The sequence below is a fragment of the Xiphophorus couchianus genome, chromosome 1 (genome assembly GCF_001444195.1).
Source record: "Xiphophorus couchianus chromosome 1, X_couchianus-1.0, whole genome shotgun sequence".
Taxonomy (NCBI): Eukaryota; Metazoa; Chordata; class Actinopteri; order Cyprinodontiformes; family Poeciliidae; genus Xiphophorus; species Xiphophorus couchianus.
This window is the reverse complement of record NC_040228.1, coordinates 4,695,344-4,767,432: the sequence shown is the minus strand read 5'-3', so window position 1 is coordinate 4,767,432 and position 72,089 is coordinate 4,695,344. Positions and strand designations below refer to the sequence as shown.

General features: G+C 39.4%; 2 protein-coding genes across 4 annotated transcripts; one reads left to right on the top strand and one right to left on the bottom strand.

Annotated features, from left to right (window-relative positions):
* Positions 1 to 30,208: 30,208 nt before the first annotated feature.
* On the bottom strand, positions 30,209 to 34,657 carry LOC114145889 (zinc-binding protein A33-like). Of its 2 annotated transcripts, XM_028019547.1 has the most exons (4): positions 34,261 to 34,657; positions 34,131 to 34,157; positions 31,000 to 32,393; positions 30,209 to 30,946 (listed from the first exon to the last, which is right to left on the bottom strand). In XM_028019547.1, the coding sequence occupies exons 1-3, from the start codon at positions 34,513 to 34,515 to the stop codon at positions 31,149 to 31,151; spliced, it is 1,527 nt and encodes a 508-aa protein (XP_027875348.1). In that variant the 5' UTR covers positions 34,516 to 34,657; the 3' UTR covers positions 30,209 to 30,946; positions 31,000 to 31,148. The 2 variants fall into 2 exon arrangements, with proteins under 2 accessions (XP_027875348.1, XP_027875358.1); XM_028019557.1 differs by lacking the exon at positions 34,131 to 34,157 and having other exon boundaries at positions 31,000 to 32,417.
* A 3,600-nt stretch (positions 34,658 to 38,257) lies between these two features.
* Positions 38,258 to 68,419, top strand: slco4a1 (solute carrier organic anion transporter family, member 4A1). 2 transcript variants are annotated; one of them, XM_028019528.1, is made up of 13 exons: positions 38,258 to 38,359; positions 39,123 to 39,374; positions 53,428 to 54,586; positions 55,655 to 55,745; positions 56,992 to 57,113; positions 57,262 to 57,373; positions 59,109 to 59,263; positions 60,388 to 60,658; positions 61,950 to 62,112; positions 63,009 to 63,184; positions 63,868 to 63,932; positions 64,033 to 64,181; positions 64,807 to 68,419. In XM_028019528.1, exons 3-13 carry the CDS (start codon positions 53,740 to 53,742, stop codon positions 64,975 to 64,977), a joined length of 2,322 nt encoding a protein of 773 aa, XP_027875329.1. In that variant the 5' UTR covers positions 38,258 to 38,359; positions 39,123 to 39,374; positions 53,428 to 53,739; the 3' UTR covers positions 64,978 to 68,419. The 2 variants fall into 2 exon arrangements, with proteins under 2 accessions (XP_027875329.1, XP_027875337.1); XM_028019536.1 differs by lacking the exons at positions 38,258 to 38,359; positions 39,123 to 39,374 and adding an exon at positions 51,251 to 51,457.
* Positions 68,420 to 72,089: the final 3,670 nt, after the last annotated feature.

Genomic DNA, 72,089 nt, shown 5'->3' with positions numbered 1-72,089 from the left:
GAAAATGGAAAAAGATGGGGGTGGGAAATATATTTTTTGTTTTAACATGGTGTCTATGTAAGGACAAACATGACACAATCATTCTTAACGTTTTCCAATGCTATAAAAATGTGTAGAATAAACATTAGACTCTAAGTTATTCTTTAGTGTTCGTACCATTTCCAGTTCCCCTGTGTTCTCTCACTTGCTCTCTGGTGCCACTTTTCTCTCTCCCTCTCCTCAGTCTGCTTCCTCTCTTTCCACTCACGCCTGCAATAAATTAGCTCATCAGCACAAGCCCTTTGTTAAACTTATAATCTCCCAGTATTTGAGCCTCTCATTCACACTCACCACTCGCTGGATCCTTTCGTCCATCCTACTCCCCTCACTGCCTTGTGCTGCTCTGTGTTTTCCTTGTGTTTCCCTGGCTGGATCTCTTTATGGATTTATTGTAGATTTTTGTTCTCTGACTTTTACTAAAAGACCTTCATTTGGGTCTTTCTACAAACCCAAATGCAGACCATCCATTATGACAATACCCACAAAACAATGAAAGTCTAAGTTAAGAAACCATCCTCCACCGTGACGAGAGAAGCAAAACAATTTCTTAAATATTCCTCTTGCTCTGATTTTAATTGCTCAATATGTGGAAGCGAGGAAATCATGGACTGAACGGCTTCGTTCACTTTCTCCGCTGCCATTGCCAAACTACAACCACAGGCAGACTATAATTCAGGAATAGCGCAGAAAATCAACGTCACCTCCTCCTTCTGTTCGCTGATTGGCCGGGATCAAGTACATCCTGAGGAATCGAGCTCAATGGGAAAATCCCAGATGGAGCACTGAAGGAAGAGGAGCAGGGGGGGGGGGGATCATATAGGTAATGTCCTGGGTTGCATGGTGTGTTCACTGTTCAGAATAAGACAGTATTTTTGAGCTTTATATCGATTCTTGTCACAGTTGATTTCTCAGTGCAATTCTAGTCATTGTCCAATGTTTTTGCCATTTGTTTTAAAACTAATGGAAAACTAGACAACCAAAGATTTGTAGAAAGATTTCTTTGTTGGAATTTTCTCTTTTATGAACTTGTTGTTTTTTTTTCAGGATTTCCTGCCCTGCAGTGCCCTTTGTTTTGCATTATTCATTAGGTTCCAGGTCATCGTGCCAAGAGACCTGGACAGCTTCTCTGAATATTTATGTGAAGATGTACTCAGTCCTCTTTTTAAAATTTTACTTTATGATAACATGACAAAATCTGACTCAGGAATACAAATGGTAAAATGTTAGAAATATATAAATATATAAAGTGTCCAAAAAAGAAGCGATGACACTGGTGCATATGATACTAGCCCATCATGGATTATGATAACAGTGCCCTTTACTGTATTGATTTATTTATGTTTATCATTCTGCTTACAATGAACACCAAGGAGCAAAGTGCCAAGTCCCATAAAACAATGGGAGACATTTTAATATAGAAATTGAAAAGGAGGTGAAGGGGAAGAAGAAAGGTGGAGGTACTTTGATACAAAATGTGCAGCAGCTGTGTGAGTTTGTGGACGTGCAATGCTATGGTGCCAACCATCATCATTCACACTGTATTGATGTTTGACCACATTCATCAGCACTGGCTGACATCATTCCCTGAAGAGGGAGAGAGCTCACTTTTCTTAACTTTTACCCTGATCTGCTCCTTCCTGTTTGCTCACTTCGCCTCATGCTACGTTGAGAATTTTATTTCCGTCTTCATGTTAGTCAGTTTTATTTCTGACATTTACAGAAAATGTGGAGGCAGTTCTGGCATTTCCTCCTTGTGTGATGCATCGTGTTATTTTTTCTGATATGGTAAATGTTTGTTGACTTTGTCCTCGTGTCCGAAACACAACTGGGCCGGTTGGTGAAAGAGATCAATTGGATTTGAGCAAAGTAGCTCAGAAAACGAAGAGCCAGCAATGTCATGAATCACACACCTTCACCGACAACCCCCCACCCTCCCTTTAATTTATTCACTCAGGTTATTTTCTATCAAATATAAAATCTTGTTCTATGATTCGAATCACTTAAATGTGACATAAAAGCAAAAACAGAATGAGGAAAATACTTTAGAACAGTCCTGAGTATCTATAGGCGTCTGGTATTAAGATATACCAGTTTTCAAAGGTCAGTTTAGTATTTTCTGTTGCAGCATATTAATTAGCAGTTCTTCTCTGCAAATTCCCAACTTGAAGGAGCTGGTTGACTTGAAGGAGACCTGGGAGCACTGGGCCGGCTGGAAGCTTGAAAGGAGATTTCACCAGGAGAGGCGTGACCAGAGGCAGACTTGCTAGTTTGGGCTTGGAACCCTTTCATAACTGCCTGCAAATCTATTTCCTTTTAGTTTTTTTTAATCCTTGTAGGGTCTTAAACTGGAGCTTATTGTCTTTTATTCTTCTGCTCCGTAACTTCTGTTGGTAAAAAGCAGTTTAGGTGAAACCAAAACAGTCACAAAACCTACTGCATGGAAAAGGACGGTGGGTAAAAACACCCGTAGATTTTCTGAGTAGAAGTGAAAATCCGCAGGAAACAAGAGCAGCTATCTCACTGGCAGGGTTTTTGCTAGTTAGGAGGATTTTCTTGCAGTGTAAGCCTGATAACTACAGCAATAACCACTGCAGTCAACACCAGTATATTCAGCGTATTCCATAATGGTAAACGTTAGAGAAATGATGACCAGCCTAAGATATCAAGAAAGCAAAAAAGCATTAAATCAACTGATCCGATCCTGCTTCATTCAGACTTTCGTCTTCATCGTGAGTCGTTTTCCTTCTTAGACTGTCCTGCCTCTCTTCCTTCGGCACAAGGCATTTCAGTAAAAATATATTGATTTCCGGCTCTCCCTTATCCTTTCTTGGCCTACTATCCACACCTGCTCACCTCTCTGAGCAGCTCTCCAGCAAAGATGAAAAAGCAAGCAGCAACACTTCATCTGGAGTGTTGTAATGGGCCGCCAGATATTCAATCAGCTGATAAACTGACATCCAGTGGGAGCCAAAGTAAAAGTCAGTGGGAAAGCAGCTGGGAGATGTGATGAGAATGCTACGTACACAGATACACACATGCAAAAGTTGCACATGCATGTCTATGGGAGTAAATATGTTGAGCAGTGAAAGTCCTCTTATTGTCTCCTGACCCTCTTCAGTTGGATCTTCAGAGAGAATCATCAGGACTTGGACTTAAAGGTCAAAAAATGGGGCAGCTACAATCTCTGCAGACCCAACACATCCTGGACACAAACTGTTTAGACTTTTACCTTCACATTAGCACAGAGCGATATTTACAAAAACCAGAGACAGTTTCTTGTCCTCTCCACCTTACAGCACGAATATGCATAAATATGTACATATATGTGGATATGGTGGACATATGTACCCAAATATTTAAATATTGGTGTGCATATTAAAATGCATTTTTAAATCTCAAAACTTTGCATATTTATCTTTGATGTTTGTAAGCTCTAAGCACCTTTAAAAAATATATATTACATGTATTGTTTTCAACTGAAGATGATTCTGGTTTAGTGTGACACTTTAAATAAATGGCTAGTGAAACAAAATCCAAACCAGGATGGAAAAACTGAAAAACGACAGAGTTTTTATTTATTTATTTTTTGTTTTAGTTAAGCTGAACCAAAAGTGTTGCAAATGAAAGAACTTAAAACAAAAGTTCAAAACCACAAAAAGGGGGCTGAACCTCATAATGTGCTGGAGTCGACAAAAAAAGAGCAAATAAAGTAATCAAGAAAAGATAAGCAGAACAATGAGCATAATGGACTTTTGATGTCAAACTGGTCTGAGCAAAGGGTTAGTCCATTAATCTGTTTGTTGGGGAAAAAAAAGAAACTTCCAAAGCTCTTCCTAACATGAAGAAAAAAGATGCAATGTTTCAAAAAGAACCACAACATCTGTCAATAAACCAATTTTAATCTGCTTGTTAAGCAGACATGGGTGGAACAAATCGCTACTGTCTTGATTTTGGTTTCTTTATCAGTCAATTTCATCTGACTGGGTTATTATCTCCTATAGTTCTGTCTTATCTGAATGGAGACATGCTAACCTCCTTTATCTTCCGTTTTCAGTCAGTCACCTGGGACTTGTGTACGTCTGAGCATGTAGGGCAATCTGTGAAAGCAACGCCTGAAAATAAGCTAACAGGATGAGATGATATGAAGGAATCCACTAAACTAGCCTGGGTCTGCTTTGTTTTCTCTCCTCTGGATGCTCGGTTTAGAACTGAAAAAAAATCAACACATTAGGTTGTATTTCCAAATTGGAAAGGTGACCTTGGACCAACCCAGATCTCTATTATTCTAGCTATATCTACAATGTGTATTGACAGTAATACGCCCGTTAAGGTGAACCCCTACCATACTGTCCAACCTGTATAAACGAACACATTGCAACATCTCGTTTTTTTTGCTCACTAACCAGATTTGCTTCCACTTTCTGCCAGGAGCTAAACAAAATAAGCAATAAAATAAAAGCTGCTTCACTTTTATGGTCCGACATAAATCTGGAATCAAGGCTTTTTGGTCTCTGCCAGGGGAGGAGGAAATAAAGTTTGATTAGACGTGTAATTTCCTGTGGTGTCTCCAACGAACTTATTCCAACACCAATGGCACACTTAATTATTCTTGTTAATGTGTTTTTACTTACTATTTCCATTCATTAACCTCAATTAGCCTCCGGAACGTAGAATAGAACCACTGCTGGCACTTCCTTCTTGTGACGCGTTCCCCACGTTGGTGTGTGTGCGCGCGTGTGTGTCAGCGCCTCTAATTGGAATGATAATTTGAGTTGGGAATAATTAATCACTCATTACTGTGTACAATCAGAATAAATGTGTTGTTAACATAGATGTGACACTGGGAATGCCAAAGTACACAAAGACAGCATGCGATTGCTCATACACACATGGCAAAGGAGAGGCTCTGTCAATGTCTCAGGTGGCTGGGAGGAGCATTTAGATTAATCTATGTCTGCATGTTTGTGTGTTTAATTCCCCCTAAAGTCAGTAAAATGAACCACGTTCAATTAATTGTGCATTTAGCAAACAGAGATAATCTTGGTAATCCTGACTGACCTAAAACATTAACATTTTTACATAATCTAATGTCAGGCTGTAAGAAAATAGTTGTTTTCTGTATGCAGTGTATGTAAATATCTGATTTCAGTTGTATTTTGTCCGGGACACTATGAAACGTTTCAAAGCAGCAAAACTCCTGATATGTACCGCGGAGTATTAGAGCCACACTAAGAAAACAATTACGAGAATAAAGACAAAATAATACAAGAATTAAGTTAAAAAATAATATAAAGTTGTAATAACTTCATTCCTGCATTATTTAGACTTTATTCTCACAATTTTAGCTTTTCTTTATTTTCATACTGTTAATACTGTTAAGCCCTGTTGCTCTTCTGTAGACATGAGACGTAATTTAATTTTTTTTCTTCAATTAGGTTCAACAGACACTCTAGAGCAATTCTCCAACAGAAAGAAAACAAAGAGCAGTTCAATAAAATCTGCAAGACATGGTTGTTCAAGATGGTTTGCATTGTTTAGTTATGACTAGTTGGTATCTTGTCACTTGGAGTGATCTTCATTGTGAGAATAATTGAGAATTTCACATGGACTGGTCAAGCAAACATAGCGGGAAACATTCAAGAGTGAATTCTGACCAGAATATTAAAAGCTCAAAACTGTTGCACACTATAGCAACAGGTTATATTTTACTGCTAAATTATTGAATAAGTAGCCATAGGAGCTCAACAACAAACATATTTATTGTTTTTAATCTGTTTTTTGGGCTTTTCAACCATCATATTGGTGCAAAGGGCTGTTGCACCTGTTCAACTTTCAAATGTTTCGAGAACAATTTTTAGAAACGGACCTAGACATTAACTTTGGGGACTAACAGACTGGCTCTTATTGGTGAGCTGAGATGAATTGTTTGTATCCTGGAGCAGAACTTGAAGTCACATCACTAACATAAAGAGATATGTTCTATTATATTCATATCCTGTAAAAATAAATACTAAATTAAGAATAACGAGATAATTAGACTAAAAGATGCTAGTTTATTGGCTGGATACGCAGGAATGATCCGGGTGTGAGGAAAGAAAGCCTCTTTTTATAAATGAAAGCCAGTAATGATAAAGACAGTGTTCTGTTCTGTTGAGGCAAAGTGCATCAAAAACCCATTAGATGTGTGTAAATCCCATTGCCACCTGTCTCAGTGCCTGCTTTCAGTAAAAGGAAAGTATCAGACTGGCTACTAACATAAAGACCTTCCTGAAGCACTACAACAGTACCAGGGACAGTTCATAAACTTCTCTGTTGATGGCGGTTTCTGAAAGAGAACCTCTGCAGCTGCGGGGGAGACGTTATGGATTGGGATGCAAAGTTCAACAAAACCCTAAAATGCCTTTAGTGAGAGTACAGAGCTTTTATATCCTTGATAGTATCACAGTTTAGAAAGCAATATAAGGAAAACTACATCATCTACACTTTAAAGATCACTGATTACGGTTCTTACTCTGGGCTGTAGCTCCAACTGTACTATTCAGGGGTCGGAGTTCAGGTATTATTTGAGCTTTTGAGATGCTAACCAGCTGCTTAGAGCTGCTCTGGTTACGCATTTTAGCAACTGTCCAAAAGCAAAAAACATTAAGAGCAAAGATCCTTTGAAAAGCTCAGCAACTGAAACCAGAAGGAATAATAGTTCAGATTTTTCTGTTTTTTTAGACTTTTATTTGTTTTTTTGGTTGTGGCCTTGCATGTTTGAACTAACACAGCAGAGCAGGCTGCCACCATGAGTTTTCTACACAGCAAGATGTCAAAAAGTGTCAAAAAGTGGTATCATTATGTGCTTAACTAAGCATTCTAATGATGTTTAAATATGTTTGTCAGGCTTTGAAGCACACATTGACTCCCTTTGGGCTGCCACTGGCTGTGTTGAAATTGCGCAAAAGTGAAAGCCACCGGATGAATTTCATGGATCGTAGGACTGAATGCTGAAAGCTTTTGCTTTTTAAAGAGCGTAAGAATACATCCACAAATCTGCAGCCTTTTCTACTGGACACTGAAAGAATTCTCTGTAAAAAAAAAAATGGAAAAAATCATGTGAAGCTCATTTCAGTCTAATGTGAGTCGTGGTTCATTGGGTTTGTTTATGACTCTGACACAGATGTAGAACTAAGATTGTGCTTCTAAATAAGAATAGTGCAATTCTTAGATGAGCCTAAAAGACATCAGAAATGTTTCTAGAGGATGTGCTCTATAGGAGGTCCAATTGCTTTGTGCCATGGAGTTTTTTGGGTCCATAAACCGATGTTGCATAATTTTCCTGAGTTCCATCAAGTGTTGCCACACTACCAGGGGCTTATGGGCTAAATACATAAAACACATTTTTTTTCTCCCTCTTAATTCTCCTCCAGTTTTTCTGTCTCTGTTGTTGCTCCCTCATGACACAACCTCCCCTCCGCTCATGATTTTTCAAAATTCTGCTCGTCTGTTTAATTTCTGTCCACATCATATTTTTCTGCCTGTTTCCTCAGAGGCCAGATTCAGTTTTTTCATTCAGTAAGGTTTTTGTGCAACATGGGCCTGGCCATTCATTTTGAATTTTATTGCACTCAAATTTCAGTTGTCAGCAGGTTTTTTTTAATGGATTTTAATGTTTTGACATAACAGTGCGCTTATCTTGGTAGTGTTTTCATACAGCAAGATGCTTACAGTTACTGACTTATGTGTTCTTGCATCCTTGTAATTAATCTATACAGTCATTCATTTACAAGTAAAAACACAGAGAATGTTAAAGGCGGAAACTATGGAATGCGCTGTAAGTCCAGCAAACACAATCACAGACACTAGCTTATTACTACACAACATACAAAATTGACATATTAAGAAATATATATATATATATTTCTGCCACTATGCGTACATGTACAGTCAAGTCATCATGGTTGCTTTACATTTTTAGCTGCAGCTACATGCTATATGAGAACCAAAGACTTTCACATTGCTTCCAGGTACATCGCATGTGAAAACAAACACTTTCCAGCATAGGCGCCATCCCTTATAAGGGCATACAAGGGCACGCGACTGATATGCAATCTCTGCAGCATAAATGGCTCATTTCAGCAGATGAAGTCGTGTGCAAAAAAAGGACCACATATGGATTTAAATCAAATGTTGTATTTGCATGTTCTGCTGCACATTGCTTTGACAAGCTGGTAGAAAGCTGTACAAGCAAAGGGCTGAAGTCCCAAGTTTTATCAGAACATGACAACCGATTTATGGGTGATTACGCACAATGTTCGTTTGGTTAATTGAGTCAAAAACACTATTTCATTCTGATCTTTCAGTAAAAAAAAAATATGGATCTCAGTATCTGCTGATTAGAAGCTGACATGGGTCTCTACTGTTTCCTGCTCCGTCCCGTTGCCCTGCTGCACGCCTGGAAGAGGTGGAGGCTTGGAGCCACGTGAAGGTCACAGAGGGGATATATGGGTGGATGTCAGGGATGTTGGAGCAGACGGTCAGTGAGTTCAGCCCCGTATGTACGTGAATGTATGTGAGAAACTGAAAGCAAAGTAATACGAGGAAGGGGTAGAGTATCTGTCTATAAAGCAACATTGTGTGATCCTACTTCATAGCCATTTCCTTCTCTCTCTCCTTGGCTTTCTACCCGTTTTTTCTCTTTAGCGCTCGCTCTCCAGGATAGATAGAGGGCATTCATTATCTGCAGGCCCGCTGGGACCTCCCGCCTCTTTAGGATGCATCCAGCAGTTTAAACCAGGCCAATCAGAGCAGTGGGGGAGGATAGGGTTAGAGGAGAGGATTCGTGTGGAGTTTGGTATGTGTGTTTGGTTTGGATTGCCCATTGAGAACATCTACTGTAACTAAAACCGTCTACTGCAAAGATGAGAGATCGGTATACTGCATTCAGGTTTCTCTTTAACATTCATGTGTTGGTAGCTGCATTTCCATTACAAACTTTGTCAATATTCCCATAATGTCAAACCCCTACCCCCACAATTTTGCAATTGCTGTGTTTCCACTAAAATACATGCGGGGCCATGGTCTTTCTATCATTTCCTGTTGTCTTCTTCATCTTTTCTGCCAGTAGTAACATCTAGTTGTTGATTATGTGACTCGTGTGAAGAGAAATGCATTGCAGTTTTGCAAAATACACAAATTTACATACAATGGAAAAAACAACTAATCCTACTGCTGAATGCTAAATACTGAGTATTACCTCAACCACAGGTCCATCTGACTACTACATGTCAAACTATAAAACCTAATATTTGCTCCTACACTCATCGGCCACTTTATTAGGTACACCTGTCCAACTGCTCGTTAACGCAAATGTCAAATCAGCCAATCACATGGCGGCAACTCCATGCATGTAGGCATGTAAACATGGCCGACCTGCTGCAGTTCAAACTGAGAAAAGTGACTTTGAATGTGGCATGTTTGTTGGAGCCAGACGGACTGGTCTGAGGTAACTTCCTTTAGGTTTCCCACAGCAGACACATATCTGGAGGAGCACTCCAACTGGATAGAAGCCCTCTTACCGATCCTGAAAAGATAGTTGCTTTTGATTTTAGTCGACCCTTTTACAGTCACTAACTTTTCCTCTCCTCTCACAGAGTTTCCCATGTTCTCCTGTAGCGGTTTCTTTACTCCCATCAGATTTTCATTTAAAAATACACCTTTTACAATATGTTGTGTCTCTGGCTAAATATTCAATCTTTTGACTAATTCGCTATAAACTATGGCTGAAGTCACATCACATGTAGGCTTGACATGCCCATTGTCAGTTAATGTCAGAGTTGACCAAATCTGCCTCACTTTGCTTGGAAGATGAGTGTATTCAGAGCAGCAGGATTTTGAGTCCTTCCAGTCTTTACAGACATCAAGAACATGCCTTTGTTCTTGGCTTGAAGCGTTTGCTAAATCTGTTGAGTCGTTGAGTTTTGTCCCATCAGTTGCATTTTCACAATTTGAATCAATGTTGTTCAGCACTCAGCTTAAAATACGTAGACAGACACATCTAGTCGTTTTTCTTTAACAAAGTTTGTATCACTGCCATCAAAGTACAGGCGACCCAGAACTTAAAACAGAAACCTGAATGCCTCCATTGCAAAACCCAACCAAAGCCCTGGAGCTGCTGCTGTTCTAGACCTGAACGTTTTCTGTCTCCAGCGTCTGCGTTGCATCGACCTCCCTGCCTGCTCGGCTTATTTGCATACAATCTTTACCGTCTTGCACTGTAACCCTCCTCTACAGAACAAAACGGCGACTTAATGGACAGAACTGCAACAACTGCCAAATTTTCTGCTTTAGACGATCAATCAATGAAAAAGTGGACTATGACAGTAACGCCCTAATATATAATAATGATGAATGAGCTCTTCGAGGAAAAGAGATATAACTGGCTTGTCTATTTGCTCTGCATGGAGGAGCAGGCAGGGTGGGGAGAAAATGCATTGGTGCACGTAAACTTTGCAGACGGACAGGTAATTAGGGAGGGTTGTGTACATAGCCTCGCAAAAGTATTTGCATTCCTTCGAGTGTGTCAGTTTCTTGCACATTATAACCACAAAATTGTACTTTATCAACACTGTATGGTATATCAGAACAAAAATGTGAATGATTGTAAAGTATAATAAACACTATTTACGGTTTTAAACATTTGTGTCAACTATGTAATAAGTGCTCACATGGTACGCTTGACATTTTCAGCTCAGACATCAAATTCTTTCAGTGTTTATTTTTAATGCCTTTCGATTTTTTTGGCTTAAATATTGTCTTTTGTTTACTTTTTTGAGTTCATTCAAGAAAATAAACAGTAGAAGGGTTGTAGCAGTAAGCTCCTCTATTTTTCTCCTTAAGTTCCTCAATATTAATGTTCATATGTTAACAATGTCCCACAGTGTCTTTCACATTGTGTTTTCACCCTAAAACACACTTTCATATTGTCCTCTTTTGCAAGCGACCTATAGCTTGTAAACAAACTGTTTCTGCATTTTGAACGTCAAGAGTAGCTCATTGAATGCAGATTTCACGATGTGATGTTGCTTATTGTGCAACACTTCGGCAAAAGCCTGCTGCGGGGTGTGACGGAGATGATGCACGAGCATTTTCTGACTCCCAACATGTTGCCAGCAGCATCGCTGAGCAGAAAACAGTGGCTCGGGTACAATTTCAGCACAATGAGTACATGCAGGCGCCAGCAGCACTGAAGCGCTCGTTTTCACCATATCAGCATTGGCTTATTTTGCAAATTTGCAATGGAAGCGCTGTTTTCACATCACGCAAGTGACATGATCAACAACCGGATGTCGCCGCTGGCGCAAACCACAAAGAAGACGACAGGAAGTGGTTGGATTATCATAGCGCAGTAAGTTTTCAAATGACGCACAATGAGAGCAAACTTGTTCACTTGTGATTTGGATTGCGCTTTCTATTTAATGGAAACATCTCCGTAGCAAAATTGCATTTCTTTTTGACATTTGCGGAATATTGGCAGCGTTTCGAGCGCATTTGTAATGGAAACACAGCTAGCGTTAGTGTACACTTCTGAATGACAGTGATTGTTCTGGGAAACGGAGGGGTGAGAAGGAGAAGTGAAATTTACCGCTTCATCATGCGGCTCGGTGTACACTTCACATGCAATCACTCAATCACACACTGTGTTCGCGTATAGCTTAGGAGACGCTCTGGCTGGGCTTGACCCTCCTTCACAGTCGAACTGCTCTGTTGTAGACGGAACAACATCCAGCACTCGATCACACACACACACACACACCTACACACACACCTACACACACCCACACACGCACACACACACACACACACACACACACACACACACACACACACAACATCCGCCGTACTGCTTCTTCAAACAAGGAAAAACCTCCGTTCGGATGCGCCTTTTTACACACCGGAGGTTTATCGGAATCTTTGTCCGTCAACAGCTCTGACACCGACAAACACAAAGTCAAGAGCGGAGAGGAGAGATAGCGGGACGGGGAGATTAATAAAGAAGTGATATACTGTATCTGAACACTGAAAAGACAGACTGGAGGGACTGGAACGGATGTGAGGGAAGATAGCGGGAAATAAACGACGACGTGCGGAGAGATGGAAAGTGGGGGAAATAAAGAAGTGGACGACGAAGGAGGAGAGAGAGTGAGAGGAGCTGAAAAAAAAAGCAGCCTGACTGATGTTTGCTGACAAGGGCAAAAGCAAGGCCTCCTCAGAGAGCAGCCTGATGCAGAAACAAATGAGGCGACAGGAGGGAGCCGGCAGCTCTGTCACACACTCTGATGTGTGTGAGCGCGTGATGGTGTGGGTCTTTTCATAAGTGTGAAAACCCCCAGAGTGGTTGTCACAGCATCTGACACGCAAACCAAAGGAAAACAGCAACCCCTTCCCGAGGACGCCACAATAACGTTAATGCTCACAGGTGCATTTAGCAAGGGCACAGAAGAGGATGGAAGGGAAAGAGAGCGCAAAAGAGTACAAGCAGGATTTCTCTGCTGCTGGTGAAGAGGACCTCAGCGAGGCACACATGCCTTTGAGCCAGAGTTGTGATAACCCTCCCTAAACGTAACGCACACGTTTACGCACTCTCTGGGACTGGCAGGGCGGTATAAACTACCAGCGTTGGTCTGCTGCGCGGGGCTCCAGAGGAGGCAGTTAGCAGAGTAATGGGCAAGCGGCCGCTCATGCGGCTTGTTACGAGACAGGTTGAGATACGAGGAGACAACCAAACGAAGACGCCTTCAGAGAGCCAGGGCAAGAGACAGAACTATGTCTTTGTCAAAGATGTGGTCTATGTTGTGTGACCTGAGCTATAAGAATCAATCTTTACTGCAGGCTAATAATGATGCTTCAAATGCCAGTGTAAAAAGTAACACAGGATCTGAAAGGGATTGCTGAGTAAAGGATGTTATGTGTTTCTCAGTGCTGAAACTGAGATACAAAACAAGAACAAATATTAAGCTACTTATACAGTATAGGATTCTCCATGTTTGGGTGATAGTATAAAAACCATCCCATGTTCTTGTTCTTGGCTCTTCTTTCTCTTTTTCCAAGTGTCAGGAGTGAAAGGGAAGTTGGCAGAGGAAAACGAGGTCCACATGTCGTACCACTGAGTTCAGATGGAACGTTGTAACTGCTGGATGTGAAGTCCTTGTGATGTAAACTCTGTCATCTGCACCTCCCCTCAAGAGTTGTCTGATGGGTAGCCTGGCCATTATCTTCCTAACCAATTCAACTTTCATCTTGCTTCCAAATACTGAGCAATTAAAACCACAAGAACTTGGTTTCTACCAGGCTGCTCTAGAGATTAAAAATTGTTATTGTCAAATGTACTGAAGTACACTTTCTATCACGCAGAACGCAATCCATGCACTCTGTTTTTAAAAACATGGAAACATGCTAATATAAGATAAGAGCCATGAAAGCTTTCTCCATCATTTCTCCTAAGTCCACCTTTAGATAAATATAGGAAGTGTTCTATCTCTTTAAGAGTGGGTCCTAAAAGCTGCTCCAACTTACACACTATTCTATAGAAGAAAGAAGACAAAGCACCTTGAAATTAGCAATGGGACAAAGGACTGGAATCAAAGGTACTTAAAGTATATGAGGATACACTTGTGGGCGTGTATGTGTGTGCGTTTAAGCACTTGTGTGTGGTACTATAGAGACCTATAGGCCTGTTATGGGGCTGTTTAGTAGGCAAATATGAATGCTACTCCTGCTGGAGAAGATTAATATTGAAGTCATAAGTGGTAGCTGTCAGCTGCCTTTTTCCTCATTGTCAGCTGCTTCAGCTCTCGGTTCTTCCTTCTCGAGTGATTTCATACCGCCCGACTTGCTCCTCTTCTTGCTCCCTTCCAAGTTCTAGTACATTATTTCTCTACCCCAATAACCTTTTCTTTCTCCACAGTATAGCTAAATTACAATCATCATCTTCCTTTATTTCTGCCCTTCCTCATCGCAATAAACTCCTAATTAGTCTATAAAATCTTATGGATGTATTCTTCCCATTTCTGTTTGTTCGTGTAATTTGCTGCTCTATATGCCTCTATGCAGTCGTGCCACTGTGGTTTCTTGTGCTTCAACCGAGGAAGTCATCCGTCTTCTCTGCTGCATAGCTCCAGTCAGGGCAGCCATCACTGTGACAATTAGGCCGGTAAATAAAGATAATGTGAGCCATGTGGGGTTCCTAACTGCTGCACTGCAATTAACAGAACTGATTGGTGGGCACAGCCTCAACAGGGATGAAGGGAAATTAGTGTCACAAAAGAGAGAGTGCTGGTGTAGTGGAACCACCAACTCCAGCTTTGGAAGTATGGAATCACACGTATCGTTCGAGATCCATCATTTTGTTTGTCGCTCTGATTTTTAGCCAAACTGCATAAACAAGGAGAGGAACTGATTCTTCTGTAGGTTTGAACGATCCCGTTTAAATGCAGGTTCACACACACCAGGCGACTTTCACAGTTTTTGCAAGTTCCTGGAATGACTTGGAGTGGACACCAACAGGTTCAGCAGATTTTTGAATAGACTGGGGGGTGAGATCAGGTCTGTTCACCTCACACACCTGCAGATTTGTGTATTTACAACGCTCATGCTGATATATGTTAGTGCTGAGTAGTCATGCTGACTGACTCCTGCAAATGGGAGAAATACCAGACTGAGGACTGAAGGGACATGAGAATTGAATGGAATTGTATAAGAAGGCAATGGCCACGCTACAGACCACACAATCCAGGAGCCCTATGCATTTCCCTTGCTGCTGATTGACTGTACTCCCAAGAGTGGCTTTAGGAAAGACGTCTGTGGTAGTGCCATGACGGTTCCCACTGTGCACATTAATGCATGCTAAGGTGTATTAGGTGTTTGAACTGTTAACAATTGGCAGTTATAAGCTTACATGTCAGTACTTAACTATGCTTGTTTCCTGGATAAAACCACCTATGGATCTTTTGCTGCCATTGTGTTTGTCTGATATTCACCACAAGAATTCTCCTGGATCTGTTATGTCGTCCTTTTTCTTCTCTCAGGTGCTTGTTGTTTAGAACAGATGATTGCTCATATTAAGCCTGGTTGTGCTGGAGGTTCTTTGTTTAAAAAAAAAAAAGAAAAAAGTATTTCAATCTGCACAGACTTGCATGGGACAAAGAATTGTTGGAAAAAGTAACACCCTGATGCACTTTCCTAGATAGATAACTTATTCCTGCATGACATTACATGATCAGCTTAATGTAATTGTGCTACTATAACTAGGATTAACTTTGGCTGTATGTAATTAGATCTGAATAGAACTTCAATATTCATTATTCCTCCACATCCTTACATTTATATGATAGTAAAATAGAAATGAAATGTTTTGGAACCAGGGTGTGCGTGTGCTGATTGAAAAAGGAGTGTGAAGTATTCCCCCAATTAGCGTAGCAGTACTGTGCAGCTGATGTGCCTTTTGTCAGCTCTTTAAGTATGTCTGGGGTATTATGCTAGTAATTCCCACTGTGGCTACCATTTCCCAACACTTGTCCCACAGCAGCAGCTGGACAATCAGCCTGACATCCCAACACACGGACAGAGAGGACACAGAGTTGACAAACTGTGAAAAACAAACCTTACTTACATTTTTGGTAAGAATAAAGGACACTCTAAATAAAACCGTCACATCCAGATTAATAAACTTAATGAATGACTAATGTTTTTGAAAAACCATGTCAAGGATGTCTGATTGAGTGACTGAGTGTGAGGACAGAACTTGCTGCGTTGTGCAAACTAAAAGACAAATGAACATGTCTAGTAAGTTAACACAGTCCTCTCCAGATCAATGGAAACAACCATTGTGTTTGTTCAACTGCTCTTCCACATATACTATTTTAACGTCCATTGAGGGGGAGACGTCAATTTCTTTATATAACGAACTGTTTGGGCAAACAAGCTATTCTTCAATAATTCTTTAACGAATTCAATGACGTAAAATCCTGAAAAACTGGAGACAAACCGGAGTGGGCAGCATTGATTTGGTCCAGCCTTTTTTCTTCCCTGTTCCAAGTCTCAGCAAAACAAGTAGCAGCAGCACAGACGTCCCCAACGCTAACGTCAGCGCCCACAGTCCACGATTCTAAAGTGTATTTTGAAAGAAGTTACACAAATGATCATTTCAAAGCACTTTGCACCAATCCGATGGTTGAATAGCCTAAATAACAAATCAAAAACAATAAACATCTTCGCTGTTGAACTTATGTGACTATTTATTCAATAATTTAGCAGCAAAAATGGGTTTTAAATTGAAATTTTTTTATATTTTGTCGATGTACGGTTTTGATTAAAATGCGATTAACTTGATTTAAAAAATTTATTGAGTCCTGCCCCTAGTACTGGGAGAACATCTTCAAAGAGAGTGTTCATTCAACCTTTCAAAACAACCAAAAGCCTAATTTCTGCTAATAAATCTGATAATTGCTTAGTTACTAAATCTCTTTGAAGCTCATATCTTGAAATAAATGAAACAAAACCATCTAACATGTCGGGGACAGAGTGTGAGTACCGCAGACAAAGACAAATGTTTGGTGACCATGCAAGATTTTCTAAATCAACCTGAAAACAACCATCCCCACCATAAAACACAGCGGTTGCTGTATTAGTTTATGATGATGCTTTTTTTAAGCTAGGACTGAGAAACTCAGTGTGGCTGAAACAAAAATGGATGGTGCTAAATTCAGTGAAATCCTGGAAGAAAATCTGCAAAAGTCCAGAGATTGTGGGAAAAGTTCACCTTCCAGCAGCTCCATAATCCCAAACATAGAACCAGAGCTTAAAATGGAATGGTTTAAATCAGAGCATATCCATGTGTTAGAACCCCCCAACCCCAACTAAAGATCCAGACCAAAACCCAATTGAAATCCTGGGGCAAAACTTGAAAAATCAATGTTCACATGCACACACTTCATCTAATTTAACTGATCTTAAACTATTTCTCAGAGGGCTTCAGTTCAGCAAGAAATACCCCAAAGATGTGCGGCTGATATTGTTGGAGGATTTATTTACTTTTCTACAAATTTACTGTGGTATAACATCATTCTAAGACAAGCTATAGAGAACAACTGCTGATAATAACTTTACAAAACCTCGCTTTTGAAAAATCCTAACTATTCATCTAGGATTAGGGGCAACCACCAACGGCTTTGGAGTTACAAAAGGAAACGAGATTTGGCCTTAACACTTGTCTTCCCCTTATATCATGGAATCACCTGGGAAAACCGCTAACATTTAGCATCCATATGAGGCTGTGGGATGAAAAGCCGGCTGTGGGAGATCGCGTTTCATCTTCTTAAAGGAAAATGAAGCAAAACATAATTATAAATTTCCTCCTTTCTAAGCACAAAGCACAATATCCCTAAATTCCATTAAAAATGCATTCTCTTGCTGCTACTCATCTTCTTTGTTGTAACATGGCAGGCAGCCAGCAGAAGGTTAAAAGCAGGCACACAGGCTGACACCGACTTTCCGCCTCGTACTCATCCCTTCCTCTCAGAGCTACAGCTGAGAGACACAGTTTCTCTCTGTCTGTCAGGTCTGTTGCAGCAGATGGACCGGGACACCGGCGAAGTGGAGACAAGAGAAATCGATAGAGAGTTAAATTGAAGAATCTGTGCCCATTACTTTCCCGGTTTCCCTGCGTTCTCCCTGCATGTCAGCGACACCGGTGCAGCAGCAGCAGTAACCGCACATACATGCGCAATCCTCAGGCGAGGGAGAACTGCAAACACTTTTTTTTAAATTTATTTTACTTTCCAATCTCTGAGCTCAATCAGTGAAATTCTCAAACATAAAGCTGTATGATCTCTTCTGCAAAAACAACAAGGTCTACTCTTTTTGATTCAACCTTTCTTTGAAGCGTGAAAGGAACAAGAGGCCTGTTCTAACGCTGCAAGGGTCGATTTATTGTGGAAATCCTCCTCGACAATAACTCAATTTACCGCACTGTTATTGCCAAGGTAAAGTACATATTCACTGCAGCATTGTCTCTCCACTATGGCTCCTTGGCTTCATTACTCTGGCCTGTCCGTCGAGGCTGCTCCACCCCCAGTATGCGGGCTCATTATTCATTTCACACCAAGCAACAGAGCAGAACAATTCAGGATCTATTTCAATCTGAAATAATCACCATTGTGAAACCTAATAAATTACGCAGCTCTCAGTAGCTCAGCACCTACCTAATGATGACTGCACATTATGGTAAAGTCATTGCAGAACAGGTATACGCACGTCCTGTTCAAAGATGCTTGAAAAGGCACATACGTCAGGTGGATTTACAGGCGGAGGCGAGGCGCAGCACAATGTCTTTTATCCCCACCAGCCGCATCGCTCATGGAATGGTAATGTTTTACTGCTACTGGAGGGCTGAGAGAATTGTAACACCACCGTTACAGACTGCTTGAAAAGCACTGATCACCAATTTTTATGTTTTTTTTATCAGCACATGTACATATTTCCTCGGCTTTTGTTGCATGAAGATTCGCTGAGCTGGATTTAACTAAACTAAATATTTGGTTTGAAGCTAAATCTTTAACTCCAACAAAATATTTTGATAACAAGCTAAGTGTTTAGCTAAGAGATATTTAGTTTGCTATCCAAATATTTTATTAGCATGCTAAATAGTTTTGTTAAATATGTAGGAAACATAATATTTATTTTTAGGCTAAATGTATAACTGCAAACAAACTATATTTTTAGAAAATAAATATTTAGATCTTTAGTTGCGAAGTAAATATTTCTTTAAATCTCATCTAAAAACTCCCCTGTTTAGAGTTGTATTTGAAACTTAATCAATTACGAATTTAACGATGGCACTTGACTTAATGTAATGTTTTGATTGTTGATTCTATGTTGCATGTCTTTGTGTTTTTATGATGTGAAGCACTTTGAAATGCCTTGTTGCTGAAATGTGCTACACGAATAAAATTTGGTTGATTGACTAATTGATAAATATTTAGTTTGCAACTAAATATTAAGCTTCAAACCAAGTATTTAGTTTCTAACTAAATTGTGCTACTTAACCTGTTCAGTTTAGAACAGTTTGTGAAACGGAATATATGTTACATGAGCTCTTTGTTCGTTGGAGATAGAGATGAGTTACTGTTTACAAGGAGGTGGAAGCTAAGGGTCAAAAGTGCATAAAAGCGCTAAAATCACAGCGCCATATAGTGGCTTAGCAAGGCAACTACAGCGTACTTAAGGTGTCCTGGCGTTGTCATCTAAATGTGGAACTTTTTCCCCAATCAACATCTGAAAATACCAGCAGTTTCCAGGAAGCGGTTGCATGTTAAGAGTCCGGATTTAGCTAGAAACTAAATGTTGAGGCCGGGTTCTGGCATCGAGATGAGTTAGTTAACAAGCCAGCATCTATGAGACTCATCACTTCTGCACATAGAAATGCTACCCATGGAGCAGGTGAAAGGTTTAGTGAGACCTTATCAGCATCATTGACTAAACCAGTGACACATACAGTAGCTCTTAGCCGCTGATTTGCTTAATTTTCATTCCTTATTCTAATCTGACATGGTTTAATAAAATAAAACTTTACAGCTTGATAATGTGCTAAATAAAAACCAGCCAAGTATCTTGTTAAAATGGATTTTGAAGCTCGCCGTCAGAAGAACGACAGGTCCCAGGCCTGCAGCTGGAGGTTGGCCCCATGATGTCATGAGAGCTAATATATTTTAATGAACTCAGACCTCAGGATTAGACTATAATTTTCTTATTTGGGTCACAGGTTGAAAAGTCAAATAACCCCTGCTGTAAAATATTATGTGCTCAACCTGTAGATCCCTCTACCGTTATGACAGGGAGAATTTTACAGACTTTGGGGTGGATAGTTGGGAGTAGCGGGAGGATAACACGACGTAAAGAGGCTGGCGGAGTTAGGGGCAGTGATGAGTGTGGTCTATTTAAAGGCCTTCTGGGGGCAACATTATCTGTAACTACCCAACTATCAGTATGGCTGTTATCTGCATTTTACTCCATGGGAAGACCTCGGGCCACAAACACAAAACCGGAGTCACGATGCCAAATAAGAACGCTGCAGTGGGCCACTGTTCTGTGTTCAACTTTTTCTTTCTTCTTGACATAGCTATTAGTTAAGCTCTTGTGTCGACTAACTGTGCATTGCATAGACTTGGAAAAATTACTTACTTTTGTCTCCTGAATGAAGTCACTTAAGGAGCTAGTACTGCTATTGACTTTTTAACTTTTCTTTAACATAGAAAGTTGACATGGATCAGTATTTCTGTTTCCTGTTCATGTGCGTGTATGCTCTGTCTTCTCAAACCTCCATGACAGATAGACACTCGCGTCCAGCCTTCTGTTGGAAGTTCTTCCCAGAAGAAGTTTCCTTTCCCCTGTAGGTACATGCGTGATCATTGTGATCGACTGCTGAAAAGTCAACGACACAAAAACAACGTGGGAGCAACGACAGACTGATTCTGCAGCAGAACCCAAGTTAGTGTCCGTTTGAGGTCAACGACAGACGGCTGGACGTTCTGCTCCAGGATGATTTAGTCAACAGCAGAATTCACGGGTCCATTTATCATGGCATCACACCACCACCACCATGTTTTACTGTTGGTATGATCTTTTTCGGAAATGGGGTGTTAGTTTTACTCCAGATGTAACGGGACACAGACCTTGCAAAGAGTTAAACTTTTGTCTCGTCAGTCCACAGATAGTTTCCCAGAAGTCTTGGGGATCATCAAGATGTTCTGGAAAAACCGAGAGAAGCCTTCAAATAATTTTTGCTCAGCAGGTCTTTCAGGCCATTTTTACTCAGTCTCTTTCTTATGGTTGAGGCCTGACCTCTGACCTTAACTGAATCAAGTGAGGCCTGTGGTCTTTTGGATCTTGTTGTGGGGTATTTTGTGACCTCCTCACTGAGTCTCACTGAGTCCCACAGCTTCAGAAACTGCCTTGTAACCCTTTCCAGACTGATGCTGACTTTCTTTTTCATTTGTTCCTGGATTTCGTGGAGCTCAGCACAGTGTCTGGCTTTTGAGGATCTTTTGGTGTTCCTCACTTTGTTATCCAGATCTGATTTAAATGACGTCTTGGTTGGGAACAGGTGTGGCAGTAATCAAGTATGGGTGTCTAGAGGTGTGATTTAACAAGGTGGGCGATTGATTTTCCACACAGGGCCATGTGAGTTTGGACATTTTCCTCCCTTAATAATAAACATATTCATTTAAAAACTGCATTTTGTGTTTACATCTTTGATTGATATTGAAATTGGATTGATGTTCTGAAACACATAAGTGTGACAAACTGCAAAAAAAAAAATCAAACCTTGAAAAGTTTTCCTCTTTTGTAAAAAATGCCTCATTAGCAAAATATGAAGAGAAAAAGCAACAGTTTGACCTTTGACCCAGCCCACTGCTGGGAAACACAAGGTTACCCTTTGGAGGTTATGGCACTGGACACATGCTGGCCAAGGGTTAAAAGGGTTTATTGAGGTATTTGCAGTTTAAAACATAAAATGATAGTCTTGTAGAGTTTGTATGTCGCATGAGCAAACGATGAATTCTGCTCTTGTTGACTCAACAGGCAACAGGCTATTGCCTGTTGAGGAGAAACCAGTGTAACAGAGGTTGTCTGCATCTTCGGAAATAACCCCATTCAACAGACAACAAACACACTGACTAAAAGGAGAAGGATGACTGGTTTAAACATTCATTATTCCCTTTGTATTTAGCGCCCGGCCTGCAGTAATGACAGCAATTCAATTTGACACTGAAAACCCACGGAGAACGTCTATGACAAAGCTACTTCAGATTAAAATTTCCCCATTGACAGCTGAGCACTGTATTTCATCACAATGGCGGGCCGGGCCTACAGTAAATTGAAACCCTGACTTCATCAGACGTGACTGAAGAAATATTATGGGGAGCACGGGGAGCTGAGGCAGACGGCGCTGAGGTCCTTTGAGATGCTGCAGTCTGGAGGAGGGGCTCTTTCTGCAATACAGTTTGACTGCAAAATGAGCCAGAGAGGCGGTGGCCATCAAGAAAAGCACAAAGTCGATTGTAGATTATCAATTTTGGAGGAGTATTTGGATGGTTTTGATGTCATACTGGTCATTTTGAAACCGTAGGATAAGATCTTTACACTGGACCACTCAAACCTGAAGAGACTTTTTTTTTTTACATTTCCAACTCTAACCCCAGTTCTAATACCATTAATCTATGTTTGTCTATCTATTTTACCCAGTTGGACATCAGTATTACAGACAGCTACTGTATATCCATCTGGCTAGAAATGAATTGCACTAGAGCCTAAGTAAGTTTTACACACACAGACCAGGGGTCTGAAATAACTTAAGAACTTTGGCTAGAGAACCAAGTAATGTTTTTAAATATAAGCATATAAACAAATGCAAGTTTTTATCAGTTTTTAGCAGATGTCTGCATTTTTTTGTGCTTATGCAAATTGCAAATTTTACCACAAGAATGATCAACATTGGGTAAAAGTGACTGCTAACTCCCACCTGGAGGTGGCAGCATTTCTTTTATTACACTGCCGCCTCAGTTTCACTTGGTATCAAGTTCTTATGTGCGATGGATATGCACAGATACAAGAAAAATCAGAACTATTTGATTCACTTTCATTCATTAAAGAATGAAACAGTTTTGTGTCCAATCTGTGTGCTTCTTATTTTTTTTCTCATCTCTTTTTCTTCTGCATGTAGATTTCGGAAAGGCTTAATGGGGAAAATAAATAGCAAAATTCCTTGCAAATATTTAGTCATTTTGATTGCAAGAAAATCAAAAGAAATCCTGGAAGGACAGACTAAAAGTACCAGCAGTATTTTTTGTTTATGTTTGTCTTCAGTAAGTTGCTTTCTTCCATCATTTTCCACAGACGTCAATACCCCACATAAGAAAATGTATCCATCCTTTTATTTATTTATTTTTATTTTTTTTGCAAAGGTTTTACATTTTTCTTAAAACAGAAATAAAATGGTGGTTCTGTAAAAATGACAACATACTTCATACAGTAGAAATTTACCAAAAACATTAAGTTGTCTTTATTCAGAAGGTCTTGCAACATTTTTGTCTTTAAACGAGTTTTATTTGACAGCTCTGCAAACATTTTGGATTGTAAAGTTTGCAGGGCCAAAAACTTAGCAAACCTTTGCAAGATCTCACAAGATTCCCTTTTGCCAGAGTGCCTTGCTGCCAATCATGGCACCAGAAACAGACATTTACACAAACGGATGGGGCATGTTGGTTTAGTTTAGAGGCAGCAAGAACAACAAAAAAAAAAGCAATTTAATTTCAGGCAGGTCATTGTGCAGAACTCCAGTAGGGTCCTCCATGGATCATTTAGCTACAGCGTGAATACTTTTCCACAGTAACCAGGTCCACTTCAAAATTCTCAAGAAAGAAGATCTTCGCAGATGATGTGCTGAGAACTCCTGAACCAAGGCTGAGAGAGAGAGAGAGAAAAAAAAGTGCATCATGATGACACAAAAAGAAGATCACTCACACACACCTGGATCCCTGTACGCCATCCCGTTAATAGCATCAGCGGTAGTTTAACTCTGACACCAACATAAATGAATATGAAGGGATGAAAGAGGATTAGTTTCTTTACTATTGATTAGCCAGCCGTGTAATAATTAAAGCGGGGCTCAGCCGCAGGGCTGCTGCAGCGTTTGCCTGCATGCGTGTGTGTGCGTGTGTGTGATGAATGCCAAGGTCCCCAAACTCAAGATTGTTCCACTCAGCACAATTGCGCCCACCTCTACTGCTGCCAGCAGCTCTGTAAAGAGCAACCACCGCATGGTCACGCAAGACAGGGTTTACTCTGTGTGTGCGGCTTGCAGAGTGTGTTTCACATGCCTGGGTGTGGATGTGATTTTTGTTTCCTTGAATGTATAGTCTCCTTACAACCTTGCATGTTGCGCATATTCAAACAGTGAGCCTGCACGTTGTCTGTGCACCACTCAGCGGTTAGGCCACTATCTCCCTGCAGCGTAATCTCTTGATTTGTAGGATTGACCCCTCTTAATTCAGTGGAAGAGAATTGCTGTGACAGCAACACTGAATGGATTTTCAATGCACTGCACCTGCTCTAATAAGTTTAAGGACAACATCCTACTTTCTGCCACACACACACACACACACACAAGCACACACAGAGGCAGAGTGAGAGGATAGGGACAGATCACACGTACAGATATCTTACAAACTGAATGAAGTCGTTGGCCTGAACCAACTGATTGAATTCTTCCACTCTGTCCTGTCGCCATGCCCATTCTCTGTAAATGTGTCTCTTTAGTCTGGTGCTTCTGATCAATGTCCCATCTATGAGCTCTGTCTCGGTGGGCTCATCCCAGGACATCTTCATTAGGAGTCTGATACCCGATCTCGTTCGCGGTGCGCCGACATTAAAGCCTGTTAAACCTGTAATCCATCAGTCTGATTCCTGCCTGCCAAAAAGCTCACATCAGACATTTGGCAAGTTGGCTGTGCCTCTCAAGTATAAAGATAAAACCTGTAATCTGCCACTGGACTTATTTTCCCCCCAGGCTATTGCTGTCAGAGTCTCAGGAAGCAGCCAGGAGGCGCTGTGGTACCTGAGTGAGTGGACATCTGAGGTCAAGTTTCTGCAGAGGTTAAGGAGCTCGGATTGATTCCAACGGAAGCATGTGGATATGTTAGCGCATTATTTGTGGCAGACTGCAGTGCGGGGGACCCAAAATCTCCATGTGCACACACAAACACACAAAGTGTGTTTTCTCAAATCTCCACTCGGATTGGTGTTTTTATAAATAATTGTTTTTTTCTGACATTAAAGTGAGTTTTGGAAAGAGGTCAAAACGCATAAACGCATATATATTTGTTTTCCCAGCTACAAGTGGATTAGCCCTAAGTGTATCTTAAAATGAAGCATAAGCCAGTCTCCAGACCTAAAAAAAAATTTGTTCAGGAAACAATTTCTATTGAGCATCAGAACATTAATCTTAAAAACACGTTAACCACAAAGTCTCAGCTCCTTTCTACTACTGATCTCAATCAGTGACAGGATAACCAAATTACAGGTGTTTTTTTTTTTGTTTGTTTTTTTCTGAATGTTTGGTTCATATTTTTTCTCTTCACATTAGAATGAAGCCGCCTTAACAATCAGAGACAGGTGAGCTCTTTGTCAATGAGCAATCTGAGAGATTCCACAAGGAATCAATAATAATTTTCCCCACTATACACCGAGTACAAATCAACAACAAATCAGCATTTACCTTTAAGTCATTTTTTAAAAATGTCTTAACGTTTTTTTTCCCCCGGGCATTTTACAGCTTAAACCATATTAAACTTTGAGTGATTTGGCTGCTTCAAGAACCATTTATTTCAAATATACTATTTACATTTCTTAAAAGTAGATTATGTTATCAGTCAGATACAGATAGAGAAAACTGCCCCAACTTTCTGCTTTATTTCCAGTTCATCTGCTGTTCTTCCTCTGGTTCCAACAGGCCGAGTCAATCGTCTCCGCTCACCATTCCGGTCCTGTTGTCTGTCACCAAGATCAATGTTAAAACAATAATATTCAGTCCCAGTTAACAGTCAACTGTGTAAGGCAGTGATACAAACAGCTCACACAAATACATACCGCACCCGCTGTTTTTCTCTGAGTAATAGCTTTTTAATTACTACAACAGGGATAAAATCGTTTGCAGTTTCCACGGGAGCAACTAATATCTCATACTCCGGGGTTGACAGGCTGAGAAGAGGAATCTACGAGAGATGAGTGGGTCCTCTAGTGTTCGACGTGGAAAAGTGCAAGCCTGTGTGAATTGTCATTGCCAGCTCAGCACATCAGCTTGAAAGATGCCCGGCCATCAGAACCAATCAAGTCTGGAACTTGTCATGGTGTAAAAATGACTTTGCCCCCACCGCCCCCCTCAATTCTACTTACCCGCTAAAAATATAGCATCTCGCTTTAATGCTGTCAATATTATCACACACGTCTTTTCCTCCAACAGCCAGCCAATAAAGCAGATGGATGCCTGAGACGGATTCAGATTGTGATATCTGTCAGGACCAAACGGGATTATTTGTGAGGTATTACATCACTCGGCGGTAAGCAATCCTTCATTTTACATGGCACATTATCCACAGCACGTAATGCACATGAGTGCCTGCTGCTCATAAAGGAATACTGTAAAGATTTCCCCAGCCTCCTCCTCGGCTCCTCCTCACAGAGACAGAGCAATAACCTGAGTGGACTTCCAACTGTTACAATAAAACTGCAGCAGTAAAGACAAAGTGTTTGATTCATTGTGTGATGGCTGATTCCTACAATGTGTGTGTGGGCGTGGGCGTGTGTGTGTTTCCTTGAATGCGGCCAGTATATGTTCCAACAAGGGCTCTGTTTAAAAGTACTTTATTACTAGTAGCAGTAAAGAAAAGTGTGTGTCTGCTTTACTTGGTTTAGGCCTGTTGAGTGCCCTACAGTCAGCCTGGTGCATTGCTATGGTAAAAACACACACATTCAGCAGAAGAGTGGTTACATTTTTTAAATTCTGCATCCTAACTTTATTGCTATGACTTTGTTAGCGCCTTTCTTTTAAGCAAAATCATACCTTCAAACAATATTTATGTCATTGTATTTTTGATGACCTCAGATGAGGGGAGCACTACATATGCATCAGTGGTGTATTTGTCTGTCTTCTGTATGTAAGTTTGAATACATGCATAGAATTTGTTTTTAAATCTGCTGTTGGCAAATTAAAGTTTTTCCCGTAACCCATATGCTCCATTTGCTGCCACATCTTTTAAAACGCCTGAATTATATTGCATATCTGAAAAACTCTGAAACGAATGCTGCTCTAAACAAAATAATAAATGAATGACTTATTGTGACCACCAGGGGGTGCCCCAGAACTCAAAACACCCCGACTGCTCATCTGAGGCTCCAAATGTCACATTATGACCATCATAATGACAAAGTGTTCGTATTGATTGTACGATAACAGAGTGTTGCTTGCCAAAAATTACTCTGAGCTCATCAACTGAAACAATAAACATGTAACCTTAAAGAGACAGAAAATCAGGCAATGACTCGGAGTATAAATACATGTTGAGCTCATTCTAAAGTTATGGGACAAACTTTTTGTGTGATCAAATTTGGTACCCGGAGACAGATATGCAAAGTTCTAGTGTAAGTGGATTGCAGGGGAGGCTCTTTTTACACTCTGTGCTTCAGTGACATAAACTCTTGCAGTTTCTGGAGGTACAGCAAGTCCTTCAGCTGCCAACTCTGTTCAGGCTTGGCCAAGATTTTATGAGTGACTGTTGCCAATGTCAAAGCAAACAACGAAGACCAGAACCACCAAGAGGAGTAGATTAAAACACCAAGGACATTTGTTTTTGGACAAACGTAGGAAGGAATTTTCCACTTTACTATCCTTCATGCTGCTACCTCAACAGGCCATGCTGCTGCTCTCTCCCCTAGAGACTCATAGAAGACTTGCAACATTGCTGCGAACACTCAAAGACCAAAGCTTCCTTAAGAATTAAAGTCTGCTCTGTCTTTTTGTGATCAGCTTCACTGCTGTGTTTCCACTCCACTTCTTTCCCTCCATGATTTATGCTGTAAACATTGTTTTGAAAACATTTTAGTCATATAGCACTTCTCTAGTCATACTGAACTCTCAAAGTGCTTTAGAGTCGCATTCATCCAATCACATTCATTAATGGACAGACCTTCATACAACTGTTGGCTGTTTTGAAGTGTAAAGTCTCTGTAGGTTAAGTTGCTGTTTCCTTCAGGAACCACACGAGGAGCAGCAGCCCCAACTGTCTCCAACTATCCACTTTAAACCTGTCCTGTAGATCAGCGGGGGACTTTTTGACTTTCTAAGCTCTGCATGTTAGTGTGTGCCTGCATGTGTTGGCGTTTGACCTTTCCCCCTTCCTCCTTCAGCCCCCGAACCCTGCATCTCGGTCTCCTCCATGGTCAGGTCAGCGTTTGGGTGGATTTCAACAGATATCTGTACGGCACAAAAATAAAAAAAACGCTCTCTCATTAATTCTGCAAAGAAAGACTCGATTACTGAGCTCAGGACCTCTTACTGCTGAGAACAGCCTTTCCCCTCAGCATGCATTGATTTCTCGAACCCTTTCAGCCCTCACTCCCTTTCTGTCCACGCCAGCTCAGCACACACACACACTGTTCCGCACTGAATCATCTGAATATCATAATACGGTCTATGATGAATGCTAACTAGACAGCGGCCCTAGCTTTGATTAATGAAGATATCTTGCAGGTTCACAACGGTGGACCATGCACCACGCAGCCCAAACCATAGATAACTGTTCAGTGGTATAAATCAGGGTTAACCAGGCAGCGGTTTCTTGCTGAACAAATGAAGTAGCTTACTTGGAGGCACAATGAGACCACGACACACACACAGAGCAGGATCTATGCCTGATCATCTCCAGAACAAAGTGGAATTTCCAAGAGGGTCTAAATACACTTTAGTTCACGTTTGATGAAAGAAAAAGCGGATCTTTCCGCCTGAGGTGGTTTCTGATACGTCTTTTTAAAATAAAAAATATATAAAGAACTTTTATTTCATCAACGTTTGTATGCTTGTGTGGTTAAGCCTCTTTTGCTAGTAAGACAGTAAGTACCATGCAAATCTGTCTCATACAGTAAAACATGGCTATAATTTATACAAATCTAAAAAGATCCACATGTCTTTGAAAAATGTCAGCAATATCCATGAAAGCAGCAATTTTCAACAAATAGCAAAGGCTTCCTGCATCGCCACTGTTTGCTGACCAAGGGAGAGACTTTTTCTACCTTCCTTCACCCATTTACAGTTTAGAGAAGACTGGTAGGAAGAAGATGTGATTTTAGTTGACTTTTCTCATGTTGAATTGGATTTAAAATGGCAGCAGGTACTCTATGCCAACTGCCTAAAATTTGCCCAACATGACTTTTGTAGAAATGTCTCGTTTCCTATTGAACATGAGCTCAACAATATTTTTGTAAATATGGTTTTATACCATCTGTATTTAGTGGTGACCACAGTCCATTTTAATTCACTAGTTTAATTTCACATAAAAAAAAGTCAACTAAAAACACATCAGCTTCCTACCAGGCTTCTCTAGACTGAAGGTAATACAGCATGAATCACTTAACATTCATATGTGTCATATTTCGTGGTCTTAGGGATTTTCAAGACAGACTGTTCATTTTTTCTTCATGATCTGGCTACAGCCTCGTCATGGTCGTAGCATCCAGCTCCTGTGATGTGATCTTTTTCTTCACTGCTGCATCTTGACGGTCCTTTAGTATCATGCCTATCTACAGCGGTCATTGGTTGTAGTTAACCTTTACTCCACCCACTACTCCACCACACCGAGTACACCCTGCTGGTGTAAAGGGGGCCAGCCCATCATGGGGCAGGTGATGAGTCCACCAGAGCAGCAAACTGAAGACAAATGATTTTGATAATGCTGATGTGAATGATTATTGCATTCCTGGCAGTGAGGAAAGGAAAGCAACAGTGATTATAGTGAAATTAGACAATATTTAAAAATCTCAGGCTAGTATTTTTCTGAATATTCAGCACAAATATATTCTTTTTCCTATTATTTAGAAGGTAATGTCAGATGGTAGTACTTTGTTTCATTGTTTTTAGTCACAGAGCTGTAAACATATTTTGTATCCTGCTGCCCCCTGGTGGAAAACCTGTAACCACCAGCTTTCATGTAGAACATTTTCAGTTGGCTTTCACACCATGCTTTTTATGTGACTGTGTTGTCCTTGTTAAATTGTTGAAACACCAAATGAAAATTTGGAAAATTTGCAGTCACAGGGTTTTTTTTTTTTTTTAAATGGGATTATTAAATATATCTTGATAATTTGAGTTATTTTGAGTTTTAAAAACACGAGTTGTGAACACGGAGTATAAGCAGGAGGCATTCTTTCAACAAAACAAGCATGAAACCAAATACCAACACCAGAGTCCAATCATACCAAAGACAAGAAACATTAGTGAAACCACATGTTGATAAAGTAAAAACAGTAGAACATTCTTTTCAGTAGTGAGTTTTAGGAAAAGAAAACAAAGCAGACCAAATGTGATAATATGTGAACAAATTTATTCATTTGTATACAAAGAAGACACAGAACATGTTCAGAAAAAGTTCAAACATATTCTACTAAGACATTATGTTTGTCTCAATGTTAAATGATGATGGTGTTTTAGACATCAAGATAAATACATCTAGTCAAACTCAATACAGTGAGACAAAATCTCAAGTTTTAAAAAATGTACAATAAATCTTTTATTTCTATTCGGTGTTTCAAACTGTATTTTTAAAAGCATTTTGGTAGAATTACATCATGACTTCAATAAAAACAGACACTTTAGTAATCTATTTTCCTTTTCTAATCTCTAAAAAGTTTAAGGCAAGTGGGGGGAAAAAAAAAAAGTTTCTAGCAATAATCATGAGTAGAAAATAACTTCATGCTGCTTATAAAACCTTCATGCAAAAAATATATAATCCAGAAAGATTCACAATTCAATATAACTTTTTCATTAACAGATAATAAATTTCGCCTGAAGCTCAGATGATTTATTTCTAGTCGGTTGTTAACAATAAAACGCTGCATGGAAGATGAAATAATGACATAAATAAAAACCATTTCAACTGACTCTCAGATTGCGAAGACAATCGTCTTAGATTTTCTCTCTCTCCAAATCTCAGTAAGAATCAAATACATCTGACATATTTTCTATTGCATTATTATTTACAACAGCCTGTCTGTACATTACTCATCCGTTGAGACAAGAATGCATGGCTGTGGGGAAATACACTGCTCAAAAAGATAAAGGGAACACTTCCCTTTATTTTTTTGAGCAGTATATTTTTTTACAAGCAGATCTCAAACACTCCTACTACCAATATGAGAATATTTCAAAATAAACAACGTTTGTATAAGTCTAAGTCATATTTGATCCAGTTCTGTACTTTTCAGCTCAACTTCCAGTGATTTCTGCTGAACTGCAGTGCTGCTCAGTACCAGCAGACAGTGACAGGACTATGATCCGGCTCCATGTGTTGGATGTTAATCTGTGCGGACACTGGTGTGGTCACACAGACAGCGCTCACAGAGTGGATGTGTGTCATGGTGTCTGCGTCATAGAAGGACAGCTCTTTAGAAGAGCAGTTAAAGTAAACCCCAATCTTTCTGGGTCTGTTTCCAAACTCTAGATCTGTGGTGACATTTGGGCCACATATGGCATATTTTACTCCATCATATTTCAGGAGATTATGCATTACCCCCAGTTCCCAATAGTTTCTGCTGCCAACCTCAATTTCCCAGTAATACTGCCCGGCTCTGAACTCACTGACACTGGATGCAGTTTGTAAGTTTACTGTGGCTTCAGTGCCAGAAGCGCTGAAGCCACAGAAGGCTTCAGAAGGGTTTTGGCTGTAGTAACTAGATCCATGAAATGGAAAACTGGGTGAAGCTCCAAAAGCAGACAGATGATGCAAATATTGCCTCTCAATAACAGTGTCAAAATATGTAGATTGTGATTTGGAGTATCCAAAGACTTGGGGTGTTTTGGGTTTACAGAACAAACTTCTCCCATCATCAGACACGACCACATCCTCACTGTCGCGTTTCAGCGTCAGCAGTGCTGCCCGGGGCTGGATCACCTGAAGCATCTCCTTCCACATGAAGAACTGCAGGTGGCTCTCATACGGCCCCAGTGAGAGAGAAGACTCCACCACTTGGAGTTCATTCACTCTGGGCCTGAACACATGCTCTAGCGCCCCCTTGCTCTTCCCCTCTGTCCAGCTCTTTAAGAAGCTCTCCGATTCTGTGATTTTCAGAACCGTGGAGACTTTTTCCTTCAGCTCTCTGCTCTCAGACAAAGCCACGGCTGTAGCTTGGAAAGTCTCTCTCATTTTCTCAACGTTGTCTTCCTCCTTGTGCTTCATCTCGCTCTTTATCTCATTTTCTCTCCTCCTCAGAAACTGATGCATCTCCTCAAACTGCTTGCTGATCCGAGCCAACAGCTGCTGAGATCTGACTCTGGTTTTAAACATTTCGTCCTTTTGTGCATCAGCAAGACGTTCTATAGCATGAATATCGTCCGCAGTGTATTGTTCAAACATCTCCAGCTGTTTCCTGAGGGATGCAGCAGCTTCTTTAACTGGTTTAAACTGGTGACCTTCATGCTCCTCGCCATCTCTGCAGATGATGCAAACTAGCTGCTGGTCTGTGATGCAGAATAACTTCAGCTTCTCCTCATGTTCAGGACAGAGTCCAGCCACCTGGAAGACACACATTGCGACGTTTGAGTGTTTGATTGGTTGTATTGCATTTTCAGTAACAAGCATAAGTGGAGGGAGAACATATTATTAATGTCAGAATATTATTATGAGCCTATGCAGGATTAGAGTTACACCCTGGTCAGGTCTGCCGTCCATCACACGGTCAGTCCCTTCATATAATGGCTTCAGATGAAAATCTAGATACTAAATAAACAATAAAATGTTGTTTAGAACAATGGAGTATTAGGGCCATACTAAGAAAATAATATGAAATAAAGTCATAATAGGTTGAGAATAAAGTCATAGTATTAGGTGTTTTTGTGAAGGCAATTACAAGAATAATGTAAATAAAACAAGAATAAAATCATAATAATATGATAATGAAGTCAGAATATTTTGAGAATAAAGTTGTAATATTTCTCATAATTCTATTTTTTAAATCTTCCCAGCCTGGCATTAATACTCTGATCTCACAAATCTAGCCTGCATTTGGCTACAGACTAGATTTGTGAAAATAAACAGATTGATTCATATTTTCTTACATAAAATTGGCTCCTGCTGGTACTGTTATGTTAATACCATAATCAGGTCTCCTCCACCTGATTAATTAAATGTTTACATCCCTCAAAATACTGACCTGGCAAACATATTTCAATCAGAGGTGTGATTAATTTAGTTATTGATTAATCCTAGTGAAATTATTACCTGAAAATCATTCTAGGTTTCAGTTTTCTCTTTGTTGTTTTGTTTGGTTCCCCGGGTTTTATGTACAATTCTTTAGATTTACTATCTGGAATTTTGTTTCTTTTTGGGAGATTTTTTTCATTCTCAGTGGCCTTAAAGCCACGTTATTTGAAACAACATTTAAACACATAATCAAATCCACTAACTGATGTGGCTTGATTGCACTAAAACATGATGAATTATCCAGTTAGCAGCTCATCAAGTTATGACATCATCTGGTCTTTCCCCTCATGTTTATTGTGCATAAATGTCTGAACTTATGACACAAGTGAACAATAAATACATAAAACTTATTTCTCTCATTTAACTTCCATTTAGAGAACAGAAATAATGTTTATAATCTGAAATAATGTAAAATATAATGCAAGAAAAACTTATATGCATTTTTTAATATGATGAATAAAAACTTCTTGTTTCACTTACATGTCAGTTATACCAACTTCTAAACCAGCATGAGATCAACAATTAAACCTGAACAAACCTGGTTTAATTGTCAATAATTAATATTAATTTCATATAAATCATATGAAATTTAAAGTTCACTACACTTAAGGTTTACTTAATTTCCGTTATTATTTTACATGCTGCTTGTCTTATGAGTAGTAAGTTATTCACTCTGGCTGCCTGAATCCTTTGATATTTTGACATTGGCCAGGATTTCACATTTAATGTTCATTATTTGCTTTATGACTCAAATTATTCCCATTAAAGGTTTTTTAAACTCAAAATTGAACATTAATATTTTATACTTAAAAAGTTATATCTGAATGTACAGAAGAAAAAAAAACATTTAATTTGGATACACCCCGTCCTTTTTTTATTCTCTATGCATCTTTAAAAGAAATTATTCTCATACAAACACATTTAACAAATGATTATTCATACAAATGCTACCTTTTCAGTCCCAGTTTCATTTTCAATAACATTAGGCTATTTTAACAAGTCTGTGTAACAATTCAGCTTCTCGTTGTGTTCAGGGCAAAACCCCACAGCAGCCTTTGGAGTCAATAAAAAATGTCAACAACTGACTTCTAGCCTCTAATAAACAGTCACATTCTATGTTATGCAATTGTAAAATGTATTAAAGTCAAAACCTTACCTCAGTGTCTTTTCCAGATTCCTTCTCCTTCTTTGCTTTTTCAGCAAGACTTTTTAAGATGTGATTAGTTGTGAAATCCATCCTGTCTGTAGGAACAGTCGCCCGACACTGTGGGCACTGATCCAGTGAGTTCAGAGAAAGTGTGATGCATTCCCTGCAGAAAGAGTGCCCACAGAAGACACTTACTGGATCAGTGAAGATGCCTAAACAGACCGAACATGTCAGATCTTCTGACAAGGAGGAAGAAGACGCCATGTTCTGTCTGATCTGTGCTTCTCTGTGTGTACCTGTGCGTTCAGAAAGCAATTTCTTTCCTTGAAGAGCCGCACCCAAACTTCATGCAGCGTCTTAATTGACCTCCCTAAGTTTCATTTCTGCTCATTGCTCCCAGCTGCTATGGATTACCCTACTGGTGAAAATCCAAAGAGGAAGCTGGCTGGATAACATGCCTACAGAAACAATTGTAATACTCAGTTGAGAATGAAAGAAAGAAACGCTGGCCATTATTAAAAAAGAGCAATTTCATGAAAGATTATGACAAGACTACAAATCATAATAAAATCATTCTGAACTCATAATATACAGTTTAGTTTTCAATTGCAGCAAATTCCACATCCTCCACTGAAACATGATTTAGAATGAATTACAATTGCTTCTTCATTAACAAGTCACTCAATTATTTGAAACCTGTCGTGGAAAAAAAACTATTTCCAAGCACTGTTCAGGTGAAATCACCCAATCAGGTTTATTCATATACTGTATTGTGCACAATACAGAGAGCTTGTAGGATAATCAGTAATGAAGCAGGTCTGGATGAAAAGCTCTGCCAGGCAGAGACAACATATGAGTTTTAAACAAAGGATAAAGAATTAACAACAAAGGGGTGAGACAGCCTGGTTCTGATGCAGCTGTAGAAAACAACTTCCAACCTTCTACATGTAACCCAAATAGGTCTTTTGGTGAGAGTTCACAAGCATTCATATAACATGACTAGCAGATGTGACCTTAATGTAATTTTTCCATCACAAACCTCAAGTCTTTGGTAGGTTACAAACAAATTCCAGCAGTTCTTAACCTAACTAAAAGCACTCTGATCTTCATCATTTTAATTCTAAACCTAGAACTGATCCCTCCCCAGATCTGAATGCTGTGTTTTCTTTGTGGAAACAAGTCATTCAGAGAGGTAATGATTGCTTTTCCATTCTCCTAACTGTGGTAGATTAGCTGGACATGAGAGCCTTCTTAAATCTTGCTAGAACACAACTTAGAGAGTATGGAACCAACAAAATTAACAACCTGATCTGATGAAACCAAATTAAGCATGTTGGTCTGAACTATAAGCTTCTTGTCTGCAGCAGGAACTGGGTGAGTGTGACTGATCTGAGTAAGACTGGTCCTGGAGAGTGATTCATCTTTTTATTGGGCAAATATTCTACTCCTCTTTTGCTTCTGTTAACGTTTTACACGTTTTAAATGTGTTGTTGTTGTGATTGCGATGGGTATAATGCTTTTTAATGAGGCTGGGTTTCTTTTGGTGCCCTACGTGAAGCCCTGGGATCTGTGGGTGGACAATCTGCTTTTGCCTAAGTCGGTGGCAGAAAGCACCAGCAAAAGCGTCAGGGCCACAGTAATATGACAAGAACCTGAAAAGAAAAACAATTGTTGAGGGAATATAGCTCCCTCTAGTGACCAACATCCGGGAACTGCTCTAGGAAGTCCACCCATCCGTTTTCTTACACACTTGTACCTGGTGGGGTCAGCAGGGTTGCTGGTTATAGATATTGTCCACTTGGTGTCGCAGTAGAGGAAATTAAGAACCATGGCTCCGTGGCGCCCTCTGATGGAAATCTGCCAGAACTGTGAGGAGAGAAGTAGAACCGAGACAGACCCGTGACCCCAGCCTCTAAACAAGACCAAGTGTATTGAAATTAAGCTTGCATGGGATATTAATGCGTAATTTATAAATCACCTGTGTTTGATAAACAAGTAATGTTCTATTTATGTATGAAATCAGTTATAATCTGTTACAAACATCTTCAGGGAATGTTTTATGAAAGGGAGGGTGGGTACAACTTAAGGGGGACACTGAATTTGAAAATATGTAGCATCAGAACAACTTTGACAAGATTTTTGTATCACTGTGACTGGGGTCAAACAGTGGAACGAACTGAATATGGAACTAAAACAATGTCTGAGCATCAACCAGTTTAAAAATAAATACAGAGCTATGTTACTCATGTTGTACAGGGAACCCTACCTGGATGTCAGCTTGTAATTTACAATTGTCATTACTAGTATTATTATCCGTACATTTTCTTGCCTCATGTGAGTTAATTTGTAACTATCTTGTCAATGTAATATAGTCTATTGTTGGCTCTTTAGCACAGTACACTGAACAGGCACATGAATATTTGAACATGGTTTTGATTACACATTTTGATAATCATTGAGTCAGTAGGTAATATATTTCATTAATTTGAGATAAGGGGTAGGATCAAATAGGTGCTCACTTCTTCCTACCCCTTTTCAAACATAACAGTAGCTAATTCACTCATTAGCTAAACAACAGCACATGATAAAACCAAATCGGTTATCGTTTTTATCAATATGCTCCAGTACCGTAATGATATGGTACAGTTTGAATGAAACTACTGTTTCATTCAGAGGAAAAAAAGGGCCCAACACTCAGTTTGTTGGGCCCTTTTTCTCCAACATCATTAAAAACACACACAGACAGTGAACAGGGACAGTTCAAGCCTTTTGGGGGCCATAAGCATATTTTCATTTGGGCCCCACCATACCAACACGTCAAAGATGCTTTGTCATTCCTAAGCTAATCAATCTAAGTAATGTACCTACCATTACTAGCTTTGTTGGTAATAAGCTTGCATCAGACTGGTCATGTCATGACTATTGATAACATCACAAAAAAAATGTGGATATTGAAATGCAGAGTAGTGTTTAAATGTGGCATTTTATTTTAAATATTTGAAAGTAACATCAGCTGATAAACAGTAAGTTTAGTAAACAGGTTAACAAGTTTAATATTTTATATTTCCAAAAGAGTGTCAGCAGCCAACAGCAGGAAGAGTTTAATCTATTACATGTGTAACGACTACAATGAAAAAAGAGAATAGAGCTTCAACTTCAACAAAATGAGTTCATCTCTGATCTCATATTCTGAACAAGCTTCATGTTTGAATGAGGGAGTTTCCCATGGGAAAGCCATTGTTGCAGACCGCCTCGTTTCCATTGAGCGGTATGGGACGGGTCTGTGTGGTTTGGTTGGAGTCTTACTCCGTAGGCAGAGTTAACCCCAGACTCCTAGCATAGCGTCACAGTAGCGCGATGGTAAAAGTAATGCACTAGTATGTCTTGTTCTTGTCGCAAGCAGTGATGATTTTCTGTCCCTCAACTGATGAGCTGTGTAGCTCCACCCTAACGGCACCATTGTCCCATGACCTACAGGTGAAGGAGGTCGAGGAATGTTGCAGCATGATGGTCTGTTGTATGGAAACAGACAAAAGGGTAAATCGAACCACACTGACCTGTGCCTTTCTGCTCAGTGGAGTATCTATATTTTGGCCTTGCACCCTTAAAGGCATTTTAAAAATGGATCAAAAAGTGTTCAATGAGACACTGGTGTTATGGAAACGGTCTAAACATAGCAGGAATCCTCTCTTATCTCCACTCTGACGAACTCAGCTCTGAAACTAATCTCGGTTTCTAAGAAAAACACATAAACAAAGAGGACTGTTTGTGAAATCTGAATTGCTTTTAACCTCTTAAAAAAAATTACTCCTTGAACCTATTTTGTAGAATTATGTCCTTCATTATGAAACAAGCTGGTGAATAATTTAGCTTTATGACATTTTTTTTATATGCTCCACATATTTTATGTGGAGCATTTTAACAATTAGCAGTAAAGATGTTGCAAGCTTGTTAACTATAAAACCAGGCAGGATGTTATCTGCTGGCTCTAAAGCACTGTGTGGGCTTTAGTGACATTGGGAGAAAAGACTGCAAAGGACCTCCAACTGAAAAACCAAGAAATCCTGAATCATTTTTAATATCATATATCATCTCCGACTCCTTGAAGGTAAGTTGAGAATTCACAACGATTGTCTTAAACATGTGGTTGGTGTTAACTGCACAAAGAGCTCTCTAAGCCATAGTTATTTCCTCTTTGTGGAGACATAGATAAATGATCTCAGTCATTATTGTTACTTTCCCTTTGGGATGATGAATGAAGTATTTTCAAAGTGAATGTAGGGAACGTTCTTAGTAAAATATTCTGACTCGTATAGTGTTCTTCAACATTATCAACAAAATGTTCCACTTTCGTATGAATGTATACACTTCAGTAATCTGTTTTTTTTATTTCTGTTTTGTTTTGTTTTTTGCATTCCCAACCACTCGGACGGCCTGTTAGGATCATTGTAGATGGAAAAAATGAATACATTTCAGCCAAAGAAACTCAGGCATTTTAGAACAAGGACATTTTTGAAAAGTCTTACATTTCCTAGAAAAAAAGATCGTCTCAAAATTGCCGTCTTCAATTTTTCAAACTCTGAAAATTTCCAAAAGTCAAAAATGTTCTCATTTTCAAACTCTGACATGATTTAATCTCAGGATATGTTTGAGATTAATCTCAACGTTTCTGGGTCTTTTTCGAGCAATTTTTCACCAAACTCATTTTTCTTTTTTTGTTTGTTAGTTTGTTTTTTTTCTAGAGAATTTCAGAAATTAATCTAAAAAAAATTTGATCTTTTTTTTTTTGGTTTTCTTTTTTGTGGAAATTAAATTCACGCTTCCTTTTTAACCTTTCTTCAACGGCCCTAACACACCGTCGTGTATTACAGTCCGCTCATCAAGCGACAGCAGCGCTGCTTCAGCTCGTCTCTCCTCTTCGCGCTCTGTGATTGGTCCAGAGCTGATAGCGCCACAGAGCTGAACATCAGCCTCTTTACAAAGCGCTTACTCCGCTCCTCTCAGAGCGACGGGCGCTGAGCGGCGGCGTTGATGCAAACGGAGCAACATCTGTTGCGTTTCGTCTCCCTTCTGGACAGACCGTTCACTGAGAAGACGCGTGGCTGATGAAGGTCGATAACAAGGTATTGCTGCTGCTTTATTTCCGCCGTGTGAAAGGATGCGCTGTGTGGTGCATCAACTGCCTCAGCTGCTCTGATCCCAGTGCGTTCAGTCTGAAATGTGCTTTTAAAAAAAATATTGGTGATAATATGAGCATAAGTCTTACTTGGTCATGTAAGTAAATAAGTATTACAGATCATCCGTCAGCGTGATCCGGAATATGTAAAGCAGAACTCAGCGCTGGTCGGACAATAACCAGGCTTTTCTGTGTATTTGCCTGTATTGTGGCTGAAATCCGTTTCAAAATGTCATATTGTCTCCAATCCATGTTGCCTGTTTTAAAATCGCACATTTCTTCAAAACCGCTCCCTGCATGTGTGTCTGTGGAGGGTTCCCCTCCAAACGAGAACGTCTACCATGCAATCACGTGTTTTCTGTTCAGTTACATATTTTCCTTTATTTATTTGTTTGAGACCGTGCACCTGCCGTAGACATGCCGCGCAATGCGATATGTGATATTTGGAACCTGGAATAGAAAGAGATTCTTTCCGAGCGTCCTACGTGTCATTTGGTCTGCGCCGTCTGCGCTTTGTTTCATTTGCGGTCTGCAGAACCTGAGCGCCAGACCTGACTGACTGAGCTTGCATCAGGCAGCCCATCTAGCAGAGTAACAGAAGGGATTTCCCCTTATGTGTCGATGCCGAGACAGCATTTCTGCTCTAATGGTTAAGGAGCCGGAAGCAGACGTGAAAAAAAGGGAACATTAAGTCGTCTAGTAAAACAGTTCATTTGATGAACTAGTTATTTATAGATATGGAGATCTACTTTGTCTCAAACCTTTGCCAACTTCCCTGTTCGAGAATCATTAAAAAAGTGTTTAGAAATTAGACTGGATGTGCTTCTTTTTTTTTTTTTTTTTTTTTTATGAACCAGAACTTGTTTTAGATCTTACACTTAGTAGCTTGTTATTGTGATTTGTTCAATATGACTGTTTGTTTATCGACGTGAAACAGAGGCATCATAAGAGTATTTGAGGCCCTGAGCAGAATTTAACTGGGGGCCCATCTCCATGCAAAGCCCAACCTAGATGCTTCCTGCAAGGTCTCCCGGCTCACGTCAGCACGTCAGGTTTTGACATTTTAATGTAACTTAATGCCTGTAAATGTAATTTATTGTCTAAGTTAAATGGCCATCATAATTTTCTACAACTTTTCTTTTTTATTTGTATTTAGACTTGTAAGGTTATGATAGCTTCTGTAAACGGTGTTTATAGGAATGTTAGAAATCAAGAAAAAATGGGAAGAAGTGAAAATGGAAAGAAAGGAGCAAAAGCTGAAAGTTGATTCAATATTCAGAATGTATGTTCATAGAATGTTGAAGTAAAAATCCAGATTAAAGAAATAATCTTCCGGAGCATAATGTTGACGCATGCTCACGTCATCACTCCCTTTTCTTAAATTAACTCTGTGGCCGGAATCATTTCTATGAATCAGCTCTGGAGTGACAGCAGCAGTAAATGGAAGCAGCTGAAAGTCACATGACCAGTCCACGTTTTACTTGGGAGGCTAAAAGACAACCTGAGTACATACAGAAAGCATTTTTAAGTTATAGTTGTATTTATTTAGGGCAAAAATAAATCCGGTCAATGGTTCCATCAATCCTGGCATGTTGTCTACGGCCTGAAACAGCAAAGCATACCCAGACTGTCATTCTGCTACTGCCATTTTTGAATTGCTTGTATGATTTCCTTCCTATAAGCTGTTGTGTTAGTTTTAGATGAGAAGTAATAGGATGCACAACTTCCCTCTTTTGCCCTGTCATTTCACAGAACGTATTGATGAAATGCTGTGGGACCATCAACATGTTTCTTGGCATTGAGACGGGCCTTAGAGTTCCTTTTGGTCTGCAGTCGCTGTTTTCTTCAAACTCTGCCACAGATGACGTTGCTGTTCATATTGTGGAATCATGAACCATTTGTAACTTTTCCAGGCTGATAGATGCCATTGATTTTGATTCTCATCAGCTCTAGAATTTCTCTAGACTGCAGCATAATGTGTTGCTTTTGATATCTTTTAGTCTTTTTCAAATGGTCAGGTGCACGGTGGCATAGTTGGTAGCAGGAAGGCCCTGGGTTCAAATATCGGCCTGGGATTTGCATACTTTCTCTGGGTACTCTGGTTTACTCCTACAGTCTAAAATCATGACTCGTACATGACAATTGGTCTCTCTAAATGACCCTTATGTGTGTGTGCGTTGTTTCCCCTGTGTGTCCGTTTGATAGAGTGGCCAAGGTGTACTCTGCCTCTTGGCCAATAACCGATTGAGATAGTTGGCAGACCCCCACCACTCCGCCACCCTGCAAGGACAAGTAGGTGTAGATGATGGATGGATGTTGTCAGGAAGGTTCTATTTTTGATTTCAGAGGTCTGGCAGTAATCAGGCCTGAGTAAGGTTAGTGAAATTGAAGCATAGAAATCACTGTGAACTCATGAATTAACAAAAGAGCTACTTACGGTTTCACATAGAACCAAGTTGGTTTAGATTGCGTTCTCCATCACATTAGAGCTGCTTATTTTATTTCTTGTACTCAGATGCTTTTTTTTTGGAGCCCTGTGCTTTTTTATTTTCGTCCATTTTACCAACTCAGCTTTAAAAATTGCTGTGCAACCTTCCCATATGTAACACAGCTCTATTGCACGGTGGGGTTCTTTGCAATCTTTGAGGACGTGGTCAAGGTTTAGTTGAGGTAGTCACAACCCAAACAAAGAGACACCAAGGTGGAACCAGTCAGCAGACGGACAGAAAAGTGTCCCCCAGGTTCACCCTGACTGAAAACATGACTGTGGAAATAAGTCATGTTTGGACAGAGTGTCTGTTGTCACTTTGGACCGACAGGTTCTTAGAACAGTCTGTCAATGTTTTTCAAATGCTTCATTTGCATACTCTTATCTGATTTGGTGGTACTATCTTCTGAGAGAAAAATAACACGTTCTTTATGAGATGACAGTAAAAAGTTTCATTTTGCAGGTTTATTCTTAAACTTATCATCTAACTGTCACTCCAGTCATACACAAGATCCACTCATTTGTTCCGACCACTGCGGCAGTCAGCTGTAATCTTTCTGGAATATAATTCAACATTCAGCTGTTTGCTTAGAAACACGAAACAGCCGTCTGATCAGAATATGGAAAGTTGGTTGCAGGCATAAAGTGTTACAAACCTGATGAACAGGATATCAAATATTTGCTCAACTCATCTTTACATTGGTTAGCTGGATGTTTTCTGGTCTCACAACCAGGAATTAAAAGTCATGTTTGTTACCACCTTAAATACCTACATAGCTGTTGCTGTATGGACATTCAGTGTGTCAATCAATACACTGAACCCGCGCTGTTACAGATTTGTTGCTTTGCAGAAAACAGAGAAGTGATGCTGAGCCGTTATCATGAACCCTAAATATGAAAGCGTGAGCTTGATGACAACCTGCCTCCATGTTTGAAACTCTTACTTTGATGTTAGACACTTGTTCATCAAAGCCTAGAAGAAGCCTTCCCCTACTTTTAATTTTATTGTCTGGGAGCATTTTCAGCATCTGGTAGAAAAAAAATAAACGGTGACAGAGTGAAAGTCAAGATACAAAGGATTTGTAGGATACTGTTTACAATAGCTGCATTTCGATTGACCATATTATTTCAAAATAATTTCACTTAATGGAAACATGCCAATTAAAAAAACCCAAAAAACTCTTGTTTTATTTTTTAATGTTGGTGCTAGGATGAGGTGTTTTTTTGGCCATATAAAAATTAGCATATTTTACAAAACTGCATCACACATAAAATCAACAACTGGATGTTACTACTGGCACAAACCACAAAGAAGAAGACAACAGGAAGTAGTTGGAGGATCATGGAGTGGGATGTTTTAATGACTTATCATGTGAACAAACTTATTCACATATGAGTTTCATTGCGTTTCTTATTTATTGGAAACACCGCAATTGCAACATAGTGGTTTTTCTTCTTTTTTGACATTAGAGAAATATTGAGTTTTTTTTAGGTTTGTCTTGGAAACACAGCTGTAGTTAAATTTAACTTCTGCTCTGATCTCATAACATTTTACTGTCACTGTGAGCAATCAGTGTGACTGAGCATAATATCTAATCCCACAGATCCTGTGTGGGCTTACACTCGGTTAGGTTTAGGTTGAACTGAGCATCAACCTATCTCACTGCAATCATACAAAATCTAACCAAGTATTCTTGGTCTAGTTTCTAGTGCAAATATCTCAGTACACTTTAAAGAAGACAAAACTAACTTACAAGTAACCTTTCAGCAAGATATAGAGCTTGTTACATAGTTATTTTACAATAGTTATTTTTTCATCAGTAATATTGATTTAAAAAGTATTAGTTCCATTGGCAGATATTTTCACTTATAACAAGACATGCTCCCTGTGTCATTAATCAAATAATCTGCCAATCTGGAACATTATGGAATTATTGGTTTAAAACAAGCTCCTTGTTGAAGAGTTACTTGTAAGTTAGTTTTGTCTTATTTGAAGTGTACTAAGATATTTAGTGCACTAAATATCTTATCATTATCCAATTACCAGATATAAGCAAATTGGATAAAATGTTGGCAAGCTTAACACTTTAATTTCTCTTGCTCTGGGCAATATGCTCTTTTTACTTTCTGAAATGATGAAGAGCTGAACATTTGTTCTTGAAACGTAGTAGCTGGGTGACATTTTTGTGAAAATTGTTAAACTAATGGAAGATCCTGTATGGGTCTTACCACCAGTGATGTCAGAGTGATTAATATCTGCGTGTGGACTGCTGGAGGTCTGACTCAGTGCTTCCTGCTGTACTCATACCTATGTATTTAGGATTGCACAATTATGTTAGACAGTTATTTTAACCAGAATGACATGGTACAATAACAGGGTGTGTTTTCATGTGGAACCTTACATTTATTTTAACGATACTGCTGTGAACTCACATGGAGTTCTGCTTCTGGACTGATGAGCAGAGGTGATGCGGTTTAATGTGATGTGAGTCTCTGACCCAGTTCACATAAACACATGTTTCTGCAGATGCTCTGTGTGTAGTGAACCTGGACACAAACAAAACAACTTTCAAGCCTCAGCATGTGAGGTTTGAACATTACTGAAGATTCATTTATTTCAAAAAATAGGTCGTTTGTGGTAGGCTTCGTGAAATAACACAGATCTAGTTCCCGGAAGGTGGACAGTAACCAGATTTGTTTCTCTATGCAATAATCTTTAAGGTCAGGTAGCGACCTTAAAGGTTTAATGTATAGGAGGACTAGAAGTGCAATAGTAGAAGTAGTTTGCAGGTTTGCAGTCATGGTTATACATTGTTTTTGGATTAAATCTCAGTGCATTGGTATTTAAAAGTTTTGTAGAGAGAAAATCATCTGTTCAAATGAAAGTAGTTATTTTTAATAAAGGTGAAGTATTATGTAATTATGAGGCAAATAGTACCATTTTATACCACAATTAAGCAACTGTTATTTTCAGTTGTTGTAAAAAATTCTGTATGTATCAAATATGACATAAACAAAATTTGACTTTGTAATTTAATGCCTTGAAAATAGGACTCTGTCTCTTTAAAAGCTCCTCTGAAACTTCTCCTTTAAGAAGTCAGCACAACATCGCTCCTCTATTAACCCTTTAACAGCGTTTTTGCCAGCGCTGCACTGAGAAGTAGCTTGTATCAAGAGTGCAGTGCAGTTCCACCAGGTGTTTGCTAGTTGCTCCTTGCTAGTCTGAAGGAGCCAAGTCGCGTTCATTTGAACAAGTCATCATACGAACTGCTCTTCCGTCTAATGCATCTAAAAATGGTTGCAAACGGCATCATGGAGAAGCATTGTTGTTGTGATGTGCTACTGGGGAATGTCAGAACAATTAGGAGCTTTTTTAAAGAGACAGAGGCCAATTTCAAGTTATCAGATGCAAAGTCAAATTTGTTTTAAGTCATGTTTGACATATACAGCATTTTGAAACAACTTATGGTAACATAGTTACTTGACTGTGTTATAAAATGGGCCAGTGTGGTTGGAAAGTACATAATACATTCCCTTTAGAATTCTCATCATCCATCCGTTATCTTACACCCTTATCCGATTGGTGTTGCTGGTACCTATCTCCAGCGGTCAACCTGACAGGCAACCTGACCCTGGATGGGTTGCCAGTCTATTGCAGAATTCTCATCATAGCTAAGCCATTTTCTTTTGTAATTATTATTACTATTATTATTTTTAATGGCTGGTTTTTAATTTCAGATAAATGAACAGTTTTAAAGATCCATCTTTGACAGGTCACCTTTTTTTATTGTTCACCATCTAAATACACTTCTGCTTAGTACTGTCTTTCTGTTGGGATGACAATCACATCTGTCGGATTTTTGAAGATCTTTTCTTACTTGAGATTCAGGTGTTTGCAATTGTACACTTGTTATGATACAAGACCTTAATGTGAAAGAACTTAAAAAAGCAAAAAAAGTACTTCCTCATTCTCTCTCAAAGCATCTTTACTTTTCTCAATTTCAACTAATAATATCGCCTTACATTTGCTCCTGAACAAGTACCTTTTGAAATAGTAGCCCTCTCTTCTACTTCTCCAACAGAGGGCAGTACTGTGCTGGAATGTCTAGAAGATGTAGGTCAGGGCGTTGATGCTTGCTCTGTGTCTGTGTGAGTCTGTAGCTACAGGCAGATTCATTTTTGTTTATCCTCGGTGTAGACGGCACCGCAGTAAAAATGGCTTCAAACAATTGGCTGTCCAGCCTTTCCTATGTCCATCTTAAGGATCTTCAAAGAAGACACTGAACCCGTACATATCCTGATGTTCCTCTGATGTGAGACGGTGAGCTTGGCAGAGAGGAAGAAGACTTCTACCTGTGAATATCTACATCAGGCATTCTAATTTCCCGAAACGACTTGCGCTGTTGTTTCCTAGAGCTCCAGAAGCCTCTGATCAGAAGCGTTGTTACTAGGGATGGGGATTTATCACATTTCACATCGTCAAGCATTTATCCTGATAAAGTTCTTATCATGAGAAGAATTTAAATTTGTCGTTGTCATTCCAATTAATGACGTTTAAAACCCCTAGAACTGTCCGTATCTTTGGGATTGTTATTCTACGCTATTTTGACCTACTGTTTGTTCAATGAGAGCATCAATATATATCAAATATAATTAAATATAATTAAATGCAGTGACTGTGGGCAGTTTAGTGATACAAATCACTTTTGTATGTAACTACTGGTGCCCTAAAATATTACAAATGAAATGTTTTTCAAGGGCAGAATGTGTGTGAGGGCTATGACCACTGTGCCATGCAGTTACCCAAAAAAAGGAGCATTGGATAGTTTTGATGGCCACTTTTATCATTATCACAATAAAACAATAAAAGTTTAAGCCCATATTCGCCCACTCCTAGTTGTTGCTGGTGTGCTGGTTTAGGTCTTCATCTTTGTACCTTTCCAATGCCGTCACACTGAACAGACTAATTCTAACAGTAGAATGATCAAATTCTACAGCTGAAAAGTTCAAATGATTTCCATCTTACTCCAACACATGTTTAGCTGTAGTTCCAAAAGAGTTTGAACTTCTACAACATTTGTTTGGTTCTTGTCTTGTTTTGTTTCTGTTGTTTGCAGGCTCTGCAGCACGAAACGGTGACACAGAAAGGGGAACGTAGCGAATGTCAGAGGGAACAGTTGGAACGTTTTCATTTAGAGACAAGTGCTAAACGAGCCGGGCTGTCTGTTGCCTGTGGGGACGGTTGGCATTTACTCTCTGAGCTGCAGCCAAGCGGAAGAACATTACCGGGTCAGTGCCTTCTGAAATCCCACTGCCGCTGCGAACGCCACGGACTGACTGGAACGTGACTGTCTACTTTATAATGGGAGTACTGTAGTTTTTATAGTTTTTTCCCCAAACAAAAAGGTTAAATTATATTTATTATTCCTTTATTTAATCAGGTAAACCCCGTTGAGATCTAGATCTCATTTTCAAGAGGGACCTGAAACAAACTTCACTCCCCATCGGGGAATCGAACCCCGGTCTCCTGCGTGACAGGCGGTGATATGGTTAAAAAGAAATATATAACAAAAAAAAACTACAATATGAGTCAAACTCTGAACTTCATATTTCGTTACACTGCAACCACAAACATTTATGTATGTTACAGTTATTTCATGCACAGATTAGTTCATGCAAGGCTCGGTGAGCAGTTTTCAGCTTTAATGAACAAACTTGATGGAGGCTTACTCTTTTAGTGTCGTCATAAATTAGCATTTATGACGAATTTAAGGAAAATTATACATAGGCTTTAAGGCTTGGTGTGAAAACAAAGCATGTTTGTGGAAAAGCACCTCTTGCCTGCTGCTAATTACGGTTGATGATTTATGATGCTCCGGGCCTTTTTTGTTTTCCAAAGCCACTGAGAACCATTTTAGAGTGTCTAACTTTATGAAACCTTGAAAATATTAGCAGATTTTCAAAGAAAGAAGTTGGCCTCTGTCAAAAAACTGAAAATAGACGTTCAGTTTCCAGACGGAAATCCTGCTGAAGAGAAGGAAGCATAAGAGAGGACATCAGACTCTGGAGAGATTATTTAAGGAGGAACGTCACAGATTACTCTTTGTATGGACTATCTACGAATACACAATGTTAGAAAAACATGTAATTAAACAGATATGTGCAATAACTCAATCACTGTGTGGTGAATAAGAAGACAGCTAAATAAAGTTGTTATATTCTTTCTCCTCTCAAATTCTCTTTACCTTGGCCTGAGAACGAGTTCAGGGTCAACAGGGACAAATACATAACACATTTTGCCTCATTGGAGAATTTTCTAATTTTAGGATAAAAGAGCTGGTTCCTGGAATGAAGTAATCAAACACAGCAACTTGTTCCCAGAGTCAAACCTGCACTCCGGTTTTACCAGATTGATATTCCAGGACAATAAATATTCTGTTTTAGTGACATCTCACTGCAGCAGTGTCGATTAAAATGATCTCTGAATCAGATGGACAGCTAAAGCCTTACCTTGTCTTAATATATTTATGCATGGGAGTCTTTCTGGGCTCATACTTCAAAAGCCTTTGTGTACCACAGAGGAACAACTCCCAATTCCAAAGCAAATAACTTTCCTGTGAGTAGATAAAGGAGCTGGTGGGAAGGGCAAAACCCTGTGCTTATTAATATTACAACTCCCCACTCTGATCTCAGCAAGATGGAGATTTGGACCCCCAAAAAAGCCTGTGACAACATTTCCATTGCTGGCCTCAGAACAACAAACAGTGAGGCAGGAAGGTGCTGCCTCATATTAGAGCATTGTTTTGGGCAATGGCCTGGTTCCCCTTTCAGGAAACTCCCACTTCTAATCATCCCATCATCAGCTGATATTAATCCACTCCCTGATGCCTTCCCATCCAATCACAGCTTGAGTTTAAAGTAAATTCAGTTTTTGAATTTACTTTTGGGGATCTTCCTCATATATGCTGTCACAGAGTGCAGAACAAGACTTAATTTTATCTGTCAATGTGATTTTAATTGGATTGCAGAGATTGCTGACCGTTCTAAATCTTCTAAACCACCTGCTGATTACAGGAGATTGGCTGAACACACAGTAGAAGTGCAGGCAACTCGTCCCATTCATTTGGCTCTGCTGTTGTTGGGAAGGCCTCTGCCAGTCATTTATAGAATGATTTTCCATTTTTTGTCCTTCACTCTAAAGGGCATTTAACTGAAATATTTATATATATTAATCCCAATAGTGCATATCTTACTCTGATCATGGGCATTTCCAAAGGATGTACTTGTCAGTTGGCTCCAGTGACTTTTCTGATTTGTTTTATTGGCCGGGGCAGTGCCAATAAATGACTGGTCAATCATTGCCACCCCTACCAAGTGATTGGTGGTTCCAATTGGGAAGTAACTCACTGGCAGAGTACACTTCTGGTACAAGCAGTTCCTCTTCAAAACAGGTGGTGGCAGGGGTGACATTTTTAAATACTCCTATAGGCCTTCAAGAAAATATTATGTCCGTAGTCAAATATTTTTAATATATGGATATTTTGCTGCAAAACAGACGATCCGTTCTTGGCCACCACTGAGTGAGCAGCAGTCCCAACCTGTACACCCCTATAAAAATCTTCTGGCTCCGCCGCAGCTGATTGGCCAGATTTTCATTACAAATCAGGTGACAAATCTGGGACAAGGCCTGTCAGGAGAAGAAAAAGAGGAAGGCAAAGAAAAATAAGTAGGTAAGAATACAAAAAGGAAAGGAAAAATCAACAATCTTTTTTTTTACCCTCTTATTCTCCTTTGTCGTCTTCTTTTTCTTCTTCTATGCTTTCACTCCACACCAGGCCTTTGTGCACTACAGGCCCCAGCCAGGGTTCAAGCCCCGGTTTAGTGTTTTTGGATTAGCCGTTATGTCTTGGCCGCTCCTATTTGAAGTCAACCATGGAGTCGTTCATTGACGATGGGGTTGTGTAAAATGGCTTACTATCCTATGTTGTCTTGCCTTTGTGTCTTCAGTGTCCTGATGATGAACAGTGACACAAGCTCGATGTTGTCCATTACTGTGTTAGATTGGTGTACAGATTTGCACGTTTTTGATACGGTAATCCTCGCTGACTTTCAAGTTGGAAGATGACCTGGGTCAGGGTACAATGGGCTGACTGCAACCAGACCGGCCAGGTCTGTCAGGTCACCCCTATTCTTCACCTAGTGCCTTGCTTGCTGTCTGGATGTGAGCAGAAAATCCAGTCAATCAGATCAATCAGAAGAGTTGCTGCTCCCAAGTGACAAATGCATTCACAAAACAGAAACAGCAAGCACAGTTTTCTGGCTAGCGTCAACAGATGGGAGGAGGGGTGTGTTTTACCACTTGTCATGCTGTGTTCATGGACTCACAATCAGAGCTATCCACTTTACTGAATAATAAATGCCCCGTTGCAATTGCCTAACAAGCTCCTTTCCTCAATTAAATTTGAAGCCAATGCTTCCTTTATCCACATAGGTGTTGATATCTGGGTGATATATAATATCAATACCAAGTTGATATCAGGATCAGATTGATACTAACATTGTAAGACTGATACTTTAGTCTTGCATACTCTCTTGAAATGTTTTTTTTTCTTTGATTTGCTCTCAATTGAAAACTTTTGCACTTTTTCAAATTTAAAACACAATGCTGAATTATTTTTTTTGTATTCCCATTGTTTCTGTTTATCATGTTAACATGTCAATGAAGTATTTTGTAGGCAACTGAAAACTTTATCCAAATCCTGTCCTGGGTTTTAACAAGATACTTCAAAATTTAAAAAAATGAAAAGCCCTAGACATCAGAAGATTGATGATATTTAACCTTAAATAAGTATCAGTATTTATATTGGTGACACTTGGTAACAGACACTCTAAGACCCTCACCATGGAGTTATTCCCTAAAGTACAGGCAGACATTAGAAGTTGGTTATACTGCACCTCCTAAAATGATTTTTCATGCACCTCATTCTGAACTTTAGTTTTGTGAATTTGCTCCCATGTTACTCACTTGTGACCCTACTATGTCCCTCTAAACAAGACAACACAGATTTCAGTGTGAATGTGTTTATTCATTCCTTTTTGGGTCATTAGTATCTACTTGTCATGACACATTAGTTTCCTCATTTTGCGAGGAAAGAAAACAATAACCCTGTTTGCTGCTAACAACATGACATGGAGTTCATTTAGTACTTCCTACTTGTTTTTCTCTAACTCATGACAATAGCTGGTGTCATATTGCTGTAGCTACAAGTTCCAGCACAGGTGAGCAGTTTTGTTTTTTTCTCCAGAGGATTATGTAGACCAGAAGAACTCCTCCCACCCTGTGGGACTGCTCAGTCTGACGGACACTGAGGCCAATCTGCTGATGTGCTGCCTCAGCGTTAGACTTATAAGAGGCTTTGAGAGACAGGCTTAGCACTAGGCATGGATGCCTTTTGCAACTTTCCCTCTCTCCACTTCTCCCCTGCAATTTTTTTCTACTTATTAAACTTCACAAGATCTATTTATCACAGAGAAACCTAAAGGTAGGAGACAGGATAAATATTTATGGATATTGTATTTGCACTTCAAGTTGTGAATCTTGGTAATTGTGATTAATATGACGGAAACAGTCACACTATTCCAACTTGTGTGTTTCTATTGCCTCACAGTAATTGTATTGTAGTAATTGTAGTAAAAGTGAAAGAAACGACTATTATTGATCATTCTATTTTTCTAAAGCTATAAATGAACTTATCAAAACACTGCTTGAGAACATATTGTGGAATATATGTTGTTTTCTACATAAAACCTTAAATGTGTAGGTTTATCATTGCACCAGGTGTAGTGTAAGAAACACTTTTGCATTTATCTTATTATTGATCTATTATGCAAATATTGCAGTTCATTATTTCAGCTTCACAGTTTGTCAATGGAATTTGGGTAATGATGAAATTTGTTTCTATGTTTGCCCACAGTGAACTTTTCAATGGTCCAAGCGATGCATGTTTCAGGTCAATGTTCTACCTGGGGAATTTTCTGTGAGTTATTCTTTAACCTTCCAGTCAGTCATGTTGCTTATTTACATGTTTAAGTAAAAACATTTTTTTAATTATTTGATTTTACTGTAGATTTGCATGTATTCATCAGGCTACATTTCACCTTTCCTTAATAAATTGATGACAATTTTGACTGAGATGTATTGCTTGCTTCATGCTCTCCTTCTGCAGGGTCATCAAAAGTCTGAACAGAATAAGTGGTTATCTCGTACAAAATACTCTATTCCTGGAAGGCTTTGAATTCTGGTTTTGTCCAAATCTAGCATTTCTGACACATGGTCTTTGAAAAATAACAACGGATCTTTTGTGGCAGACATAAATATAAAGCATATTTTACACTCAGACATTGTTTCCTGTGGTTGAACTAGTCATCCACAAATAAATTGGATTTTGTTGAGAAAAACTAGGATTTTAAAAGTTACTTCCAACGTTTTCATCCAAAACTATGCTCCACTCAACTTCTTCTACGCAATGCAAAAAATGATCAAAGAAAAGCGTAATGGGTATGTTTCAGGAGGAAACATGAGGATACTTTGGCTTTAATTAGTTCTACTCTTAATTTTTGCATGCTTGTTTATAAATGTTATTGCAACCTACTGGCGTGACATTAGTAATAGTTTTTGTTAAAAGAAGGTGAAGCAGTGGAGCTGGTAAAATCCCTGAGTATAGTTTTGCCCTTTTTAAAAATCCAAAGTTTAATCATGTTTTTTGTAGTGCCCTTCTCAAAATTCAGTCCTACTTACCTGTGTATGGGTGGACCATCTAAAAATAGTTTATTACCTGTTCTTGAATGCATAATTTACATTGAATATGCCAAGTGACTTCTCTCTTCTAAGAGCAAAGCTTAATACTTTTGCTCAAATCTTGTTGATTCTGGTCCACAAAGACCAAAAGACAAATCCTAAAAGGTGGAGTTGAGTTTGAGTTATGCGTTTAAGCTAGTTAATAACCAAAAGGTTCAGACTCATTGGCTAATATGAGTTTAACGCTGATCTTAAAATCTTTCAGAACTGATATTGGAATGATGTTACCCTGACAAGGAAACGACAAGAAGATAGTCTCAACTTCATGTATCCAGTTGTCCATGTTTGGTATAATCTTTGTCCAGATGAGACTGGAATAGTCCTGGAGCTGATCCCAGCACTCAGTAGTCAAAATGTTTCATTAGTCATTCAAGCTATAGATTATACTGGCTATACTTTAACTATAGTCAGTATAAGTCAGTCTTTGATCAGATCTTGTGATTATTGTAAATGTTTTGCTATATGATCTTCAGTGGGCTACGATGTCTGTATCAGCCTCTTTGCACTTATTTGTCCTTGGTGAAAGATGATATTGAGTTAGTCCTCGAATTCTAGAAGAAGTTACATGTCTAAGAAATAAACATGGTGTACGTTTATTTGTTTGTTTGCTATTTTGTTGATTTTGGCCTAACTTCCGCTGTTTTCTCTTAACAGGATGCCATTCATTTGTCCGTTCACCTGGCTCTCTCTTCGTCTTCTACCACCTAACGTGGATAACGTGGACCTTTGAAGAGTCTTTGCAAGTCTTTAGCCCTATAAAACATTGGCTTTGAGCACTGTGGATGCATGACCTGTGCAGCAAGGGAAATAAAGAGCAGGAGAAGAAAAAACCGAGATGAGCCCAACTGACGATTGGCAGGAGCTCTATCCCCTCAACGTTTTGTCTCAGGGCCACTAAACATAACATACATCTCTTGCCCATACCGAGACCCTCACAGGACTTCCAAAGTACCCCTCAGAGGGGTGATGCCAGTGTTGCTTAATGCCGACGCCTCTTTTAGCTCCAGGCAGGAGCTCCTGGACCTTCAGGACTGTCCCCTCAATGGGGGCCGCTCTTTGGACACCCCTAGTCCCGTGGACTCCCAGACAGGAAGCCCTCTAAGGTCTGGTCCTAGAAGCCCTGACGGGTCAGGAGCTGATGACCTTGCTGGAGCCCTTATTTTCACAAGGGCTTCGATGCTGCCGGGGCAGTTATATGGAGAGAGCAGTCAGCCTGATACAGAGGCTCCTTTGGGGTTGACACTAAAGTCCAATGACTCTGATCAACTCTGCGGTTGGGGGGCTCTGAAGCCTAACATCATCCAAGTGTTCAACACCCCTCGTTGGGTGCTGTTCTTTCTTTGTGTGGCCTCTTTTCTCCAGGGAATGATAGTCAACGGTTTGATCAACACGGTGGTGACCTCCATCGAGCGACGCTTTGACCTGCCCAGCTACCAGGCCGGTCTCATTGCCAGCTCCTATGACATTGCTGCCTGTGTCTGTCTGGCCTTTGTCAGTTACTTTGGTGGTACTGGACACAAGCCCCGCTGGCTGGGATGGGGCGTACTCATTATGGCCCTGGGTTCCTTGGTGTTCACCTTGCCTCATTTCACTGCTCCTCCCTACTTGGTCAGTTTGCAGGAGCAAATAGGAATGTGTTCTGCCAACAGTACCAGCCCGTGCCAGAACAAGGAGAGAGGAGGACTGTCCAGTTATCGTTTTGTGTTCATGCTGGGACAGTTTTTGCACGGTATCGGCGCCACACCTCTGTACACGTTAGGGGTCACGTACCTGGATGAGAATGTCAGCTCCAACTATGGACCTGTTTACATGGGTGAGTGTTGTGTACAACCCTGTGCTGTGTTTGTGTGCAACAAATACACAGCATATGTTTATTAAAACTGATCATAAAAAACAAATACAGATTTGTGTAAATTGACAAACCAAAATAAATATGCTTTCATGATACTAGAACAGCTATGTCATAAAAAGGAAAGTTTTTTATGTCCATGTGTAAAAAAAGTCTTTTTTATTCTACTACTTAAATGATACAAATTCAAATTTCTGAAACATTTGCATGTTTTTTATATTTATCTGTAGAGGTGACCTTTTCTACTTCACTGCATATTACTGATACTGATGTTGTGGTTACTAACAGTTGAGTACACATAATTTTAAAATAACATAATGGAACTTTAATCCTTTTTGGCCTCTAAACCTTATTTATGGGCTCTACCACAAGGTTATTGAACTGGACTTAATATGACGAAAGCATTGATCCTTTTTTGACTTTTTGAAATTTGTAAAATAATTCTTTCGGCACGACTCAAACTTCTACAATTTCAGCAGTGTAATAAATTCATTCCAAAACACAGAATGCTCACTTTTATTTTAAAAGCAATTCCAGCGTTAGAACTCAGAGTCACTTGTATGTGTGCTTTTATAGCATCTCATTAGGTTCTCTGCAGCATTTGTACCTAAAATGATGCGCATCCATTTTTGTGTTTTCATTCATTCATTCATTCATTCATTCTGATAGAAGTGGTCTTACAGAAGGTGATCACTGATCTCCATGAATGAGCTTATTAGGTTCAAAGAATTTACACACAAACAAACTTACACAATATTTCCTCCCAGTACACTAAGTGCCAAGTTGTCATAGTGTCCTAGATCAGTCTGCCATGAAATATACAGAACCTGTTCCCATCAAACACACACAATGCAGAACGCCTTATTCATCAAAATTGTTTTTTTTAATAAAAAAATTACCCCTCCTTTGATTCAGAGCTCATAAAAAGAACAATGGGGGCCTTTTAACCTGCGGAACAGGAGGTGAGTAGGAAACAGGAAGTAGTTGTACTGGCACACCCTGACTATGTGACTTTGGTGTTTGTCTCGCCAGGGATCTTCTACACAGCAGCTATTGTGGGGCCTGCTGTAGGCTACCTGCTGGGAGGTTACTTCCTCACCATCTACACAGAGATTCATCTGGCGTGAGTCTACTTTGAGTGACTAACAATATAAGAGGATTAAAATGATGAGGGGAGGGGGGGGGGGGATTCATTTTACTGAGTATTTAATACTGGACTGTGTCTTCAACTGATTGTATCTTATTACAACATGTAACATGACCTAACAAAGATTGAAAAAGAAATGGTCTATCATACAGTATACTAAAAAATATTATAAAGAGCATAAACTACACATGTACACATTTTCAGTTGCATTTGGGCTTAATGCTCTCTACAGTTACACCTCTTTTAATTGCATGCCTTAACCTTCTGAAAATGATGATGTCCGAACTTGACTTACATTAACCAACCAAAGTGGACAACAAAGTCGTCAAATTGAATTTGAGTTGGTAAAACCAAGCTTGGTACAGCAGTTTGTTCAATGAAGGTAAAGAGTTCAGAACGAATGCCTGCAGGCAATAGCTTGGAGACCTAATAGACAAACACCCTATGCTTGTCTTTAAGGTCTTAAAAGCACTCACCGACAAACCCAGTCTCTACAGTGGTGAAAGTTTGCTTGTCAAAAAAAAACTGTAGTTCAAAATGCTTAAACTCTGGCAGAGTTTAATAAATGTCTGTTATTCTTCATACACATTTGTGTTACCAGGTTACTTAATTCAAGTAAGTTGTGGTTGTGTAAAACCAGTGAAGGGAAGCAGCTAAAAATCCGTTTTCTATAAAAAAAAAATATAATAATCATTCCTCAACTGACCAGCAACTCTGCTTCAACTCTGTTGACACAACAATGTAGCTGTCAAATTATCGTTGTGAGAACGCAGTCAGTCACGGAAATCAAACTCTAAGGATGATCCACATTTTTATTAAACTCACTTTAAGTAAATGTTATGCTATATTTACATAATGTGAAATGGCCAACTGTGATTGATTTATTTTACAAACTTTCAGTATCCATGGTTTTCTGGCTTCAACATAGGATGGCATTTGCTCTTTAAATTAAATATAAATTCAATAAAAAAATTATGTAAATAACATGTACTTAATATACTTATTACAAAAAACAATAAAGAAATATGCTAATCCACTTATCTGAACTTACATAAATAAAGCTGACCAGAAATCAAAATGCTCCTGTAGATATTTGAAAAAAATAAAATAAAATATTATAATCTTGTGTAAAACAATACTTATGTAAGAAAAACTAGAAGTTTGGCATGTAGCAGTTAACATGGTCAAAGTCAAATGGTAAGTAACATTTTATTTGCTACAGAACAGAAATGACTCCAGAAAACCCACACTGGGTTGGGGCTTGGTGGATCGGCTTCCTGGCAGGAGGAGCAGCTGCTTTACTGGTGGCTTTCCCCATCCTTGGATACCCACAACAACTGCCAGGTACTACTCATACCCACTGCTGCATCACACCTACTTTGGCTTAAGCATCCTAAACGGAAGCTCTACTTCTCACACCGTATTATGACACAGTTTGGGAAGACAAAAATATCAATCATAGCCTAATATGACTCGTTCTGGTTCCACGCAGGCTCCCAGGAGCATGTGGCGGGGCGCGTGTCTGAGGCCCACCAGCTGAAAGATGGAAGCCACAATACAGCCTCTGACCCTCAGTTTGGAAAATCAGTCAAAGACATGCCAAGGTAGGGGGTCTAATTAAAACAAGGGTCTGATTTGGATACAGCAGACTTTTTTGGAGTCATCTTCAAATCATGTGTGGGAACCTGCCAGCTTTTTAGCTTTTTTTTATCCTGCATTAGTTTTAAGTGAAATGAAAATGTATTGGTTTCAGGAAAGATGGCCACATGACACAATGAAGACACTCAACATAAATAATGACTGCTATAGGTAGATGTTATCTCACTTCCTAGTGTGCTAATATGACTTCTGAGCAATAAAAATGTTACATCTATTGTTCGAAAGGGACTCAAAAGTCTGATGTTTACCTAAATAAGAGTAATATTTTTTGCTAGGCATTGTTTTTGGTGTTTGGGATTAATGTCCTGTTATTCTACCCGGTTTCAGAAATGTTTTGGCTGACAGGCAGACTTACATAACATTTGACTCTACGATAAATGCTGGTATACAGAGGAATTCATGGTCAATTCAATAAAAAAAAGTGTGCAGGTAGTATGAGTGCAAAACAACCCCAAATCCTGAAATCCCAACCAGACTTGACAATCAGCACAAAGTGTTTGTATTAATATGATGTTTGGTTTTGTCCAAACATGTCCACTTCCCAAACCTCATGTCCTGCTGCCCTGTTCATTGTAGAGAGACAAACAAGCTTGTTTGGTCTTTTTTCTAAATGTCATGAACTTTAACCTCTCACATGCTAACTGGGGCCTGCAGTTTAAGGTGGAGCCATAGTTTTTTTTTTTCTCAGCATTGCATTGCCTGAACTGGTGAATTGTAGATGACCCATCCATTCCTGTGGAGTCGACAGGCTTTCATATTCAAATCTAAAGATACTTTATTGATCCCACAGGGAAATTAAATAGATATAATAAAAATAAAATAAGTAAACTTTCTTAAAGTAATATTTTCCACTTGTGACTAATCTTTCTTTGGAAATGGCATTTTGGCCTACATATTATCTTCTAAGCCCATTGTTGCTTGGCGTTGTATGTTGTATGTTATATGTTATATGTGAGCGTGTATGTCTTAATTTCTTTTGATCATGTTGTTACTTTCCCTCTGTTGCCAGGTTACGCTTTTTCTTTTTTTTTTCTCATTTACAATATGCTTACTACATAGCAATTTTGAAATATGTTATGCATTTTTGTACACTTGAGGTTCGAAATACTCCCAGCGCCTTCTAAAAACAAGATCTCTTTTGTTTAGTCCTGATGCATGAACCCCTGAAATAAAAGAGGTTGATGGTGACAGGTTCCTTTTTACTATAAGTGGAAACTGTTTGGATTATTACAGTTTGAAAGATGTACTTCACATTCAAATATTTTCTCAAGGAAATGACAAATCTGTGTGAAAGTTTATCGGTCCTGCATATAAACCCCAAACATTTATGTAAGAATGAGTAGATTCTTTTCAAAATGTTGCAACTGCCGGAAACTTCTGCATAGCAGTCTTTCGAGCAGAGCATCGCAGGTGCGTGACACCTCTGACTCTGTAGGTTACAACAGTGCTCACTATAAGCCCGTAGAATGACGTCGTCTCTTACTGAGTCTCTTTCGGGATTTGCGAGGATTACCCAAAACATTACGTAACGTGATTATTTATCTTTAGGTCCAGCGCAGTGGTTATCTGTCTACACATTGGGGAGATTACTGCGGACTGTATTAATTAAAAAATAAAGCTTAGGCTTATTTACCCACGGTGAGAACACACACACTGACGATCTTCTCCAACTTGTTTCAGGTCTGTGCTGCTTCTCTTGAAGAACCCTACTTTCCTCTTCCTGTGTTTGGCGGGAGCCACTGAGGCCACGCTCATCGCAGGCATGTCCACCTTTGGTCCAAAGTTCTTGGAGTCCCAGTTCAGTCTCAGCGCGTCTGAAGCTGCCACCTTGTTCGGTAGGTGACCGGGCAACAAGGGTAGCAGACAGGACTGAAGATCTATTGCACCTTTTTCTATAGGGTCATGCAGAGAAAAAAATATATATGCTGCACATTTAATATATAGACAATTTAGAGGAACATTTTAAGAGACAACATGGTAATGTAATGCACAATGCAACTATTTCAAAGTGGTAGACTTTGGCCATGTATTACTGTTGTTGGAATTAATGCAATAAAGCAAAACAGCAATATCCTGGTTGCATAAGTGAACCTTCTGAAACTACCATTTGATCCTCAGGGAACAGGGGAACTTTTATGAGGTACAATCAAAATGTGGGACTCTGACAGGCATTGACCATAGAAAACTGAAAGCAATAGGTGCTTCAACATAGTATCAGTTTGAAGGTGTGCATACACAGGCAATCAGGTTATTACATTTTTGTTTTTTCCTTCTAACACATTTGCTTGTTTATAAGCTGGATTTTATGGGATAAATGCCAGTTAATGTGTGAAACAGATGTGGAAAGAGTTTTAAGATATGTGCCACTATCTTAAAGCTCTCTCTCAGCCAGTGAGAAGTAGGAATCAGATTTCATATTGTATTTCTGTGCACTGTTCTTACCAAAAAGTGGACTTGAATGTATTCTTTCAGTTTTGTTTCTTTCTTGTACTACATCCTTTGTCTCTGTTCCCAGTCCTGGTGTCACTGTACACTCTAAGGAGGCTCTGTTCATTGTCTTCTTCTCTTTCTTTGTCTACATCTTCTCATCTTAGCTATCACGTTCCCCCTATCCAACTGTAACTAGGGCAAAAGCTGACTATCGTTACTGTAATACTCACCAGATATATTTTCAGCAATAATCAAAAATCAATTTAGCTTAAAATAGAAAACATGTAAAGGGGAATTATTTTCATTCACCTGGCTGAGGTTGTATCATATCTTTCATAAAACCTTTAAAGGACCAGTCAAAATTTTCACCGCTCACTACTGACAATTAATATTTCCTATAACTTTAAAATCCGTTGATGCCACAGCTTACTGTGCTTTTTTTTTTATTCAAAAGTGAATGTAACTCGAAGCCGAACATTTTTTTTTCTTACTTATTTCTGTCAATGCTTTTTTTTCTGTGCTCCTTAAGGATACATGGTGGTACCAGCAGGGGGCGGTGGCACTTTTTTAGGCGGCTACATCGTGAAGAGGCTGAACTTGCGTTGTCGAGGCATCATACGCTTCTGCATGCTGTGCGCTCTGGTCAGTCTGCTCGCCATCTTCATCTTCCTCGTCCACTGTCCCAATGTGCCCATGGCTGGGGTCACGGCCCCTTATCAGCTGGGGCTGATGGGGAAGGACCAGCTGGACCACTACAAACATCTGTATGACAAACCCAAGAAACCGCGACTCAGAAACAGGTAAGCATTATTCTCTTAACACCTGGTAGGTAAAAAGCAACAGGACTGAAACTTTGATTTGTTCCAGTTGTCCATATTGGGCTGGAATCGGTTCTATATGTCCTTCAGCTTGGCTCTAGCTGAAAGTTTAGCATCCTTACACTTGTCCTCTGTTACCACTTTTTTATGTCATTACAAGATGGTTTTCATAAGCTACCATCCCTATTATTCTGAATAACCCTCCATCCTGAATTCATTTCATGTTTTGACATTAATAAATCCCTTAAATGATAATGACATATAGTATGCTTTGATGCAATGAAGTTCTTTTATAGAGTTAGGGTCACCTTCTTTTCTGAAATTTTGAGAAGTCCTCAAGAATAAAATATTAAATCTGTCAAAATCCTAATTTGCAGACCAATTAATCAAAAACTGTGAACTTTGCATCTAAGAACTAATAACATGTTAAAGCTACATAAATATGTTCATCAGTTGATCTAACTGCAGCCCTCCAGATACCTTATATAAAAGTTTAATCTGACTTCATTGTGTTTCAGTTTAAGAGGAATAATGCATTAAGCTTCGAGAACAGAGCCCACCATGTATGAAAGAACAAGCTGATAAGAAGCAACCAAGGACTTATAGCTTCATTCATTTCAAAGGAAAGCAAGGAAGGTCATAGCCAGTAAAGCAGCAAAGACCTCTGTGTTGTGGTGCAACAACACAGATATATATATATATATATATATATATATATATACTGTTTATATATTGGCACAGCTCATGGAATAGACTAATTAATTTGATTTACACTACTACGTTTTTGCTATAGTTGTTTGTATTGTTTTCAATCTTTAATAAAATACCAGAATTTGCACATGCCTTATGTTTTGTCTGTCTTTTTTACTTGAGTAGCCTTTTAACCAAATACGTTTTTGCCCTTACTTGAGTAATTTCATTGAAAAGTTGCTTTTTTACTTGCGTTTTACTTGTGTTTAAGCAAAAAGATGGTGAAGTAGTGCTACTGTTACTTGAGCAGAAGTACTTTAAGTGTTTACATGAAATCTCAGTACTGATACATTACGTTAGTCTAATGTCAGAGTGTGTTCAGAAAATCCAGTACACATCATTTTAAAATGCTACGCCACATTCATCCTCCTCCTATCCACTAGCTGATGGCTAAAAATAGATCACATAACAAAATGGTACTAGCCAAATTTAAACAGGCTAAATTTCTTCTTTGGCCCCCTGCTCCCACCTGTTTCTCACCGTCTGTCTCTTCCTGTCTTTCTTCATTTGCCTCTTTCTGCAGGTCTGCTCTGGACATGAACCTCACAGTGAGTTGTAATGCAGCTTGTAACTGTGCCAGAGAAGTGTACAACCCAGTGTGTGGGGCGGACGGGGTGATGTATTACTCCCCGTGCCACGCCGGCTGCACCGCCATCAACCACACAGAACCGTCCACAGGCAGACAGGTACAGCACGCACTGCTTGTTTTATTTCTGTAAGACTGGAAGAACATGACCCCGGCGATAACTGAGGCAGTTCAGAATTACCTGCAGACACCTGAATGTCCATTGTGTTTAGACATTCAGGTGTGACAGAGTTGATAAGAAGACTAGAAAGTTTTCACTTGCCAATGTGTGCAAGAGAGCTCTTCAGCACTTATATTTGGGGAAAGGTCAATGTTCATCTTTTAAATTATATGCTTTGCTCTGACTTTCTAACTTCAGAGAAATTGTACTCCACAGTGACATATTTCTGACAGAATTACCCATAACCCATTTTTGAACAAGGAACACGAAGAATAAGGATTCTGCTTATTTATTAAAGACATGTAGCAATCCTTGCAAGAGGAAGAGAGCTCTTTGAAACAGAACACAAAACTCTGTCACAGAATCTACATTTGGGGAAATTCAAATGTAAATGATTTAGTTAAATGTTAGATCAACACATTTAACTTCACATTGTCATAGAACTTCTCAGTTTTCATATTTAGTTAGCAAAATGTTCCTCCACAATTACATGTTTCTAACAAAATTGCCCAAATTTGCATTAGTACACACAGAAGAAACCATCTTGCGCTTTTTTTTTTTACAAAAGACATGTAGCAAAACCTTGTTGAAAAATAAATATGTTCTCAAAATCCAAAGGTGCCCTGCGACAGACTGGCGACCTGTCCAGGGTGAACCCCGCCTCCCGCCTGGAACGTAGCTGGAGATAGGCACCAGCAACCCTCCCGACCCCATTAGGGACAAGGGTGAACAGACAATGGATGGATGGATGGATGGAAAATCCAAAGGAAAAAAGAAAAAAAAAAAGAGGTCAGCGGTAAACACTATAACCAAGCATACTTGTGTCTGTGTTTCAGGTGTACTCTGGGTGTGCCTGTGTGATGGGGAACGTATCGTGGGGTGAGGAGGGCTTCGCTCTGACAGGGAAGTGCAGCAGCTCCTGCCACCACATGCCAGTCTTCCTCTCCTTGCTCTTCATCATCATTTGCTTCACCTTTCTCTGTAGCATCCCAGCTCTCACTGCCACTCTCAGGTATGTGTCATGACAACAGAAGGATGTCTTTGTTAAGCAGATGCTAAATTTGGTAGAAATGGTTTACTTGATATATAGCGCGTCCAATAAATGCAAAGGTACATCTCCTGAATGAAAATGAGAAAAAAAAGCAAATATAATCTGACATAATTTTGGCCACTAGGTGGCAGCAAAGAGCTTCCGGTGTAAATCCTGGTGCGTGTAGTAAATGCCTCAACCGACATTAGAGGGCTCTGTGTGGTTAAACTGAACTGCTGAAATCAATTCTCATTGTTGCAGATTGAAACATGTTGAAAATCCCGTCATTTTGTCACCTGCCCTTGCTTGTCAAAACTCCCCTGGGCAACTTGCAATAGTCCACCCTCTAAACACACGGTGAAACATTTTCAGGAGCTTGACTCCTGTGAAACCCCTCCCGCTGCAGTGCACCGTGAAGGGTCTGTGCAAAAGCGTAACATCCGAAAATTATGTGACCGTCGTGTGAGCAGCAGTTCGGCCATACTGAGCCCTTAAGAAAGCAAATTAACTTAAGTAAACTTAAGGCAATAGTCTACAAGTGTTTAAGGCTAAAAGTCACAACCTTGGATTTGAGTTTCCAAAAAGCAGACTTTTACTCAGGCAGCCATGGACTAAACTTTGAGTTGAAGTCTGTCTTTATATCTGTCCAACCCTGTTCTGTACAGGTGTGTACCAGATAGTCAGAGATCGTTTGCTCTCGGCATCCAGTGGATAGTGGTGCGCACACTTGGTAAGTCCAATTCTTTCTCTGAGTATGCCTTAAGTCTCAAAATTGTCTTACAAACAAAATTTAATTCTTCCTTCCTCCTGTACCCCTGCTTTCCATACAGGCAGTATTCCAGGACCGATTGCATTTGGTTCAGTGATTGATATTTCCTGCTTATTGTGGCAAGACCAGTGTGGCGATCAAGGCTCCTGCTACATCTATCACAACTCAGCCATGAGTCAGTACACACTTGTCGCTGGAATCATCTTCAAGGTAATATTCATAGTCAGACACCATTTCACTTTGAAGATGTTAAAAATGAAAGAAAGTGGCACAGAACAAAGAATACTTCCTCACTATGGTTCTGGAGGGATGCCTCCCGTTGTAAAGTCCATTTAAATTTCCAGCACAATCTCTCTGTGCTGATTATCAGCCATCATAGTTCAGGTGAACTTCTACATGAGAGGACAGCAGCTGCAGACTCTCTGTGTCAAATTGTGTTCCCACTTGAGGAGATGAGGACAGTTCAGTTTTGACATGAGTGAACGTCTTTTCTCAAAAATAATCTTGCTTGTATTGATTACATTGAAATATAGATTATTTAGGCAAATTTATAATTCAACTATCAACTATTAATTCAACTATTAAAACAGGCAGTTATAAGCGTTTTCATAAGGTATGTCAAGTATTTGCTGATTTATAGGCGGTTGTGGTGTGTAACTCCCGCTGACAAAGAAGGTCCACTTCAATTTGTCATGATTTGGGAGAAAAAGAAAGTGGTGCTCTTAGATAGCACCCAGCAGATACACCTCCCAAATGCTGCAGGTGCATTTTTTGTCATGTGTGTGTGATATTGTTTTGCTGAAAGGCAGTAATTAACACTTGTATTCGGTTTCAGCTTTTGGGTACCATCTTTTTCCTCGTAGCCAGCGTTCTCTACCAGCCACCTCCAGAGTCTCCTCAGACCAGCTGCGAGAGCACAGACCAGGGAACGGAGCACGCAAGCGACCTGCCAGTCAAAGATCTGCCAGAAGATGGCGTCATTATCAACCTGCATGCCAGGTTATGACATCTTAGACCCTCCATTCCAAATACAGAGTCTCTGTTTGTGTATTAAAAAAAAAAATACCCAGGATGCCTTCATGCACAAATGCACATACACCCAGACAGGGTGTGTAGCACTTCTAACATGCTGCTCTTGTAGAATGAAATCGTGCTTTGACTGCATGTGTTTCTGACATGTATGTTTGATTGACTCAGCGAAAGCCTCACGAAGTTATTTCTCCTAACTTTTCATCTCTAAAAATAACTCAGATCTGATCAGTTAAGTGACTTCAAGTCGGTGGTGTGTGTATCATCTTGACTGTGTCCAGCTTAACACCATCTTTCAAAGATCGATTAGATTCCTCACAGAAACATTTTGCAGTTTTGAAAGAGTAAGAGTAGAAAAAAAAGGAATCTCCTATTTGTCCGTTGTTTTACAGTGACTGACTGGAAGATACGATCGGTTTTCTAAGAACAGATAAAGCCATGTTTTAAGATTCTGTAAGAAACCTCAAGGCCAGTGAAAATGTAGCCAAATATTCTTCTTCTCACAGGAAGTAAAGCAGAGTACTGACCGGCCCTTACATCAGAGAAAGTATTGAGGCTCTATCATGCTTTCAACACTTTAATGCAAAATTCATATCCTTACCATTTTCCTAGTTAGCTTACACAAAATGTCCCTTTTTGAAGGCTGCGAGGCAGTTTTCCCTAAAACAAACAAACAAAAAACACGTTAGCCCGTAGTGTGTGATCTTCGAAATGTCTCTAGAAACTGTTCACATTTGGATATTGACAACAGATTCCAGTCTTCCTGGCAGATTCTGCCACACTCTGATTGAGTTGGTTTGTAACATGAGATTCTGTTGATGATCTGTTATGTTTAACTCTGAACTTTTAATGGACTCTCACTACTCAGGGGCATTCTTGGACATGCCTTGTCTCCAGCTTTGTCTTGAGCGTACACTCTGTTGAGGGCTCGACACAAAGGAGATGACATCACTCCCTCTCCGTTCATCTCCTATGGAGCTTAGGGCACCATTGACTAGTCTTTCTCCTGGCAAGTTAATGGCAAGATTTGCTCATGGGACATTTTGAGCTCATACATACATGTAAACCTGCACACATGGCTTTTTGACATGACACAAGAAAGATAATAATGTTCAACTTTTCATGCAGTCGTCGCTACTGTGTCCTGTATGTTGGGTTTCGCCACAAGTGGTGAAAACTTTTGTCTTTCGCTGTTGTTTGTCACCCCTCGTGTGTCGAGCCATTACAGTGTCTCTTGTCCCTTTTTATGTTCGTAGTCTGAAGTAGTTTAGCTTCAAGAATCTTAAATGATTATGACAATTCTGCCCTCTGCTATGAACTCTGTGTCCCAAAGGAACCCAGAGCAAACGTCTACCATTACCTTGCTTCATTCTTGGGATGATAATTGCAAGGGACATTTGTTGGATAGGATTCATCAGAAGCAATTGATGTGTTGTTGGTGCAAAGCAAGGATTTGAGCTTTCCATGCTCTTAGGGTGCCTTCAGGGAGAACAGAACATTTCAAGGATGTGAAAATTCAACTAGATGGTGGATGGTCTCTCTTAGCGAGACCATCCACCATCTCTAAAATGTATTAAAAACACAGTTTGCTCCCCGTTATGCATGGTAGAGTGTGTGTGTTTTCTAAAGGTATTGAGCATGCATAAAACATTTGAATCAAAGGAGCTTGTGGGTGGTGGAGTGTAAAGACAGCTGTGGGAGCGCTGCCATGTTGGTCTCATTCAGACTCCAACCTCATCACAATGGTAGTGTCACCACATTGTCTTGTAGCACTTAGCTTAATGCTAACAGCACAGTTCTACAAAGTATCTGCTATTGTGAAGTGATACGGCTTTAACAGTGGCATGAATGACTTCACTTAAGGACATTTTCCAAATTTGCCTTGATCAAGCCACACTCTAATGGGTCATGTTGTTCTTGGAGAGCACAGCCGGTCTTCCTCCGGTGGGAAGGTTTCTGGAAATCTCCAAACAGGCTGCCATGTGCCTTTTTTTTCTTTGTGGCTTCAGTCAAACGTTTGTACCAGTCAGTCTCTTAAAAGAAATTCGGCTGGTGTACTTGTGAGCGTTTTTCTTTTTCAGTCTTTGCACTCACGCCTTTGGAAATATTGCTTGTGTTATTATGGAGAGAAGAGAATTTGGTAGTTTGGTATGTGACGGCTTGCTTTTTAGTCCTGATAGGCTGTAGGGTTTCAGAAACCATCCCTCCAAGTCAAGCTTCAAGTTTCTTTGCTTTAGTTAATCTGCGAAATCTGCTCAAGAGGTCTTTCTTTCGATAGCAAATATATGATGATGTGCACATTGATTATCATCCCAGGTGAATAGCACAATCTAACAAACGCATTTTCACATTGAGAAGCACATGAATACTTTTGAAAGCAACTGTACAAGAGATTTTAGATTCAAAGGTAGCAATATTTTGGCTTCTGCTGATGTGGAATTATGACGCCTGTCATACATCAATGATATAAAAGTGAACATGACTGTTCAGCCTGCAGATGCTTTGAAAACAATCGGGTTTGTATCCAATTTAGTTCCAGATAGGGAAGAGGCACAAGTAGATTTTTTTCAAAAAGTCGGACGAAAGTCGAAACTGGGCAAAACAAGCGGATTCGATCACATTTGCCTGTCATGTGAACGTAACCTATGTTGTTCTATTTACCAGCTGACAGTGGTCTTTAGTGCAATCTTATTTTAAAAAGATTGTACAACTGTGTGCTGAGAAATACCAACAGCAAAAAGGTGGATTTGAGCAAGAAATTCAACCAAATACTAATCAAACTTCACTAGAAATTCATGACTTAGTCTCAAACATCAAATTGATATTTTGTAACAATAGCTTATCACGATGAGGTAATAAACGTTACAATATATGTGATTTAGCAATGAACAGCATGCCTCAAAACATATGTGAATGGCTTTGCGAAGGCTGGATGGAAATATCCCTACGTTTTATTCTTCAAGCTACAAACATTTGGAATCACCCGCAGCCTGACTACCTTTGCATAATTCTTTGTATGTGTTTATGTTAGATATGGGCTGTTAATCCCACGCCTCTGGATGAAAGGTGGGAACTTTCTGGTATTGATTTAATTTGACATTGTCCCACTAGATGGCACTCTTTACCCTATAATGTTTCTTTGATGGATCTGAATACAATGACGAATGAATGTCTGGGCTGAAGAGAATAAACCCAAAATCTAACAGGCATATTAACATGCTGGTCGATGTTATATAAAATGAAAACATGCATATATTTTTTAAAACCTGTTATCTACAACTGATTTACTCTCAGTAAACTGTATTTATTTAGACGTAGGAGCTAAAACGTTATGGGGAAAAAATTACAGATTTTTTCAACTATCCTTAGCTTGTTGGTTCTGTAACAATATAAATATTTTTATGGGCAACAAATGAAATGAAATAAAAATAAAATATTTTCTGAACCCAAATTAGTAAAAAAACTTCCGATTCCTATGACTTTCTATATAAATGTGTTTAGCCAAACATAAGACAATATCTGATAATAAAACATCTTCACAATAACTCTAAACCCCAGCTTGGACATTCAGCACGGTAAAGTTGCAAGCGACTCTTTAAAAGTTATCCGCAGCAAACTGCTGACCTGATGTGAAACATTTGCACTTCAGTACTTGACCCCAAATGGAATGATGGGATTTTGCTTCAGTGTTTGGCTGTTCAGTTATTTAGTCTGACACAGCCTTGCTCATTTCAAAACTCAAAAGGATTGCTCTTCAGCAGTAGGTTAAGTGAAACCAAAGTCAATCAAATATTGACTACTATTTATATTTATATATATATATATATATATATATATATACTACTATTGTCTATCTGCCTACCTAACGTAGGCAGATAGACACATGAAAATCCAGTTTGAGTAATCCCAAGATATCCATCTTTTAGTTCATGAAGGAAATTGTTTTGTTTGACTGAATGATGTGTTAGACCTGAAAGAGATGAGGCACATTGGTAACACACAGTAAATTCTACAGTGCATTTTACGTTTGGACCTAATTATTTCAGTACTGTAACTCTGCAATCGTGCCAAAGCAGCTTCGCAAATTAACTGTTGTTCTTTATTTTGTATCGACATATTTATGCAAATAATTTATGTATGATATCTTGCACTTCAATTTTTAAATCAGCGGTGTAATGTTAAAAGTGCTGATACTCTATGCTGTCATTCTCCTGTTTGTGACGTAAGATCCCACCCGCCGTGCTGATCTGTATTCTTACTGTGTTCCATCCTCATGTTATGAGTGACCTTGACAACCTTCAACTGATGGCGAACAATTATTTCCCCCTATATCTGTAAATCATTTTTACCTGTGCTTTTCTCTGTCTCCTAGCTCAGAATATCAAATGTATAAAACCCTTTTGTTAAACTGCATATTCATTTGTTTTTGTGGAGTATGTTGTTTTTAATGGAAGCTGTGAACATTTTTTTTATTTTTTTTTATTGAATGACTCAAAAATGTGAAATGTTTTTATAATTACACAATTTGAACAGCACAACTTTGCGTCTGACATGTTTTCTTCTGTCAGTTTGTTTATTTGTTCATATTATTTATTGTGCTGCAATCACTGACCTTCTGAAGACCGGTGTGACCTTTTGGTGGCTAACGCAATACCGCTCTAAAGCAACTGCCCTTTTTAGTAGCGCAAACAAGGAATATATTTTAAAACGCATTAATACACGCAATGAAAAAACGTCTCACTACTGCCGCAACACGTATCATTCAGGGTTTTGTTTGTCTTCGCTCTTGAGCCAATCAGGACCGGAAAAATGAATCGCACTCCTGGCCTCGCTTTGCAAACACCAGCTAATAGTGCGTGAAGCAGAGTTGTGCTTATTTCAGCTTCCTAAGCTGCATTTTCTTTCGATATTTTTCTCATGCTCTGCAGAGAAGTCTGGTAGAGTTGCCGCTAAGAATTGGGAGGTACGTTCCACAGAATATCTGTAAATACTCCAAATATTACTACTAACAATAATACAAAATATGCAGGAGATCAATACTAAATATGCGAGAGTTGTTAGGGTCAATGTAAGTCAGGAAAAAAAAGTATTTTCAAGACTTTTACTTTACTAAAAAAAAGTCATGAAATGGTTTGAAGACAACAAGATGGATGTTCGGGATTGGTCCAGTCAAAGCCCAGAACACAGTCTCATAGGGAATTTGTGGCTGGGCTACACAATCCTCATCTAACCTGACAGAGTCTGAATATTTTAGCAGAAGGAATGACATAAGATGCAGTCCGGATGCACAGCCTGACTGAGAACGATCAACACAGACTTCCTGTTGTGACAGCAGCCAAATGCTGACTGGCAGTGATGTTAATATTTACTCAAGCACTTATTTTATGATTCACTGGTTTATTTCATTGTCATTATTTTTCAATTTGACGATAGTTTTTTTTTGTACTTCTTTCTTTTTTTTTATCCAAATGTTGTTTATCTGGATAGATTTGGGAAAGCAATGAAGAGACTAGAACATCCAGAGATAAAGGTAAATACTCTTTATGTTCCATTGATGAATTTTGGTCCAGCTGGATAAAGACTGATGGTAATAAACATCTGCTTTTATTTGCTGATAAATACTAACAGAAGGACAAAATAAGTAAGAAAAAGCTCTAAAGAGTCCCTGTGACATCAGTTATGCACTTGGATCATTTGCTTGGAATCTTTTATTTCACCTACAGGAAACAGTAACAGTCCTGCTGTTATTTTGACCAGCAGGTGGCAGTAAGTCACAGCTTATTTAGAAAGTGTTCAGCCTTATTAAATACAGACTCGCGTCAGTCCTTATATTTCTGTGTCATAACATACAAATATATATTTTTAATGTAAATACTCCTTTGCTAACATTGATCTGAAGTGACTCACACAGAAACACTTTCAACAAATCAACTCATTTAGCCTCGCGACCGGACTCTGAGCAACGTTTTCCTTCTTAAGAATGAAAAAGACGGAAGAACGATGTCTAGAAGGTTTTCTCTAAGACATCAGGGAACAAATTGACCATCAGCTGCGTCTCTTGTTTCAGCCGCTTCTCTCTGCTGCGCGCCTGCGATGTGGAAACTCGCTGCTCACCGATGACGCGCCGCTCATGACAACATCGAGCTGAAGTAGAAAACGTGGCCTTAAGATTGATTTATGCCTCCATGTATGACGGGTCCAGAGATTCTCATTCCTGACCAAGACGCGTGTTGGTTGTTTTTTTTTCTTCAGTTTTCGGTTCCACGGCTCCGTCAGTTCGTGTATTGACGGAATCTGTCCACGTTCACGCACGCCGTGTCCTGCGCCTCATCTGAACGTCTGCTGGTTGTCAGATTCGGTTTCTTTTGTTTTTGTTTTCCTTGTTTCAAATACACACGTCCAGGTTTCCTCCACTGGCTCGATAGAAATAAATGAAGTTTTTTACAAGTGAACAGGGAAGACCATCCTAAGAGTTAACCCCACCCCCAAAAAACAGGATATTTCCCATGTTTTTCTTTTTCATTTGGTTCTAATTTACATTGACCCTTATTATGTCATGTTTCAACACATACATTTGAAACCAAAAGTTTATATAACCTGAATACAAAGGCACATAAAACGTTTTTTTTCTCAATAGCTGCATTTCCTTTGACCATATAATTAGACATTTTTTAAAAAAAAAAAGTATTTTCTCATTGAAAGCAACAAGACAAAAATACATATGCTTTTTAATAATCAGACCAAACTTAGAATTAATTAAATTATTTCTATTTGCTAAATGCCACAATAAGAAGAGAACGAAGAATGTGCCAATAGCCATAGCATTGGAAAGGAGACTGGTTCTGTGTGCCGGAGATAAACGGGTTTTGTTCCGAAATCTGCAAATAAAAATCAAGAACAAGTGTGAAGATGCTGACTGAAACTGATGAGACAGAGTCGTTATCCACAGTGAAATATGCCTGTACTTACATAGGAAGGCTGCTCTGCAAGAGGAAGCCATTCCTCCACGAGAAGCATAAAGAAGCCAGACTGCAGTTTGGAAATGCAGGTTTTTCATCTGTGTGACGAAACTAAAGTGGAACTGTTTGG

Coding starts and splice junctions, on each gene's coding strand:
- slco4a1 (XM_028019528.1), top strand. CDS start 53,740: ATGCCAGTGTTGCTTAATGCCGACGCCTCTTTTAGCTCCAGGCAGGAG. Junction 59,264..60,387: donor TGAAGCTGCCACCTTGTTCG/GTAGGTGACCGG, acceptor GTGCTCCTTAAG/GATACATGGTGGTACCAGCA. Junction 63,933..64,032: donor GATAGTGGTGCGCACACTTG/GTAAGTCCAATT, acceptor CTTTCCATACAG/GCAGTATTCCAGGACCGATT.
- LOC114145889 (XM_028019547.1), bottom strand. CDS start 34,515: ATGGCGTCTTCTTCCTCCTTGTCAGAAGATCTGACATGTTCGGTCTGT. Junction 34,158..34,260: donor AATCTGGAAAAGACACTGAG/GTAAGGTTTTGA, acceptor TTGACTCCAAAG/GCTGCTGTGGGGTTTTGCCC. Junction 32,394..34,130: donor TGGGGTTTTGCCCTGAACAC/AACGAGAAGCTG, acceptor TGTCCTGAACAT/GAGGAGAAGCTGAAGTTATT.